General features: G+C 40.2%; 1 protein-coding gene across 1 annotated transcript; it reads right to left on the reverse strand.

The window, feature by feature from the left end:
* Positions 1-9,613: 9,613 nt before the first annotated feature.
* Cpo (carboxypeptidase O) lies at positions 9,614-34,085 on the reverse strand. Its single transcript, XM_076932056.1, is given in 10 exon segments — positions 9,614-9,987; positions 10,828-10,932; positions 20,888-21,093; positions 22,883-22,941; positions 24,111-24,232; positions 25,172-25,201; positions 25,203-25,221; positions 25,223-25,278; positions 28,568-28,693; positions 34,077-34,085. Coding segments are annotated over 10 exon segments (837 nt in total). The 3' UTR covers positions 9,614-9,882.
* Positions 34,086-72,089: the final 38,004 nt, after the last annotated feature.

Below are 72,089 nucleotides of genomic sequence, written 5' to 3' on the forward strand. Positions count from 1 at the left end.
TATGAGTACCAAGACATCTCTTGTCTCTGCCCCTCTACTGTTGGTATTACAAACACATATAGCCACACCAAATTATTTTTACCTGGGTTCTGGGGATCTAAACTCAGGTCTTTGGCTTTGCATGGCAAGCACTTTGATGACTAAGCCATGTCCCCACGTCCTCACTGGCATCTTTAGATAGGTCTTCTAAGCTAGATGTTAGCAAAGAAACCAGAGCTCAGATTTAACAGATAACGTACAGAAGATTTTATCCAACAAACACACAACACATCCTGACTACACATTCTCTTCGGTGGCTCATGGAAACCTCTGCAATCTTGGTCACATTATAGGCCACAAAATAATTGCAATAACTGTTGTACCTTGTCAGAGCATAGCAGAATAAAACTGGGAATTAGCAAGAGAAATGACAGAAACTGAATAAATACTCAGAGACTCAACAGTACACTTCTGTGTGAATAATGAATCGTTTAAGAAATCAGGGAGGACATTTCAAAATTTCCTAGTATCAAATGAGAATAATAGTACAACTCACAAGAGCCTCTGGAACACAGCTAAGGCAGTTTAAGGAAGAGGATTTATAGCTGTTTGTGCTTAAATCAAAACATCATAGTGATCATAAGTAAGTGGTCTACTGGTGCACCTTGAGGCTCTGGGAAACAAGGAGAACGCAAATGCTGTACTTGGCAATTACTCATAAAACTCAGGGTATTAACCGAAACAAAGACTAAAAGAACAATACATAGAATAAATTAAACAAAGAGCTAGCTCTTTGAAAAGATGAACAAGATTGACGCATTCCTAGACACACTAGACAAACTAACCCAGATGAAGATCCAAATTAAAATTGAAACTTGGAGATAAAAAGGGAGTTGTTACAACAGATTAAGATGGAATCCAGAAAACTCATTAGAAATACTTCCAAAACTTCTATCTCCAAAAGGTGAAAAACCTGGAGGAAAACAAATAAACTTCTAAACACATGTGACCCACCAAAATTAAATCAGGAGGCTATGGTCAACTTAGACAGAGAACAAGCAGCAATGTCAAAGAATTGATTAAAGGGCTATTCATACACACAAGTTGGGGACTAGAGGGAGTCATTATTGAATACTATCAAACTTTTTTTAATTATTACTTTTTAAAAAAATCAAATAGTAATTTTTACTTTTTCACATAGGGGTTATAAACACAAAAAGGCAGGATGTGGGGAAGGGGATGACACAGGAGCTTAGGTGTTCAGGTGGAATACAGATTTTTTCAGAACAGGGTATCAGCTGGGTGAAGGTTCAGGGGTCAGGTCATTGTGACTCTGCCTATGATTCACTTGTCCTTATCTAAGTTGGTACTATCCGCCAAGGCTGCCTATTTACAAGGTCTATGACTACTCAGGCTGGTAGAGAAAGATGAGAGCTGGTATAAGAATTGGTTTTCAACCTCTCCATGATTGCAACCCTACTTCCTTCCATCTTGGGGCCATTAATTGGGTTATTTTTGATTGTTTCTTTTGGTTCCCAGGCCTTAAATAGGCTGACTAACTTTGTGAAACAACAAGATAGATAATTTGGTAGCAAAACCTATTCAGATACATTATCATGTTAGCTATGGAGGACCACAAGACTGAAAATGAGGTTGTTACTTTTTCCAGGGTGTTTCTAAAACCCATCTCCACCCAACCTAAAAGAGGGGACTTCCGCCCCTAGACAAAGCAGAGAGGGGCCACCCAGAGCCCCCTCTGACTGGCGCTCTGAATTCTTGCTTAGGCTGCAAGGCTAAGCACTGCAAGGGAATATAAATAAATGTTAAAAAATATGTTTCTGGGTTCTCTGAGGGACAAGCCTGACTGCATAGGGGTTGATGTCAAAAGTATCCCCTCTCCAGGAAAAAGACATTGGGATGGATATGGCCCTCATGCCTCACCTGACAACAACAGGAGGACTGGAACCATTATAAGGTCCCCTTTAATTACTGGAGGTCAGGCCTCTATCCCCGCCTTCGCAAGATTAGAATCTATACTCAGAGAAGGGAGGAGATGTCAGGGGCAGCCCTAATACACTGAAGGCCTAAAATCAGCCATAAGCCTAAAATGAGCAATAGGCCTGACATACATGCCTGCTAATACAAAGTCTTGGATCTCTGTGGAAAAACACTGAAACAGATGACTATAAACTATCAAATGTTTAAGGGAGATCAAATACAAATTCTTCTTAAACTGTTTTGAAAAAGAAAAGAAACACTGCTGTTTTAGTTAGGGTTTTTATTGCTGTGCTGAAATGCCATGACCTAAAAGCAAGTTGGAGGAGAGGGCTTATTTGTCTTATATTTCCATATTACTGCTCATTACTGGAGTAAGTCAGGACAGGGACTCATGCATGGCCGGAACCTGGAGGCAGGAGCTGATGCAGAGCTCAGGAGTGGGTGCTGCTTACTGGCAACTGAGGCTCCCTCCTAATTGATGATGCTCACGTGTGCCAAATTTACATAAAACTAGCCTGTGCAACTACCAAAGTCATTCTATGAAGCCAGCAAAACTCTGAAAACAGAAATAAATAAGAACACATACCATCCCCTAAATAAAAAGACTAATAATAATAAAAAAAACTGTAGACTTATCTCCCTGATATACATAGATGCAAGAATTAGCAACAAAATATTAGGAAACTGAATTTAGAAACACATTAAAAGATCATACATCATGACCAATTTGACTTCATATCAAATAAATGCGCGGCATAAATCAATAAATGTAATATGATGCCTGAATATAGGAAATGGCAGAAATCGCACAAACATCTCAATGGACACATGAAAGACAATCAAAACCCTTCAATGTGCCTTCATGATTAAAATCCTGAAGAAATTAGAAATAGAGGAACATATCTCAGCATAATAAAGTTTACTTAAGTCTGTAGCCAATGGCATGCTAATGGAGAAAAAACCAAAACGTTTCCACGAACATCAGGAACAAGACAAGGGTGTTCACTCTTCATTCAACATAGAGTTGGTCAGTTTTAGCTACAATGAGACTAGAAATGAATTAAAAAATAAATAAGAGTAGTCAGTATCGTCTTATTTGCAGATGATAGGATTCTCTATGTAAGAGACCCTAATGACTACACCAAAAAGATCCCTAGAGGTGATAAACATATTTAGAAGAGTGGCAGGATACAAATTCAATATGCAAAAACCTGTAGCTTTTCTGTCTTCCAGTAAAAACATACTAAGAAAGAAATCAGGGACTCAATCCCATCCACAATAGCCTCAAAAACCATTTCTTGGATTAAACTTAATCAAGCAAATGAAAGCCCTCTGCAACGAAAACAGCAAAGCATTGAAGAAGGAGATTGAGGCAGACACTAGATAGTGAAAGGACTTACGAATACTCATGGATCAGAAGATTTAATCAGATAAAAAAATAGCCATCTCTCCAAGACAATCTACAAAGTCATCATGATCCCAACCAGAACTTCAAAGTAATGGGGAAAAGCTAGAATGAATGTGGAAACACAAAATACACCACCAAATCAAAGGGATCCTGAGCAAAGAGAATAATGTTAACATATTAAAATACATGATTCAAGTTATGCTGCAAAGCCATAGTAATTAATAGCACAAAAACAGATAGGTAAATCAGTGAGCTACTGTAGAAGATTCAGATACAACTATACAACTATAGCTACCTGACTGTTGACAAAGAGGCCAAGACAACACTCTAGAGAAAAGATAGTGTCACCAACAAATGGGACTGAGAAATCTGGATGTCTGCCTATGGAGGATTGGAAATAGATCCATATCTCTCTCCTTGCACAAAAACCAACTGTGAGTGAATCAAAGACCTGAACATAAGACCTGCAATACTAGAGGAAAAAGTTAGTTAGTACATATCAATATTTAAGCATCAGTACAGACTTTCTGAATTGGACTTCAGTTAGCGGAAAATAAAGCCATCAATTTTCAAATGGGACCTTCTGAAATGAAAAGGCTTCTGTGTTATGAAGGAAAGTGTTAACTGGGTGAAGAGGCCACATAATGAAAGAAAATCTTCAAGAGCTACACATATGACAGAGGATTAATAGGTAACATACACAGAGAACTACAAGAATAACAACAACCAATCTAAAACCAATGGGCTATGCTACTAAAGAGAGTTCTCAAAAGAAGAATATAGAAATGGCTAAAACAAGTTTTTAAGTGTTCAACACCCTTAGTTGGCAAGCTAAAACTACTATGAGATTCCATTTTTATCATTGTCAGAGTGGTTATCATCAAGAAAACAAAAGACAACAAACGCTGGGGACCCTGTTTTCACTGTTGGTAGAAGTCTAAACTGCCACAGCCACTGTGTGAATTCATGCAGAGGTTTCTTAGGAAGGAAAAATAGAAGTTCCATATGACCCATCTATAACACCCAAAAGAATCTATCTCACTGCACGGGTATTTCCATATCTATGTTCACTGATGCTCCACTCACAACAGCTAGGAAGCAGAACCTGCCTGGACATCACTAATAAAAGGATAATGAAACTGTGATTCCTATACACAGTGAACTTTTACTGATCTATAAAGACAAATAAAATCATGACATTTTCCAGAAAATGGATGAAACTAGAAACTATTATACTGAGTGAAGTAACTCAGACCTGGAAAATCAAACACAACATGTTCTCTTTCATATGCAGATCTTGGCCTCAAATTCTTAGATCTTTGTGTTTAACTTGGAGTTCCTATAGCCAGGAAGCTAGGAAGAGACTACTATGAGACGAATGGAAAAAAGAGGCCTAATGAAGGAAAATAGAGCAATATATGTAATATGAAAGTAGGGGAAAAGTATTAAGGGTGTAAAGGTTTAACTGGGGATTGAGGTGGAAGACTCGAAGAGAAGAAGGGATAGGGAGGAGGTTTAGCCAAAATTATGTACACTTTAAAATGCTATATGGAAACCTATTATTTGATGTGTGAGTGAGTGTGTGTATGTGTAATATATATATATATATATATATATATATATATATATATACACACACACATATATATATCAATATAAATATATATATCAATATATATGTATATGTGTGTGTATATATATATTGATATATATATATTGAATGGAGGTACCCTAAATGGGTGGACGATGCCCTTCCTGAAGCCATAAATTATTGAACAAAAATCCCAGTGCCAAATAGGAGATAACTCACTAGGAGTTATTGGTCATGGAGGTCCCAGAGGCCACAGAGCTTCTTCTCAACAAGTCGAGTGCCATTGCTCTTGGTTAGTAAAAGGTAAGACCCCATAGCTCAAGCTATCATACACTTGGCTTTAGGAACTAGAGAGGTCTGGCTGGAACTGGACTGGAAGGCTATGTTCTACAGGCTAGTTTTCATGGTGCTAGAACTGTATCAGCTGAAGGGGGGAAAAAGTCATCAACAGGCTTACCCAGCTGTGATCCCTGCAAATACAATATTGACCTTTCAAGCAAAAGGGCCCACTGGTGCAATGGTGGTGTGATTACTATGAGGTTCATCAACCACTTTATGATTGGATTTGAGGCTCACTTCATGAGAGGGAACTCATGCTTCATACTGTAAACCTGGTCAAAAGCCTGTGACTAGAGAGATTGTTTACCCTTATGGCCCATGGCTCAATAACATTGGTCTTAGATTATAGTGTATTGAATTGCTCATTTGGTAAATGATACTGTGTTTGTAACCACAGATTAGTGCTGTTCTTGGTGTTGTTCAGAGAGTCTTTCTTTTTGCAGGTATTGGTTAATGCAAACAGTAGTAAGTGGTCAGTGTGCAGAGACTAGGTCACTATTGAGTGCTCAGCTCTCAGTGGTACAGCTATGTCACTCCTCTCAAGCTGCAGGGAACAATGTGGAAGAGAGCGCAGAAAACATGTAAGAGTTAGAGCACAGACAAAGTGCTGCAAATGATGGTTTCTAGGCATGACATGGCGCTTGCAGTCATGAACTCACCAGAACTGTGCTTACCTGCACAAGACTTGGTCTATCAGCATTGAACCATGGTTAGAGGAAGGCTCCTGATGTGCCCTGGGACTTTGGCAGTTATTGGTTGCTGGGAGAAGAAGGCATCATTTTCTTCAGTGATATAACTGCTGATAAGCTGCCCATGTCCCAATAAATAATTCCCACCCTCCCCTTACCCATGCATATGGAAGCAACTCTAATTAATTTTTATGACTCGATGGGGCATAAAAAGTAACAGTTGAAGAAAGAAAAACATGAAAGTAGGAGAGGACTTGTTGAGAAGAGTAACTTGAGTGGGTGAGGACAGAGGACAAGAGGATAATTAGGGGGTGAAACCAGAATAATGGAAGAAAGACAAAGCTGGGAAAAAAATCAATCCTGTTGGTGACTGGAATTCTATGGGAAAGGCACATGCTGGCAAGATGGGACAAACACATCCATCACTGTAGATTTCTCTATTTATTTACATTATTTTAAATGAATTAATCCTTAGAAATAACATTCCCTTTTCAGACTAGTGAGAAAATTACCACCCAATCTCAATGACAGGAGAGTAGAAAATTGTTTTTTTGTGGTCATTATTTGCATATAGAACCTTATCACAATACTTCAAAAATTCAACTATTCATAAACACAAACCTTTCTTCCTGACAGTTTGGTGAGAAGGAATGGGAGCAAAAACTGCAGTACAGTCAACCATCCCCCAAAAAGACAAGAGGGGATATGAAAGGAACTCTTTATATGTTTTTATTAGCACGGACATGATATTAGGCTGAACTGTATAAAATTACCAATGCTTAAGCTTTTAAAAACCTTCAAAAGCAGCAATTTCCTGTGTGTCAACTTGATACACGAAGCTCTTGGGGGATAGTCCTTTACTGACCTCTTTCTCTGTGACATTCTGCTGATGATGCTAAGGTTTCTGGAAGGACAAATCCTCAGGTCAGTTGTCTGTCTGCAGCAAGTAAGCAATTAGCCATCAGTATGATGAGGAAGTGTCTCGTTGTGGATGGAATTTAGACTTACCGGCTGCTTGGTCCCAAGCTTAGAGTGTCTCTCCCATAGCAAATCTCTGCATGCCACCCTGTAATTTACTTCATAATCCCCTTGAGACTTGGGAGTGCCGGGTATGGATGTAAATATACTGGGGTTTGTATACATTAACTTGCTATGAGAAAAAAAAATGGCCTTGACTTTGACCCAGGAATTTGATGACTTCTAATACCCATGAAAATTACAAAATCATTTCTTGACTTTAAAGTAGGGTAAAAATCAAATTCCAGTCTCAAAAACAACAGTACAGGATAGTCTCAAGATTATAGGTTATAGGCATTTCATTATTGTATAGTGTTCTCAAACAATGACCATTTTAGACCAGGAGTCTGAAAAAAACTTTTCATTTATAGTCTTTCCAACCTTATTCTTAGGACCCTTTCACAAGAAGTAAAAGCTTCTTCGAGAAGCTAGAAGCAGGTCATGACCCCCAGGCTTTCCTTTTAAATGCCATATCAACTTTCTAGGCAAGAGATCCTGTAGTATGCAGGCATTTAAATCATGTTCTTTTTAAAAGCCCTGGAACTAACACCCTGGTTACATGGACAGCAACGACCTGAGATTACAAACATGGCGGCCTGCATGCTTCTTCAATGTGGCTTTGAGTGGGTAACATCAGCTTTCTTCTTCTTGAGGCTGACCATTGATGAAAACTAACTAGTTTCTCCCCAACAATGCTGCAATTGTGAAGTTGGCATTTTTATGTAAATCTCTGTCCCTTGATTCATTAAACCCCACTGCCCCTGACATTTCCTTTCTGACCCTTATCAGCCACACACTAGGAAAACATGGAGAAAGAGAGAGGACAAAAGAGGACAATAAAAGGGTTACAACCAGGAAGTGTATTGTGACCATGGCCAACAAGGAAATTTAGAAACGGGTGACTAAACACTAGGGACACCCTGTCAGCCGGTCACAGAAGCATTTGTTGAAAGCCTGTCAAGTTCTTAGCACCATTTCAAGGTGTCACATGGAGATACATAGGAAATGACAGCCTTGGAGGCTGCTTGAAGAACACTTGAGATTTAACAGAGGAGATGGTGCAGTTAAATGCCTTGATAGCCACAAACATCTGAGCTGGCCCTGTTTAGCTCTCTACTCTGTTCCATCATAGCAGTTGGATTATTTAGTTTATTTCTTTGTGCTCTTGCTAGATGGCTTTCACTAAGCTGGGATTTTCCCTGGATGAGATAGTGTGTCCATTCCAATTACTCATGGTGGCTATTTGGGATGTCACTCATTGTAATATAAAATCCAGATACATGTGCACTATGTCTAGGCACCATTGTGAATGCCTAACAATTTAAAAGATTCCTAGGTGATTCCAAAATTAATAATAGTAACAATAATAGTCATATAAACAGAAAAATTAGGTAAATATTTAAAGCTAGTGGCAACTTTATAGACAAATTATATACCTATTTGCTAAATGCTGCTACTAACCCATGAGTAAAAAGGACTAAATATATAAGCAAATTTCTAAAAACTGGGATGGTAACAACTAAAACTAGACCCAAGGAACTTATGTGTACTTCCTTTCCTCAGTGAATATTGGGATCATGCATTCAAAATAATAAGTAGAACACAGAATCTCATCACCTAGGTTCTGATCAGATTCCAAGCACAGTGGGACTCTACTGCACACACGTAGAGTAATAACAACCAAAGTAGAGCACGTTCCTGCTGAGGTCCAAGGCTGTGACATTCAATACCAAGTAAAGTGATTTAGGTGAAGACCCCAGTCTTTATGCATGCTTCACAATGTACTCTGCCCCACCCTTGGACTCTTGACTCAGACAAGTGACTTCCTTCAGCTAGTGGTGTCCTGGCTTGGTTTCTGTTGCTGTAACAAAACATATGACCTTAAGCAACTTGGGGAGGAAAGGATTTATTTCTCTTATATTTCTGTATCGTAGTCTACCACCAAAGGAAGACAGAACGGGAACTCAGGGCAGGGATTTGGAGTCAGGAACTGGAGCAGAGACCATAGGAGTGGTGTTTACTGGCTTGCTCAGTTTGTTTTCTTATAGACTCCAAGACCACATGCCCCAGGGGAGCACTGCTCACAATGTGCTGGGCCTTCCCACCTCGATCATTAGTCAAGAAAATGCCCTAAAGATTTGCCTATAAATCATACAGAGGTATTTTCTTGATTAAGATTTCATCTTTCCAGATGACCCTACTTTGTGTCAAGTTCACATAAAAACTAGCCCGCACAAATGGGTTGTTAATAAATGGTCTACAGGCAGAGATTTGAATAGTGCCTATAGGCTGGGACTTGATTCCCTCCTACATGTCAGGCCAAACCTGCTGGGGCAAAAAGATCCAGGGAGCATGAATATAACCTCTAAGTCCAGCTCAGCCCGAGCCTGCTCCACCAGCTGCCCACCACTAAGCACAGCTGCATCAGCAGCACCAAGATCAGCGGAATTTTCTCACTGGTGTACAGGTGCACGCTCCACTGAATTTTAGAAGGGTTTAGTTTATAGCTTTATAGTTGTTAATAGCTAAGTAATACAACAGTCTCACAGAGCAATAAAAATTAATTACCAGCAAAACAAATGTTTAAAATGCTAGCATGACTCTTTATTAGAATATAGAGCATTTTTAGTTCCAGGGTTTGGTTTCTGTACAACACACACTCTCACCCTAAACCACATCCCTGTCACTGGGGCTAAGCCAGCTAGGGTAGGACACTCTTAATGGAGAGATGTGAAAGAGTACACCATGGTTAATGCCGAGATTGTGATTGCCTCCTTTCTGGCACTGTTGGTAGGCCAGCAATTCTCATACACATCATCAAGGAGTAAGAAAATGGTATCCCTGGTCTCCTCGCATATGCACTAGATCAGAGCAAAGCCATAGGTACCATTGTCCATTAGCTCAAATGTGTACAAGAAGGGGATCCCAATGTCTCCATCCCAGTCTTTTGAGGACCCTGACAGCATCTGTAAATGAGAACAGAAAGGTAAATGTAGACTTCGAAGGGTTCCATTGCCATGCCATTGAATAAAGGCTTCCCTGGTAAAATGAAGGAGTTGTTCCTGATTAGGACCACTCCGTTCTTGGTAAACAGCCCCTATGGAGGCTGCATTTTATTTGGCTCCTTGCTCTTTCTTATACCTGGAACATAGCAGAGATTTGATTAAAGTTTCTCAATTGATCAAAAAAAAAAAAAAAAAGAGGCAGAATTAAATTGTAAGACAAGAATGGAATGGACTAATTCTCACAAAGGAGTTAAAAAACAAATAGACAAATGAATCATTGGACAATTATGACACAAATATTAGCTAGGTGGGCCCAAGGAGCTAAGGGTGGGGCTGTGGGTAGAGGAGTAGTGTAGGGATTAGGAGGTGGGTGTGAGGGCGTACTTCAGATTTGAAAAAGGAGATGCACTCTCAGCTGAAATCTCTCTTTTGTCTATTTCCCCAGTCTTAACCCTGATCTGCTTTCCTGGCAGGTAGATCTTCTGGGACTGCCACCAACTGACCAAGGCTCAAAGGACAATCCCTTTCCTGTTAACTCCTGTGCCTTCTGACTTGCCAGCTCTTTTAAACTCAAGCCAGGGAAAATTCTGGTTTGAGCCAGTATATCATTGTTTTTCCTTTGCACTCACTCGGTATCCCCAGAGAATACAATACTGAATCACACAGACTTCCTTTTATCCTTGGTCATTCTGATTCCTACAGCTCTCTGTGGGTCCTAGAAACTCCTACTCTTCTGCCCATCTCACCTTCTAAACTTCATTGATTTCTTCTGTGCCTTGGATACCATTAAAGAAGAAGAAGAAGAAAAAGAGTATTCTTACATAAAATATCTGCACTCGATCCAACTCTATAATTGGTTCCATGCTTTGCTTTCAGTGTGCTTTCTGCCTTCTGTCCAACTTGAATCTGTAGGTGGGAAATGCCGAGAGAGCTGCTGATAAAAATAAATTCGACAATCCAAGAGTTTTAGAATTTTTACAGATCTATCCCTGAGGTTTTGGACTATCTCTCTAAACCCCCCCCCCCTCCCTCAGGCATTTAAGTCTAGGTAGCCTGTTGGTATCCTACACTAACCACACCCATATTTCTTTTCATTATGTCTTCCACCAATGAGATGTTCTGACTTCCCTATTTCTTTTTCTGCATAATGGTACTACGGCACATGTATAAAATTCTGTAGATTTCTTTAGCATCTTCCCACCCCCCCCCCACTTCAAAGTCCCCAATGTGGATTTCACTGCTATTATTCTATCTCAGACTCATTATCCCCAAATTAATCTGTTGCATCTTCTAATAGATTTCTTTTCCTCCCATCAATCTTTATCCCAGTTGATTTCACGTGGCTTCCAGATGCACAGATCCATGTTCTTGATCCTGTTGAAAAGCTTTCAGTAACTGCTCACTGCCCACTGAATTAAACACAGACTGCATAGCCTAGATTTTGAGATCCTCTACAATGTGTTCCTAATCCATCGTTCCTATAATAGATCCTATACACTCACACCACATTGTAGAAAAACTTCTTTATTGTCCCTTAGCTTCTCCTTCTTTTCTCGGGGTGTTACCTCTACCTAGAATTCCTACCTAGCAGAATTTACCCAACCTTGAGGGACTTTCTCAAATGTCAGCTTCTCCATATGTCTTTTCATGATCTCCCCACTGGATTCTGTTTCTTCCCATGTTGTCTCTTTCACATCTCTTAGTTCATAGTTTCTTGTGGTTTTACCCACTCACTTTTTCTTACAGATGTTTGAACGTCCCTCTACTTCCACTTTTTCTGATTCTATAAGAAATCTCTCAGAACTAGATGATCTGTTAAGTGTCAGCTATCCTTTCTGCAGATTCTTTCCCAAGATCAGTCACTGCTGAAGCTCATCACTCATCAGACTTCTGCTAAGTTCTCTTCTTCCTGACCTCCTGATAAAAATTTCACACCTGACTGTTGACAGACCTTCTAAGTTTGTCTGATTCCAGACACCCCAACATGATAGCCCATCCTCCAGATTCTTAGATTCTACACAAACACCACTGAAACCACTTATTATTCCTGCCTGCACTGTGATGTCCAGTGGCGTTGGTTTCAGGCTCTCAGTTCCCTCTCAGACTGGCTAGCCTGAAATCTAGCCATTGCTTGTCAGTTCCCCCGAATCTGTTTGTAATGGCCTAGTTTTAGACTCCCTTTCTCCTTTCCTTTTTTCTGTAATTCACAGACGAGTGCTAAAATGTGATGGAGTGGTGCTTGGGTAGGGCTGGGAGGAGATCAGAGAGATTCCAAAGGAAGAATTAAGTAGTGGTTGTAGTGAAGGATAGGGTAGCAGCATCCTTTAGGTACTTGGGACATCTGTATGTGCTATACACACACACACACACACACACACACACACACACACACACACACACACACACACACCAAACACACATTCACACACACACACTCATACAAATACTCACACTCACTCATACACACGCAAACACACACACTCATTCATACACACAAACACATACACCCACACCCACACACAGACACACAGACACACACACACACACACATTTGAACACTTTTGCAAGCTTCTTACTTCTCTCCCCTCTGCTGGGAATTCTTTTATCTCTGCTCACTCACCTATTCTTTCTCTTTTCATCCAAAACAATTCTGAGTATGTCTTAGTTTCTGGGGTTGTCTTGTCCAGAGCAGAGAAGTTGGGTAGAGAAAGCTGAGGAAATTCTAGGAATAAAGCAGTCACATCATTCACTCTGGGAAGAGGACCTTGTGAGAGAAAAGGAGAGTGGAAAGGGGGAGAAAAATTCTAGTAAGAAAATGAGAATGGGCTGGAGAAAGGATGCAGGGAGCTGCTGGGTGCCATCAGTGAAACACAGAGCAGTTCTGGTGCTAGTGGACAGTGATTCACCAACTACACTCACTCGTGAAAGTCATCTGGCAAAGAAATAAATTGTTCCTAATCATCTTTTTTTGTGATTCAAGTATTTATAATTCCTTTTAATTGGATATTTTATTTATTTACAATACAGATGTCATCCTCTTTCCCCATTTCCCTCCCTAGAACCCCCTATCCTATATCCCCTCTTCCTTTATGTTTTTATACCATTTTGATTACATGCATGTATTAAGGTCAGGTCTAGGTTGAGGGTTTAGCAATACAATAGATGCAAATAGTTGAGGAACAAGCAATAAAATAAGTACAAATAGTCAAAGAAAAATCAAGGCATTAAACCCAGTTACGTGAACACTTCTGTGATCACTGTTTCTAAAGGCTTATCAGGATGAACAAAGTATCTGAGCCTACTTCCCTATCCTAGCCCAAGGTCATTTTCATGTCTGAAGCCTACTTCCTGTTCTAGCCTAAAATTTAGATTCCTGTCTGAAATTACTTCTTTGTTCTGGCCTAATATTTAGCTTCCTGCCTGAGATTATTTCTTTGTTGTAGCCTACAATTTAGACTCATACCTGAAATTACTTCTTTGTTCTAGTCTAATGTCAGATTCCTGCTTCAAGCCTACTTCCTTGTCCTTGGCCATGTCATATTCCTGTCAAGCAGCCCTTTTCCTTGTCCTCGGCCCATGTCAGCTTCTTGCCAATCAGCCCCAACGGCTTCTACCTCCCCCCCTACCTTTTTATTTCGTTAACAAGACTGAGCCTGTCTTAGGTCATTCTGACAAGAAGGCCTTCCTTACCCATCATGGAATATGCATTATCAAAGGCAATGCACCTTTGTCTTAGGTTGGTAAGGCTCTGTGCAGAATCTTACCCATCCTTGGCTTGCAAGCCTGTAAATTTAATAACTCTGTCTGTGGGACCATTTTCAGGTTTAAGCCATGTGCTTTGGCTGCCAACATGTTGATGTTGTTAAAGATAAGCTTTAACACAATGGGCAGGAATAAAAGTATTCCCAGGACAAGAAGGGCTAGGTTGATCAAGCTGTATACACCATTCCCAAGATTTGTCCAAAATGGAAATACTGAACTCAGGCCATGGATAATTTTACTGGCAATATCTGCAGCATCAAAGGTCAACAGAGCAGCATTCTTTAACTTCATAATCTCACTATGCAAAGTTAATACACCCAGAGACGTGTTAGGATTATGCCAAATATTCTACAGGTGTCTTTAAACTTTTTTTTTCTAATTATAATGACAATCATTGTGAATTTCAAAAGTAAAACTACTCCAATGATATTTGTCATGACACTTGGGATGGCTCCTAATTCTTGAGCCCTGATCATCCTTCAGATAATTTGAATGAGTTACAGAGCATCATTTGTTGTTCCAGATACCTATATAAATCCTTTTATATACTCAATACATTAGTAACATTTTTTTGCTAGATGGTTAACAAAAATAGCTGTCTTAACTCCTTGTGTCAATGCTATTGCAGAAGCAGTGGTGCTAGCAATTAATGGAATTAAAGCTGTTAAACCAGCAACAATCAAGCTGCTTCTGCTTAAAGCCTAACTGACTTCTATCACTTTCAAGCTTTTATTTTCAGAGTATCAAGGTTTTCTAATACTCAGGGCAGTGAGATGAAAGCTGTATGATAAACCCACCGTAACAGACATGCCAGATTTCAACACACCAACATAATTGGAAATTATACAGTCAATGCAACTTACAATAAATGCTGTAGAAGAGACAAAACCAATTTTAGCTTGACAATTAAAAGAGCCTTAAAACATGCACTAACCCTTGTTTGAAATCCAGATCCTGTCCCAAGATTATCTCTTGCTATCCTAACATTATATTGAGCTACAGCTAGCTTCCAAATATGTCTCTGACAAAGTCCAGATCCAGTCTTCCAAAAGTAGACTGTTATTTCCCATATTGGATTGATTTCTAGACAAGTACATGATTGAGTCCTAATAGCTGGGCACCTTTAAGAAGAATACAAGAGACATAATTTCTCTTTTTGACTCTCTATCCCACAAGTTCTAAAAACTTGAGGCAAGGCAGCTTGTCCCATCTAGGATATAGTCAAGCAAAGGTAGATCAGAAACATATGTTCAATACAGCTCCCCAGTCACCCTTGTCAGGGCACTCAGCAAGCTCACAGGTCAGCATCATTCTTTGTCTCAGCAACAGTATGTCTCACCAATCTTTTTAAAGTTCCATGGGCCTTTTCCACAATACCTTGTCCTTGAGAATTATACAAAATCCCTGTAATAAATTGTTGACAAAAAGTCTCGACTGCTCAACTACAATTGCCAGACCCATTATGTTTTTTTTTTCAAATTGGATATTTTATTTCTTTACCTTTCAATGTTATCTCCTCTCCCATTCCTCCCAACTCCCCTTATCCCATCCCCCCTTCTCCTATTTCTATGAGGGTGTGCTCCCACTATCCTCCCATTCTCACCTCCCTGCTCTCAAATTCCCCTACACTTAGGGAATCCGAACTTTCAGGCACCAAGGCCCTCCACTTCCACTGATGCCTGACAAGGCTACCCTCAACTACCTATACAGGTGGAGCCATAAGTCCCTCCCTTTGTGTTCTCAGGCTGGAGGTTTTAGAATGGCTACTCCAACTTGTTTCTTAGGATCATTTGCTTGAAAAATTGTTTTCCAGAATTTTATTCTGTGGTAGTGTCTGTTTTTGTCACTGAGGTGGGTTTCCTGTATGCAGCAAAATGCTGGGTCCTGTTTACATATCCAGTTCGTTAGCCTATGTCTTTTTATTGGGGAATTGAGTTCATTGATGTTAAGAGATATTAATGAGAGGAGATTGTTGCTTCCTGTTATTTTTGTTATTAGTGGTGGCATTGTTTGTGTGGCTATCTTCTTTTGGATTTGTTGGAAGAGGATTAATTTCTTGCTCTTTCTAGGGTATAATTTCCCTCCTTGTATTGGAGCTTTCCCTCTATTATCCTTTGTAATGCTGGGTTTGTGGAAAGATATTGTGTAAATTTGGTTTTGTCATGGAATATCTTGGTTTCTCCATCTATGATAATTGAGAGTTTTGCTGGGTATAGTAGCCTGGGCTGGCATTAGTGTTCTCTTAGTGTCTGTATGACATCTGTCCAGCATCTTCTAGCTTTTATAGTATCTGGTGAGAAGTCTGGTGTAATTCTGATAGGTCTGCCTTTATATGTTACTTGGCCTTTTTCCCTTACTGGATTTAATATTCTTTCTTTGTTTTGTGCACTTGGTGTTTTGATTATTATGCGACAGGAGGTATTTCTTTTTCTGGTCTAGTCTATTTGGCATTCTATAAGCTTCTTGTATGTTTATGGGCATCTTGTTCTTTAGGTTAGGGAAGTTTTCTTCTATAATTTTGTTGAAGATATTTATTGGCCCTTTAAGTTGGGAATCTTCACTCTCATCTATACCTATTATCCTTACGTTTGGTCTTCTCATTGTGTCCTAGATTTCCTGGTTGTTTTGTGTTAAGAACTTTTTGCATTTTGCGTTTTCTTTGATAGTTGTGTCAGTATTTTCTATGGTATCTTCTGCACCTGAGATTCTCTCTTCTATCTCTTGTATTCTGTTGGTGATGCTTGCGTCTATGACTCCTGATTTCTTTCCTAGGTTTTATACCTCCAGTGTAGTCTCCCTTTATGATATCTTTATTGTTTCTACTTCCATTTTTATGTCCTGGATGGTTTTGTTCAATTCCTTCACCTGTTTGGTTGTGTTCTCTTGTAATTCTTTAAGGGATTTTTGTGTCTCCTCTTTAAGGGCTTCTACCTGTTTACCTATGTTCTCCTCAAATTCTTTGAGAGTGTTATGTCCTTCTTAAAGTTCTCTATCATCATCATTAGAAGTGATTTTAAATCTGAATCTTGCTTTCCTGGTGATATGGGGAATTCAGGACTTTCTTGTGTGGGAGAGCTAGGCTCTAATGATGCCAAGTACCCTGGGTTGCTGATGCTTATGTTCTTGTGTTTGCCTTTCACCACCTAGATCTTCTTAGTGCTACCTGCCCTGTCTCTGACTGGTGCATGTCTTTCCTATTATCTTGGTTCTGTCAGAACTGTGTTCGGTGGGTGTTGCTACTGGGGTTAGAGCTGAGGCCCAAGATCTGCTCAGTGATCAGGCCCAGACCTGTTCCTAATCATCTTAACTCACATGTCCCCCTCTGCTTCTCTGAATGAAATTCCATGCCAGCTGGTCTGAGAGGGTCTTTATCTCTATTTGTGTCACATGAATCAGCCCCAGGCCACATTATTTAATCCAAATTATTCCTTGATATTCTCTCTCTCTCTCTCTCTCTCTCTCTCTCTCTCTCTCTCTCTCTGTTTGTGTTGTTGTTGTTGTTATATTGCTGTTGTTTTCATTTCTGAAGCTCACCCCAAACAACTACTCCATGGTCAACCTGTATTTATTTTATTCTCTTTAATTCACTTACTTAACATCTTAGGGGTGGGATAGCAAACTCATTTTCCCTTCTTTGTTGGCAAAAGAATCCTAGGATTTTTTTTTCTATTATTAGTTATATGAGGAAGTAGGGAAAAAAAAGAGAATCATGATTCTCAGCCTACAGCTGGACTTGCTGTTTTCTGAGATGAAATAGAGATCCCATAGATTTCTTTTTGCTGTTTTGTTCAGTTTCAGTTTTGTTTTGGTTTATGGTCTTTTGGTTTATGTTTGTTTGTTTTGTTTTAATTTTTTGAGATAGATTCTTACTGTGTAGGTCTAGTTGGCTTGGGACTTGCCTTGTAAACCAAGCTTGCCTTAAACTCACAGAGATGCACTTGCCCTTGCCCCACAACAGGCCAAACACTCCTTAGATTTACTTTGTCTCAGGGCAGAATTCCTAAGTAGACTTTTCTCCTGAACTATACTGTGTGACCATATAAAGTTGTTATCTGTGACCATCTTTTCTACTTAAAGGTGCTTTCTAGTAAAAATGATAAAACCTCCTTTCTAGTGGAACATGATATAATGCTAAAGCCCTCTAGCCTGCTCAGCAGCCCTGGCTCTGGGCTGTAAGGATATATTTACAAGCAGATGTACAGATGCTTTGGTTAAAGGCTCTGATGTGTAAGAAGAAACCACTTGAGGCAGAGTACAGACACTGATATGCAGAGAGTTCAAATGTAAATAGTTTTAGCACATAAAAACAATAAAATTCTGAACCCTAAAAATGCTGCCAAGATTCAATAAGGTTGACACATAGTGCAAATATTTCATACTTCCTATCAAAGTCTAAAGATAAATAGTTATGCTTACTATTTGCCACTCAAGACTGCAAAAGACACAGAAAAATTGACTGGTTCCTACTTATGGAACCAATGATTTACTAATATTTTCATGTTAGGATTATTTTCCTGAGAACTGAGCCAGCCTCTGGAAGCTGGAGAAGATGAGGAAATGAATTTTTCCCAGAGTCCCCAGAAGGATCTCCACTCTGCTAACACCATTATTTTACTCAATAAAAAATCACAGAACCCCCCAAAAAAAAAAAAAAAAAAAAAAAAAAAAAAAAAAAGGATTATTTTCCTGATCCAAATCTCTCCCTGTAGCCACAGAACTCAAGCAAGAAAAGAAGTCAGTGACAAGAGGTTCTCTGACTTTTCAATACAGATCATGTAATATCTCTATTAATGAACCAAAAGGAATGACATTCCCATTAAAACATATTGAGGTATTATATTGAAAGATGATAACCTTCCCATGAAGACCTTTCTGTTGGTCAAAGACACCTTTCCATGAAGATCTACAATGTCTCTGGAGATCCATCTGGCTTTGTTATAGTTCTCTCAAAGAATAAAAGAAATCTTTAGTGACTATCATGGAAACTGGGGAATTGGTCTAGTTCTGGGCTTCATAACTAAAACCTATATTTTTGTGAATTTCTCTATCAAAAGAAAAAGTGTCAGGGGTTATAAATGAGGGTGACTTAGCCCATGGTTGACTGGAGATCTAAACTGATTAATGGCTTCAAAAAGTCAAACCCCCTTTTTAAGCAGAGGTGGCTTTGTGAGGATGATACAGGTGCTTAAGCATGCAGAGGACTATCCCAGAGTGATTGCTCTCCACCATCTCCTCCCTGCAGGGATTCTGGGAATGTAGCTAGCTCAAGCTCTCTTTATATATCCCCAAAATGTGTGTATTATGTCATCACAAGAGTCAAGAGAGATAATGGCTTTAAAACACCTTTGGAAGTTGTAATAATCCAAGCTAATTTTAGTTACTTGTACATATTTCAAAATGACCATGTAGTATATATCTTATAACTGTGAGAGGAAAAAGTAACCTCAAGAAAGATATTTGGGTATTGGGGGATACTTTTGATTTCTGGGGAAAGCTCCCTTCAGCAAAGGTGTTTAGTGGGTTATCGTTTAGCTTCTGCCTGTACATTATGGGTCATGCTCCAGTGGAAAAAGGACAGGAGGCATAAAATAACCAAGAGAGATCACCTGGCCTCTGGGATATCAACAACAGGGTAAGACTTGCTCTCATCTACCCTATCATCTGCACACAATGAGGAACTTCTTTTTAAAAACAAGCATTGGCAAGACTATAGTGATGTATATAAGCTTATGTACTATACATAGATTTTTAAATTGTAAAACCAAAATGGAAAGCAGCAGATCAAATAAAAAAATCAAAAGTAGAATTACCACATAGGCCAGAAACTAAACATCTAGATATGTCCAAAGGAAGTGAAATGGAGTCTTGGAGAGACGTCTGCATGGCCATGTTCTTAGCAGCATTATTAACCATTCATGAAAGTAGAATAAACTCACATGTCCAATGATGGGTAGAGAAACAAAACATGATTTAGACATATACTGAAATATTAATTGCTCTTTAAAAGGAAAGAAATCCTGATCTGGGGAGTCAGTTTGGCCACTAAAGGCTAAGACTCACAACCAAAAGACAAGAGAGAAAACTGTAACACACTCTCCAAGACATGCACAGAGGATATTATGCTGCGTTGAGAAAGCCAGCCATAACCCATCGACATGGGGCATGTAGACAACCCATAGGTGCAGAAAGAAAACTAGGGTTTGCCACAGCTGAGCATAGAGAAAAATAGGGAGGTATCATGTGATGGGTACCAGGTATGTTCAGTGAGTCAGTTCTGGGGGTTGGTTCACAACAGAGAATATTCTGAACTATACACCTGAAGATGGTTGATATTATTCACTATGTTAAGTGTATTTTGCCACAATTAAAATGGAAACGACTCGGTTGAAAAATAATGATAGTAAACATTACAACAATTCTGCCTTTGCCTCTGTTTGACTTGTGACTACTGTCTGCAGATTCACAAAAGGGCAAAGAGCCCAGCTTTTTCCAGCAAGTGAGCCCACCAGAGCTTGGGCAAGCACAGCTTCAGAGAAGGACCTGGAAAAAACAAAGCACAAGCTCCCTGCCCTGGCTTGCATTTCCCTGGCACTTCCTCTTACAAATATTCCTGGGCAAACACTACAAGAACTCTAGAAGAAAACAGCATTGTGCTTAGCAGAAGAGAAAGCAGATATTATTTAGCCGTGTTATTTTAGATGTGCCATATTCTGCTAACAGCTGGCAAGTTTTTAGGCATGGTTCAAAAGCTGTAATAGCTGAATGGAGCTTTGAGAGAACATGCAAAAAGGAGAGCGCATTCCTGCAGATTATTAACATAATCATCTCATTTATATTAGAGCTGAACCACCTAAGATGTCTCCCAACTTGACACTTCATGAAACAGGTAGTTAATTAACGTAGTTAAAGCAGCATTTAACCCAGAGTCTTCCTGGCAGGCATCTGGCAAGGTACAAAAAGCAAGAAAAAGAAAATAAGGATTGGAAGGTGGGGAGGGCGATGGAGAATAGAGCCCGAATCTATTGGAAATGACAATTAATGATGGCAGGCAAGTGACCCTGTGGAGGTTTGTCCAGAGGCCTTGGCACTGTGGAATTACTAGTTTCTCGTAGTTACTTGGTTTATTTTGGGGGTAGCCATATGGTGTGAGAATGAGCTGCCCATAGAAGCACATGGTCAGGAAGCACAGGTTTTTTTTTTTTTTTTTGCTTTCTATAAGGCTTGAGATGGAGTTAGTCTCTGGTTCCGACATTGGTTCTATCCCACAGGATATTACATCTTGGCAGTTTATGGATGTGCCAATGCCTGGAAAATACAGCAGGTCTCGGAAAAAACTCCATGATCTCAGTTTACAAGTGAGCCAGGGTGAGTAGCAAACCTTGGTACTCATGGTACTCAGACTTGTCTTTGGCTCTCAAGTCAGTCCTGTAAGTTAATCAACTGTGTTACCAGCCAAGGACAAGCCTGAGTCTTTTGAAAGAACCCAGATAGTCTGCCCATGTTAGCAATTACAAAGTCCCCTATATGCTAGGTCAGTGCCGCTCCTAGGTGACATCATATTTAACACACGTAATGGACTATGGATAAGGTGGGATTATGTGGCCAATGTTCAAAATTATTTGTTCAAAATAAAGTGAAAGAAAAAAAAAAAAAGAAAGAAACAGAAAGAGGAAACACTTTTTCAAGACCACCAAGCTATGGAGACTGCATCTTTTACCTTTACCATAGGGTGAGTGGCAGTGTTCTTACTTAACCCTAATTCTTCATTTGATGCCAATGCTTTGAGCATATCAAGATGTGGAAACACAGAAATGCTGGAAGGAGAAGAAAATGTTTACTCTGCTTGCTGTCTGCCTCCTGCTGCAAAAAATACCCAAAATACACTTAGCATTCTGGCTTTAATCTTCTTGATGGTGAGCTATATATTTTAAAACCAAGTGATGGCTTAAAACATATTCTGACTCCTTGATAATTGTATGTCAACTTGACATAAGCTAAAGTCATCTGAGAAAAGGGAACCTCAATTAAGGAAATGCCTCTATAAGATCAGGCTGTAGGCAAGCCTGTAGGGCAGTTTCTTAATTAGTGATTGATGGGAGAGGACCCAACCCATTGTGGGTGTTACTATCCCTCTGCTCTGGTCCTGGTTTCTATAAGAAAGCAGGTTGAGCAAGCCACAGGGAGCAAGCCAGTAAGCAGCACTCCTTCATGGCTTCTGTATCAGCTCTTGCCTCCAGGTACCCACCTAGTTTGAATTCCTGTCCAGACTTCCTTCCATGATGAAGACTGATGTGGAAGTGTAAGCCAAATCAAGTTCCAACTTGATTTTTGGCCATGTTGTATCACCAGACTGTCCCGACCTGCCAGCTTCCAATAATGACACAGAGATTTCTGTGAAATGCTTAGGCCTTATAGCTTAGGCTTATTCCCTACTAGCTCATATAACCTAATAACCCATTTATACTAATCCATCTTTGCCATATGGCCCATTATCTCTAATTTAGTTCCCATACATCCAACTTCTTCCATGTCTGGCTGGCGAATCACCAGGGCCTGACTCTTTCCCAGAATTCCTATCTCTGCTCTGATGTTCTGCTTTTCTTTTCCTGCCCAATTATAGGCCATCATCTCTTTATTGAACCAATCAGAAGGTGATGTTTAATAATGCTATAAAACACTGAGACAGGTGATGCTTCATAAAAATTATAATACCAAGGTCTGCCCTGAACTCAACTCTGCTGGTACAGAAATCAACCTTTGAATATTACAAAGACAACTTTTATGTGGTGCACAAAAAACATTATCCAATAATGGTGTTTTATCACAGCAATAGAAACCTTAGCTAGGTCTACTATGTCCTTGCTTAGACAGTCTCATTTGAAAAGAGTTCTGCACTTGAGTACTGTACAGATGATACCATCTCTTTAAAGGAAATTAAAGCAATCAGAATGTCCAAGAAGCTGTATAGATTTTTCAAAAATGGTGACATTTATTAAGCCTTCATGCTTCTCTGCCCTTTTTGGCTGTTGTTGTTGTTGGTGGTGGTGGTGGTGGTGATGATGATCAGTTTGTCTGCTGAGCAGGTACTTGGTACACCAGGAGACACTGAAGTTCCAATTGAGATCTGTTCCAAAGCATGTGCCACTATAATTACTCCTGAATCATGTCAATAATGACAGGTAGCCCTCGAACATAGAAAACACTTCCTAGAAAAAAATACACACACACACACATACACACACACACACACACACACACACACACACAAATAAACAAGCAAAAAACCTTGCCTTTATCATTGTAAAAATTGCACATATGTGTATTTTAGTTTTGTACAGAAGCCAGCAACACCCAATATTAGGAGCAGCAAAACAAACCAATGTGAACAGGTGTGGAAACATCCAACTGAAACTAGCTTGGCCTCTCATTCCAGAACAGGTAAGTGGGGTCTACGGCCATGATCTTACTCATGGCAGCTTTGGGTACTGTTTAGGATTGAATTGTATAAGATGAAAAGCAAACAGCTTGACAAATGGAAAAGGCCATTCTAGGTGCATTAGAGATGATTTTTGTTTTGTTGTTGTTGTTTTGTTTATTTGTGTTTTGCACATTTTTGGAAGAAGACTGCTGAATAGAAGTGAGGAAAAAGGCGAGTATCACCAGGAAAGCGTACGGGGGCAATGGTTCATATGCAGGGCCACAATGGCTGTTCTAAAGAAGAGGCCCAAAGAGAAATCTTTAAGGAGGGATGAAAGAGGGGAAAGCAGGGGTGTTTTCTAGAAAGGGGGAAATCTGGTAAGTGATGGAGAAGAAGAAGAAGGGTACTCTCTAGAAAAGGGACTCTCATTTGGGGAGCAATGTGCTTCATAAATATTGTATGGAAAACGCTTTCTAATATTTGCATAGAAGCCTAGGACATTTAACCTTCCGAATGATCATATTGAAAGCCACAGGCTAGTTTAGTATTTAGATGTCATTTGTTCCTCCTCATGTGTCTAAGAAGAACTCTGAGGTAGATGTAGGTCAGTATATGAGATGCATATTAATATAATGCTAATTAGGTAATAAACAAGCCATAAACACCAAGAAGAGAGCAGAAGTAAGTCCAAATGGACAACTGGGAAGAGGAAAAACCATAGACAAGACCCACACTAGGCTCCAACTCTCAGGATGTGTGAGGCTTCCACATCCAAAAAATTATCTTCCATGAAAAGCTATCAAATGGGGCTAGAAAATATTTCCATAGCTAGAATGGCTGATATCAGAAAAATGAATCAAGTACAGCTTCAGTACATGAACATAAATAATCCTGGGCCACAGGCGGTGCCCATGCTGTTGTCCAAGTTTAGATATAACCATTGGTGTTCAGGACTGGAAGCACAAGTAAGTCTAGTTCCTTAAGGAGCCTGCTGGTACTTGCATTGTCTTTATCATTGAGTAGAATCTGGGAATTAAAAGAGAAACATCTGGAATGATTCTACGAAGAAATTTTTCTCTTCTAATTTTCTGTAAATCTCAGCTTAACTCTAAGAGCCATCAGGTCCTCCTTAACTGACATGGACATTTTGAGTAGCTGCTCTCACATTTGATTGCAGATACTGTCATCTGACAGATCTGCTAAAGCCCCTGTCTGAGTGTCAGTGGCTTACCGGTAATCCTAGCACTCTGGAGACAAAACAAGGGAAAAAGACCTCAAGTCCATAAACTACATAATGAGTTTGGGACTAGCCTGGGCTAAGTAGTAAGACTTTGTCTCAAAACAACAAAACACTGACTTTCAAGCTGTGTCTTTTCTCATCCCCTGGCCCCTTGAAAGTTTATAATTCACTAGGTGTGAGATGGAGCTAATTTGTATTTATCCCTGTTGGCATTTCTGCTATTGATCTTAGGAATGACTCTTTCCAGGTTACTTTTTATATCTGTGTTTTCAAAAAGACTAATAACAATATATTAAAGTTGTCTTATTCCCTAAAGGGAAAAGAAGAGGGAGAGTGCTTTCCTCATGGGAAATCTCTTGACCCACACACACAACAAACACATGGCTTGTCATTTCTATGCTCCCATAGTAGATGAGAAGCTAGGTGAAATATTTCTCAGTGTTTGAATTTTTTTCCTAATACTATTTGACATGATTCAATAGTATCTCTGACCTCCACTATGCATTTTCTTCTACATTAGGTAAGTTTGCCTTCCAATAAAAAATGATTTTGGATGCAGTGGAATGAATTCAGGATATTCAGTTTTTGTCAAGGCTGCTCACTAATTCCATTTTACTTGAAGTGAGGGGCTAACTTACTACAGTTACAGCGAGTATGTTTCTAAAGAGCCCAGAGATGGACAGGTACTCAGTGGCAGGATTTAGCATTATGAGGCGACTAAAGACACTGCCTTCTTTCAGAAACCACTGGCAAAAAAGCAGGGGCAATCCATTGTGGCATGAATTTCACAGTCCATCCAAATAATCTTGGGATTGCTGGATGATAAGCTGATCTAGAAGGGGCATTCAGGATCCATAACCAAATAATCACTGGTATAAGCCACCATGCAAAGTCACCAGGTTTTTATTTCCTAGAGTGCCCTTTCTTACTTCCCTCTGGGCTTCACAGATGGTGGCAAGGATACTAGTAGAGATACCCATCAATGTAGTCCTTTCCTCTTCTACCCTTTTCTCCTGCCCATGGCCTTGACAACTGTCCTCAGGACCTTGCAACTGACTCCCCAGCACACCCATCCAAAGCATCATTTTCCCTGTATGCTAAATTGGTTGCAAATAAAAGCAAAGTATACAGTGGCTCTCAAGCTTTATCACACATAGAATCATCTGACAGCCCTGGATGTGGTGGCATATGCCTCTAATCTCAACACTCTGGGGACAGAGGCAAAGTTGCTTAAAGTTCAAGTCAACTGTCCCACAAGCTCCAAAGCATACATAATATGCTTACAGGCTTTATACACATAGCTCGTATCAGCTGTGGTGTTCAAGAATCAAAACTATTTCACAATGGATCATGTAACCCTCCCCAAACCATGACTAGATGAAAGTCCAGACCTCTGTGCAGTGCTTGTTGAATTCCCAGGTTATTCCTCTACCCACAGACATCCACTTTCTTCCCTACGTGTCTGTTTCTTATTCCTGATGATGTCTTCCTCACTCCAGGAAGCAATCTGCTCTTTCCCTAGAGGTGTGTGGAGTCACACTGACAATCGTGTGTTCTCTTTGGCAGAGAGGGGGCTCTGAAAAGTTCCAGGCTGTAACAGTTGTATCTGCCTTGGATTTGTTAATGGCCTAGACCAGGCTACTTGTCAAAGTCTTGGGGAGAGAGCTGATGAAGGCTCGTTTTCTCCACGTAAGATTCCTACAAGCTGGGGCAAAAACATGGCTGCGGTTGTCGTATTCAAGGGACTTACTTCTCGTAGCTTCCCCTGCCTCTCAAGGATCCCAGGATTCCAGACACCCTCTTACCCCCCAATTTTCTTCTAAAATTACCCATTTTATGATCATATGTGGATTAATTGGGTGTTATCTTTATTATCCCCTTGTTATGTTTGCATTATTTTACTTATCCTTGCCCTGGGCAAAGGAAGTTGAGGCATCTCAGCTGATTCAGCCCAGAGCTTGTCTATCAAAATTCAGGCTAACTGGTGCCAGCTCCTTAACAACACCAGTCAGTCTATCTCTCAGTTAATTCTGTCTGAGGCAGTGATTTTGGTTCTTGCATGGCTACCGCATCCCCTGGGCCTGGGCCTGGGCCTGGGCCTGGGCCTGAAGGTTTCGGTCCTGGAACCCTGACTAGGGCAATAGTAAGGGAATGAGATAAAAACAGACTCTTGCACAGCAAAGCCAGGATCAGGCCTTTAATCACTGCAACCTGGAGCCTCAGCATGGTACACCATAGAAGGAAGGGTTGAGTAAACTCTGTAGGAGGACTTTGTAGGTGAACAGTCTCAGGCTGTAAACATCTGGAGGAAGCTGCAGTTGTGAGGCTTTGCATACACTCATCAATCCTGCATAAATACCTACTTAGACTCCTGAGAAAAGCTTTGCATCCCTCTTGAGCTTGGCCCATATAGATACGAAGCTTGGGTAAATTGTCCTATGGGTTGGAGGCCTTGGAGTCCTCAACATGGCCATGCCTGTGACAAAATACACAGGCTTCACTCACTCATGCATTCTTCTGCCCTACACATGACTATACACAGTAATAGAGGCCAAGAAAATAACAATGCTAGCTTTTGAAGATGGTAGCTCTTACACAACAATACCACAGTCACCTGGAACTTGTTGACAAGACAACCTTTCATAGACATCAGAATTATCAAGATTAGATCAGTTAAAACACAGATGGTTGGGCACTCTGCATGCCTCCAGAGTTTCTAATATCAGAGATACAGTGAGGATGTGCTTTTGTATCAAGTTCCCAGATGCTGCTGATGGTGAGGGACTCAGGACCACCCTTTGAAGACTTGTTTTGTCAACTATAGTGGTACAGACATATATTCTGAGCTACTTGTAAGAATCTGTCTTGCCTAAAAAATTAATCAAAAGGGATGAGGATGTAGCTCAGTGGTAGACAGCTTGCTTAGTGTGGCAAGATTATAGCGTATCCCCTGTATGACAGAAAAGGGGATGGAAGGAGATGAAAAAGAAAGGCTACTGTTTTAATGCAGTGGGCTTCAATTCTGACCATGTATTAGGCTGACATCGGAGCTTGTCCTATCTTGGAACAATCAGGCTACCATCTCTTTGGGAAGCACTGAGACAGCAGGATTAGTTGGCTAGACTCCACAGGTGATTCTAATGTCCAGTCAGAATAGATAACTCCCTGGTCCAGACTTGAAAGCTTAGAAATCCTGACCCTATGGAAGGGTGACATACCCCAGACAACCCCTTCATTTTTAAAAACACATTACATGCAAAGGGTAGGATAACTGAGGGCCTAACTATCTCATGGTTTTGCAATTATCTTGTTATGTGACCTTGACCTTGTATAAATCACCATACTCCTCTTGGGAGGTATTTTTTTCTCCATGGTAAAGCCAAAGGATAATAAACAAAGGTTTTCTGTTTTTAAAACACCGGGGGAAGGATGTCTTTTAAAAACAAAGCATTTGAGCTAACAAGATGTTTCTGTGGCAAAAGACTCTTGCTTCCAACCCTGACAACTGAGTTTGATCTCCAGCACTTAGACAGTGGAAGAAGAGAACCAACTCCTGCAAGTCATAATCTGACCTCTACAGGTACATCCAGGCACAAGTAAAAAGGAAGGAAGGGGGAGAGAAGGGGGGATGGGGGATGGAAGGAAAGGGAGGGGAAAGGAGGGGAGAGGGGAGAGGGGAGAGAGGAGAGGGGAGGGAGGGGAAAGGAGGGGAGAGGGGAGAGGGGAGAGGGGAGAGGGGAGAGGGGAGAGGGGAGAGGGGAGAGGGGAGAGGGGAGAGGGGAGAGGGGAGAGGGGAGAGGGGAGAGGGGAGAGGGGAGAGGGGAGAGGGGAGAGGGGAGAGAGAGGAGAGAAAACACAAACACACAAATCACCACTGAAGGTGAAAAGTGAGCTGCTTCTAATGAGTCCTTACTGGGGTGATCCACTGCCGTTCCCCCGTGTTTGAGTCCTGTCTTGCCTCAGAACCTCTTATGAAGAAGGCGCATATAAAAGCGTAATTTGGGGTAGAAAAGGCAAAGACGTGCACACTGCATTCCCGCAGCTCTGACAGAGTTCTGGGTTGTGTGCGGTCTGCAGGGGCAGATTCTGCCAGTACAGTGAGGCTCAGGCTTTGCACTCACCTTCAGGTAGTACAAGGGCCAGGTCTCATAGGTCATTCCCAGGAAATGCTGTGTCAGCACTCCTGCAGCCTTCTCGCTGACCTGGCTCATGCACTGATAGATCGGAAACAACCCAAAGGACCAGTGCTGTCACTAGGCAGATTGCTTGATTGCCCCCAATTGAGAAAACCCGCTTTTTTTCACTAAGTCAGTGAACTCTGCTCTAGACTGCAGAAGGCTTTCGAACAAACAAAACAAAAAACCAAAGCAATTATTTATTGCCTCTTTCCTGCTACTTGAAGACCTCCTGGGGTACCGAGTCTTAGGACACCTCCGCTGACTTTTACAAATGAGCAACTGAGAATGAACAGTTTTGATAATCTACCAGTGACACTTCAGAGTCTGTGTACTGTGTCCTTTACACGGCCATCAGAATTAGCCTTTGTGTGCCACACAATAAGGGCAGTGATTTTAGGCCAGGCTTGTTTTCTGGGATCTTTTTAGCAGCCTAAGAGCACTGGTTGGACATTCTCTGTGCCTTAACGGTTCGGTTCGTTTGACTTGATCCCTAGTATAGCGATGTAGGGTATACAAAGCCTTGAAGATGCATGTGTAGTGGTGGTGCCCCTTAGGTCCTTTTGAATTCCTCTATCACAAGGAATATTAGAGCAAGTATTCTTGAGAGTAAAATAGGGTAAGGTTTTGATGCTGCCCCTGCAGTTCCCTTTGGCTTCCTGATTGGTGATGTTATTGCCATTCACATGAGGTGATGCAGCTGAGGGTGGTCCTCACAGGAGGCTGACACATACTTTCTGGACTTTCAGCTTCCCAAACTATGAGTTAATTAACCCCCCTTTTCTTTATAAAGTTCACCTGCTTTGGGTATTTCATTACAGTAATGAAAAGTAGATTAACAAAGCATCCGTTGTTAAGGTTCTAAGATTAGACAACACCCATGTATGCCCTTCCCAGAATATGCTTACTGAAGTTTCTAAGTCAGACACATGATAATAATTTTGATTAAACTTAATAGACCTGAATAGATGCTGATTTAATTATAAATCATGTATATCAGTCTTTGAAGGAATATTATAATGTAACCAATAAATCTATAACTTGGGTCCCACAAGAGGAAATGTAGTCAAAAATGGAAACTTATTAAAGTAGCCATCAGCATGTCTCAGGCCTCAAGACAACTGAATTTCTATGTAGTAGTTGGCATTAGAGAATCCAGAATTAAATATATATAATATATATATAATATATTATATATATAATTATATATAATATATATATATAATTATATATATTAGAGAATCAGAATTATAGGAAATAATAATTGACTGGAGAAAACAAATTATTTTTTTTAAATTGAGTCTGAATTGACATGCAGACTATGGAGAAAAGTTGTTAATACCTTAGTAAATACTTAACAAAAGGTGATTTCAATGACTTAGGTAACGTAAACATCTGTGATGGGACGGATGTAGCCATAGCTTAAGCCTCAATAAAGCTATAAACAGCAGCACCTGAAAGAGGCAGGAGTACACCTACTTACTGAGTAATCAGTGAGAACGCAGCCGACTTTGTCATCACCACAGTGCTTTCAGATGAACACTATTATTCCAGTTTTACAGGAGGAGGAGGAGGAGGAGGAGGAAGCTAAGAAAGAGGTCAGATGGCTTTATCAAGGTCACATGGCCAGCAGGTAACCAAGCTAAGTATGCTCTTACATGGAATCAAGCTGTCTTCATTACTGTCTGCCACTGTGATAACAATCCTCTGACAAAAGCAATTTAAAGGAGAAAGGACTTAGTTCAGCTCACAGTTCGAAAGTACGTTCTATTGTGATGGAGAACTATTGAAGGTAGGAACTTGGTATCTGGCTACACTGTGTCCAAAATCAGGAAGAAGAGGGTAATGAAAGTTGGGGCTCAGCTAGCTTCCTGTTTCATGCAGCCCAGGACCTAAGCCTGGTGTCTGCCTTTAAGGTGGAGCCTCCCACCTTAATAAACCCAGATAAGACAATCCCTCACAGGCATGCCCAGGGGCAAACCTAATCTAAATAACTCCTTACAGGTGATCTGGATCCTAGCAAATTGTGAACACTAACCTTTATAGCAGATCATCAGATTTCCCCCGCCTTACAGCATCCTCTTTGAAACCAGGGAGCCAACAGTTCTTTGAGGTTAACTTTTATTACAGAGGAAGGCATAAATTGCTTCTAGCAATCTTAAAAAAAATTCTGGAAAAATGATACTCCATCCCCAAGTGTGGAGAGTATAAATTGGTTAACGCCTATTTAGAAGGCGATGTGTCCATTTATATATGACTTTTAGATGTGTGTCTCCTTGAATTTAGCCACTCTAGTTTTAGAAGTTTATACCTAAAAGCAAAAATATGTGTGGTATCTGGTATCACACAGACAGACACACAAGAGCTATTTTTTCACTACCTACTTTTGGAAGCCACTGAGCGTCTTCAGAGAGTTACAAATGCTTCTTTGCAAAAGGCTTTTCCCTCAGAGAACTACTGCTGAGCCCCTGAATCTAGCAAGAGAAAAGATCTTACATTTTCAGCTAAACACAACTCCCGGTGTCTCACACACTCACACAGGCACCAACCCTATACTTCTCAAACCTGCTAAGTATATGACAAACCCAAAGAAGTGTTAATTATGGTCCGAGCTCACACTAGGCCCACGGGGCTGCTCCCCTTCCCTTTTCTTTGTGCTATTAATTTGTCTCTTTATTTCATATTACCAGGTTTTGTAGTTTCTATGGTGGTGCTAATGGTGGAAGAGAAGATGTTTGGAAATTCCTTCAATTTAGCATGCCTTCGTCTCACAGTTTGAGCCAATCTAGTTTGTGAATGTTAACAGTATCCCTGGTATACCCTAAAGCAGGCTGTGACCTCCAGCAACACTATCCTTCATATTGTGTGTCCTTATTCACCTCCCCCATGGGAGGGTATCTGTCACAGGAATAGGTCTCAAGGCTCCTCTATGGACTGACAAGATCTTGTCTGTGCTGTGGTGAGATAGTGAAGCTATCAGGACTTCCTGAAGAATAGAAGGTTGATTTAAAAGGTCACGACAGGGCTGGAGAGATGGCTATAAGGTTAGAAGCATTTACTTACCTTGCAAAAGACCAGAGTTCAGTCGCCAGCACTCATGTCAGATAGCTCAGAGATTTTTGTAACTCCACTGCTAGACAATGTGATACCCTCTTTTGGTTTCCATGAGCACTTATGTATGCGCGTGCGCGTGCGCGTGCACACACACACACAATTAAACTATAAATAAAATTTCAAAGGTCATAGAAGGCAGTGCACACAGGATTTGAAGTCCCAAAGCCAGTTTTGGAATAATAACACTGTGGTTTACCTGCTATGATACCATGGGAAACCATTTAGCAATTGGGAGATATGATTTCTTTGTCTACAGAATGAAGGCAATCATGTCAGCCTAGCAGGGAGGCTAAAATAACTCAATAAGGCATTGTAGATAAAAAGTGCATGTCAGTTTGTAGAAGATGTAATAGCTAAGATTTATTGAGCTGAAACTTTTTACGAGACAGACACTATTCTACGTAATTTAAATCTCATTTACTCCTCTCTAAAATGTTGAGATGGATTCCTCTTTATCTCTGTTTCAGAGATGAAGAAACCAGATCACAGGAAAAGTGTTACTGGACCTGAACCCTGGCAAGCTGACTCAAGAGCCTCTAATACTAACCAGAACTGTAATCACCTGGTGAGAACTAATCCCTGTACAGCAGATGCAACCAATAACAATACATTGAGACATCGTCACCCAAAGTCATGTAAGATTCACGTCTAGTGGTGTATATTCTATGAAATTTGACAGACACGTGATGTTCCATACAAACCAGTCTAGTATCAATTTTAGTGGCCTAACTGTCCTCTGGACTCTGCTCATCCATTCCTCCATTTCAAACCCTTGTTAATAACTTCTGATCACCCAATCTGCATAGTTCTACCTTTTCCAGAGCATTATATAGCTGTGGCCACATTGTGTATCCTTTTCAGTTGGCTTCTTTCACTCATTAATACATGTCTTGCTTTTTTTTTCTATCATGATGAAATATTGTGGCCATGAGCATTCTGACAGCTGGCAGGCAGGCAGGCATGGTGGTGGGGCAGTAACTGAGAGCTTACATGTTTAGACGATAAGCATGAGACAGGAAGTGAGCCAATTGGAATGGTTTTTAATCCTTCTCAAACAGTTTTACCAAGCAGGAAACATGCATTCACACATATGAGACTTTGGGGCCACTCTCATTCAAACCACCACAATATGCTTGTGTTTCTTCCATGCCTTTTCACAGCTTGGCAGCTCCTTTATCATCGCTCATTAATACTCTGTTCTCTGGCTATGCCACAGCTTACCCATTCTATTGTTGAAAGACACCTTGGTTACTTCCTATATGGGCAGTTATGAATTAAATTGTCACAAACACACATGTGAGTGATTTCATGTAGACATGTTCCTAGTTCATTTGGGTGAGAACAAAAGAGTGCTATTGTTGAATCATATGATAAACACATGTTTTGTTTCGTAAGAAACTGACAAACCACTTACCAAAATTGGTCGAGACCGTTTTTTGTATGTCCACCAGCAGCAAGTGAGTTCTGGTGGCTCTGCCCCCTCACTGGACTTTGCTGTTGGTCTTCCAGACGTGGGCTACTGCAACAGACTTTGGTGCAGCTGGGAGGCTGAAGTTTCAGTTTTCTTGTGATCTTTTCCTGGGTTCTTCATCTCCTTGTGTTTTCTTTGGTGAGGCAGCCATTTAGGTCATCTGCCCACATTATACTTACCAAGCCCTTTGATTAAATTTGTTTGAATCTCAGGGTTCTTTGTATATTTTGGATCACACTTATTTCAGATGTGCCCTTCATACACATTTTAGCTCAGTTTCTGTCATCTGGTTTTCTTGACATTTTCTTTTAAAGAGAAGTTTATACACTTACTAAATTTTGGCATATCAGTTTTTTTTTTTTTTTTTCATGGATTGAGCCTTTCCTGGTGTGACTAAAATGTCAATGCTATACTCAGAATCATCTAGGCTTTCTAACCCATATCCTTGAATTTTATAGTTTTGTATTTAACATTTGGGTAGAGGGCTTTTTATGTATGTATGTATGTATGTATGTATGTATATATGTATATATGTATATATGTATATATGTATGTATGTATGCATGTATGTTCTTATAGATGAGATGATAATGTGTATGTATGTGTGTGTGTGTGTGTATACATGTTGTGATGGTTTGAGTATGCTTGGTCCAGGGAGTGGCACTATTAGGAGGTATGGCCTTGTTGAGGTGGGTGTGGCCTTGTTGGAGTAGGTGTGGCATTGTTGAAGGAAGTGTGTCACTGTGGAGGGGAATGTTTTGAGAGGGCTTCCTGCTAACTGGAAGCCAGTGTTCTGTCTGCCTTTGGATGAAGATATACGATTCTCAGCTCCTCCAGCCTGTGTCTGCCTGGATGCTGCCATCCTCCTACCTTGACCATTATCAAATGGTACTGAACCTCTGAATCTGTAAGTCAGTCCCAATTAAATATTGTCCTATATAAGAGTTGCCTTGATCATGGTGTCTGTTCACAGCAGTAAGACCCTAAGACACCTGTGCATGGACACCAGAGAGGTCAACCTTGGCTGTCACCCTCAATAATGCTGTCCACCTCCTTTGAGATGAGAAAAGTCTGTCATTGGCCTAGAGATTAGCACTCAAGACAGATAGGCTGGCAAGCAAGCCCAGAGATCTGTCTATCTCTGTTTTCCCAGAGCTGGGATGACAGCAGCTTGCCACCATCCCACTATTTTGGGCTAGATTCTGAAGATCAAACTAAGGTCTGCATGCATGCATGATAAGCACTTCACAGACTGTGCCACCCTTCCAGCCACAGTGATATATAATTTTGAGTTAATATCTCTGTTTCTCTGTTTTGTCTGTGAGTATCTAGCCTTTCCAGCACTATCTTCTGCAAAGAATTTTTTTTTTCTGTTGTGTTATTTTTCAACTTTGTCCAAATCAATAGACCATGTGCATGTGGGCCTATTTCTGGGCTCTATGTTCTTTTATACTGATCTATTTGTTTATCCTTTTGCCAATACCACACCGTCTGATGACTGTAAGGTTATAGTAAATCTGAGATAAGGTAATGTCGCTCCTTTGACTCTATTATCCTTCAATATTGTGTTGGCTATTCAGTGTCTTTTATTTGTCCACAAATCTTTAGAATCAGTTTATCAATAACCAGAAAATAACTCCCTAGAATTTTGTTTGGGGTTGCATTGTCTCTATAATTAAAATTTGGAAGGGCCTATATCCTGACACTATTGAGTCTTCTGTCCGTGAACAGAAATATCTCCCCAGCCACTCAGTTCCTTGGTGTCTTCCACTTGTGCTCCATATGTTTCCCTGAAGAGATGTGTTACAAATACTTCATTTTGGGCACACTAGCATTTTTTTTTTTTTTTTAATTTTCAAATTCAACTTGCTCTTTGCTATGTATAGGAAATCAATGGATTTCCCTATGTTAGCCAGTTTGCCCTGATGGGTTGTTGCTGATTCTTTCTGTTTTCTTACATGTATACTTATTTCCCCTTTAAACACATACAGTTTTATTTATACAATCCTAAACTACATGCCATTTATTACCTTTTCTTGTTTTATGCGTTAGCTAGGCCTGCAAGAACTGTACTGCAAAATGACACTGTTGAAATGGGTGTTTATCCTATGAAACCCTCCAGGCTCTTGTGGTTAAGGATGAGGTTAGCTGTAGAAGCTTTACAATGTATTCACCACACTGAGGAAGTTTCTTTTTCTTAACGTAGCTGTATGTTGAATGCTGTGAAATCTTTTTGTAGCTCTATTGGTAGGATGCTATAACTTCCCCTCTTCAGCCTGTGGATGTGATGGAATGTTATGTAAGACTGGGATAATGTGTTAGAATGTTATGTATGACTGGTATAAACCACCCTTAGCCAGGATGTACAATTCTTTTTATCCAAAGCTAGACCACATTCGCCAATATTTTTTGAGGGTTCTTCTGAGTTTATGAGGGCTATCAGTTAGTAATTTTCTCTCTTTGTAGAGTCTTTGTCTGATTTGAGTATTAGGTAAATGCTGTAGACTGTGTTAGGAGGTAATCTCTCTTCTTCTAATTTCTAGAAAGTTGGGGAGAGCTGGTATAATTTCCACCTTAAATATCTGATATGAACCAGTAAGCTGCCCCTGGGCTGGTGTCTTCTGCCATAGGTTGATCATAGCTTCAGTTTCTATAACAGCTGAAGTATTGCTTTAACTATCTGCTTAGGATGCATCTTTCAGTGAAGAGTTTACTAATGCTATCTGATGCATTCTAAGTATTATTCTAGCACCTAAGAAACTAAACACACGCACAGTTTATAATGCAGTTCTCACCTTAACCCTACGAATATGACCCATATTCTACAAACAAGAAACACAACAGGAGAAGAAAGTCACTGCCAAAGAGTTAGCTAATGAATCAGAGAGTTAGTAATACTCTAAGCCACACAAACATTTGGTAAATGTTCCTACCTGAAAGGCTTTATTTAACAAAGAACAGGGAGTTTGAATATATCTTAGAGATCATTCTGATAATCCATTAATCTAATAAATATGCAGGGGGAAATATTTTGTTGCTGGCACTGATGTGTCAGCTTTAGAAGATGCTGTGACGCAAATTTCTGCACAGGGATAGTGAATTGCATGGAAACTTGCTGGACAGCTAATTAACTAGTATTCCAGTGACTTTCATCATTTCCCCACATTCTTGAACATCTATGGTAATATGTATTTTTTTTCTGGAGCCTTCATTTCTTTATTTTTAAAGTGAGAAGAAAAGCACTTTTTCAAAGGATCTTTATGAGAATTAAACGAGTTAATTCATGCTTAACAATGAGAACACTCTCCTGCTGTAGTTAACTCTTAACCACCAGTAAAAGCACAGTAGTTCAAATTAAACACAACAAATACTTTATTCAGCTGCAATAGTATTAAAAGACAAAGACTAATTTAACCATTCAACTGGAATTCTTATACAATGCGCAACCTTTTTTTTTTATTTTTTTAGACAAGTTCTCTCTAAACAATCCCAGCTGCTCTAGAACTCACTGTGTAGGGCAGGCTGGCCTTGAACTCACAGAAATCTGCCTGACTTCACCCCCACTCTGGACTACAGATCCTAGATTAATTAAAGCACAAGTTTCAAGCTGGTACATTTTTAGCTAGGTCCTGAGAACCAAACTGGTAAGCATATACCTATGATTTCAGCACTCAAGAGACTGAGGCAGGAGGATCACAAGTTCAGGGCCAACCTGGGCTATCTAATAAAAACCTGAATCAAAATAAAAAGTAACAAAGATAAATAAACAAACAAATAAAGCAAGTGCCCATTGCTATTTAGGATTATATACTAACAATGAACTATTCAAATAGAAATCAGTTTCAGGACCAAATTACATTACTTCAGAAATGTAGTTACATTTATTATCATTAATTATTAACATTACAACTACTAATAGTTTGATAGTACTTCCTTGACTTCAAATTTTAAATGTTTTATTAGATTTTATTTTGTCATATTTAGCTAGAACAAGTGAGAATCTTATAGGTTTGTTTAAAGAATTACCCAAAACTATGAAAATGAAGTTTAAAAATAACTAGAAAAAACAAATGTTACTTAAATTGTAAAAGATGAGGACCAATATACTTCTTCAAGTTATTTTAGAATATTTACTGTGCATGGTATTTTCATAAGCAATAATGTCTCAGAGTATATTTTTCAAAATAAAATGTATATTGGTGCAAGTAATACATGGAGAACGAATGCTTTGCAGAACATATTATCATATTATAAAGAAAAATACAAATATCCCTTCGTGTGTTTAAATATATATAAATACATTTTCAGAAACACACTCTATGATGTTATTAACAAGTCAGCAAATATCATCTGTAACAGCACTAATTAATCCTTATTGAACTCCATGCTATCATCTTGTTGTATTTTACATATCTAATCAACTGCTTTATACAACACAGTAACAGATAATAGTAATAGATAATAGTAATAAAAAAGATTGATTTCCTGATCTTAAAAATCTCTTTAATACATGAACATATTAAAAGTCCAGTGACAGAGCCTTTAAATTACAACATGTGAGGTGTGATAATCTAGTGGCTGATTATCAGCTTAATGGCAGTCACAGTATATTACAGCCTGGAAAGGGAGAATCTGAACTCAACTCTGACTGAGCTAGCAGTAATCAACACCTCAGTAGCAATTGTGTAGGCTGGGCTTTGGTTTTTTTTTTTGGGGGGGGGATTCAATATTCATATGCATGCTATTTTTTTCCTTGAGATGACAGTGATCTTTAGAAGAAATGCTATCTATGCTTTATTTTTCCTGACGACTTAGTTCCATAGATTAAACATGTTCTAGTGGCTGCAGCCGATCAACAAAGAGATCAGAGGTAAAGCTCAGCATCAAGGGAGTTCTCACAAAATGGAATTCTTTAGAATGGAGAGGAGGGAGGCAAATGAAGAGGGATTCCTCCTGGCCTCCTATTCCTTGTTCCTCACATAGTGTATGTGCTCTGTGTGTGAAGCCCCACCAGGAAAGGGGGCCCTGAGGATGCTCTTCCAACTGCAGCAGGAATATGGGTGGCTAGCCGTCCTCCCTTTAGATGGTTCAGCGAAGGTTTAGGCTTTTCCTTTTCACAGTTTGGAAGTAGGAGAGGAGTCTGTCTCTGGGTATCCATGGAGATTAGTTCCAGGAGCGTCTTGTATAGTGCTGTTGTGCCTTCATATTACCACCCACCTCTTGAACACTTAAACTCATCTTTAGATTACCTCCATCACCAAATACAGTGGAAAAAGTTTATACTGTGTTGTTCATTTTTAGATAGGCTTAGCGTAAGGGAAATTTTCTCTTATGGATATCTTAACTAGGGTTTCTATTGTGGTGAGAAAACACCATGACCAAAAGCAACTTGAGGAGAAAAGGATTTATTTCATGTTGTATCTTACAAGTCCATCACCCAGGGATGCTAGGACAGGAACTCAGGCAGGAACCTGGAGGAAGGAGCTAAGGCAGAGGCCATAAAGAGGTGCTGTCTACTGGCTTGCTTCCCATGGCTTGCTCAGCCTGCTTTCTTATGGAACCCAGGACCACCAGTGCAGAAGTGGCACCAGCCACAGTGACCCGGGCCCACCAATATCAATCATTAATCAAGAAAATGTAGCACAGACTAATCCTGTGGGAGCATTTTCTCAGTTGAGATTCCCTCTCCCAAATGATTTCAACATGTGTCAAATTGACATTAAACTAGCCAGCCCACTGGGTATTTTCAAACAACTGAGTTCAGCAAAATATCTATCGTTTCTGAAATCCAGCATTGAACAGGTGAATTTATCTAATATGTAAAACCTAATAGTTTGGGATCTCAATGAAAGTCTCTGGCTAATAAATATTATGATTGTTATGTGAAAGAAATGTAAACTCAATACTTAAAGCTCAAAAAACTCTAACAGGGAGTTCAAGTGAATGTTAACAATGAACTTAGAGGGGCCGTTCTGAGTTTCTCAGGTGATACATAACATGTGTCAACAGAGAAGGGGAAAGATGGCCAATCCCCCAAGTTATCAAGTTATCACCACTTTCATTTCACTGAGCAAATGAAATGATAATTGTACTTTGTGTTTTCTTTCTGAATACACAATCACCAAATGCTTACCAGGGAAAAATGCCCCTTTGGGGAACATTATTAATAAGTACCAACGATCAAAGAGAAGTTGATGGGATTTTGACTAGAATGTATAAAAAGGTAAAAATAACAAATGTTGAAGCAAATTTCATACTTTAAATAGTTAGTGGAGAAACAGTAAGCATGAATATTTCATGCAGTGAAGTATTTTCAGAGTTTTTTCTTATACAATTAACATATATTTAAAATGGAGAAATTAGAAAGTATGGAGAAAAGAGAGCCGAAAAAAAATATTTTTTTAAAGGATAGAATAATTCTCAATAATCCCATGCCCCCAAGCTAACCAGTGTTGACCGTTTGGTACATTTTCTTTCAATCTTTGGTCTATATACCTATTTCAACTCATTACATATATGTATAACTTCTGTAGTCACTATATTATCTGTTATATCCTACCAGATTCATTTCTTTACATCAACGAAGCCTTTTAAAATAGTAATTTCAATGGCAATATAATACTTGAAAATAAGTATCTATTATATACTATTATTTATTGAAATTCTCCTGTGCTGGATAGAACAGTTTCTCTTTGTGGGTGTGGTGAGTGGGTGGGAGCTATTGTAAGTAATTCTATGGCAAAGAACTTCTTATGTAAATGTCTGCTCTAATTTTTGATGATTTCCTTGAGCATATCCCAGAAAGAAGAGTGAGGTCAAAGAGGAAAAATACTTTCAAGTAATTTGGTTTAAATAACAAAATCCCAATGATTTTATAGATGTACACTTTTGAGAGGACGTGTGTGTGTGTGTGTGTGTGTGTGTGTGTGTGTGTGCATACGTCTGTGTGTGTCTATGCTTGAAGATTTAACTTTAGGAGTTTTAAAATTGATGTTTAGTGTATTCTAGAGAACAGAGTTTAAAAATTATACCAATTGATTTTTTGAGTCAGCAAGTCATATAAAAGCAAATTTAAAAAAAAAAAAAAAAAAAAAAAAACCTAAAAATTTTTCAGACAAAACCACACATTTAGTTGAGGATCCCAACAAGACACACAATACTGACAAGGAAAAACCCCAGTACCTGGAATGAGCTTTCTTTTTTTGAGTTGTCCAGTGTGATACCACAGACACCTAAAGGTTATAGGCTATTATCAATGTTCTTGGTTATCCTCAAGAACTTGAACCTATAGCTGATGACACCACATATCTGAATCAAAGAATATGGAGAAATCAAGCTGGTATTGACTTGGAAGCTTCATCCCTACTAGTTAGATTTCATAGTTCTAGAAGGTGTAATTCATACTACTGAGGAAAAAAAGGAGTCAACAGTCTTCTTTGTCTATGAAAACTGCAAGCTACAGTAATATGGTCTGACAACATAAGCTCATTGGTGAAATGGTGGTACAAAGATGGAAGAAATCAATCACTTTCTGGTTGAGTTGATGACCTGGTCCATGAGATAAAATCCACTCTTAGCACTGTTAATAGGGCCAAGAACCTATGGCTAGACAGGTCATAGTTCCAAATACTATAATTTTGCTAAGTTGGCATAGTATTAAAATGATTCCCAGTGATTTATGGCAATACCTATAGATCAATATATTTCTTACCCATATCCAGAGGAGCTTCTTCTTGCAGTAGATGGCAACTAACACAGAGACCTTCAGGGAGTAAGAGATTGTGAAATGGTTGGCCCTAATGGGGACATATATATTACACCTTCAAAAGCTCTGCAGTTTCATAAAGAGGGGGCAGAAATATTGTAAAAGACATAGGAAGTATATAATTTCAAGGAAATAGTAGCTGCCCATATAAATTCACAATGATTGTGATAGTATGCACAAGGCTTGGGCAAGCTCAATCCAGATAAAACCCCAGTATATAAGGGGAAGGTAGGCATAAAATCATACTACTAGCTAAGGAGATATTGGCATTTGATGGCATTTGCAAAGTTAGTTTTCTTTAATGACTTAAGCCCTCATAGGTTGACCACCTGCCAGGGTAGGCCCTGCTCTCAACATTGATTGAGCAACATAAACTGAACTCAATGGAAAAAATAATGGAGATCAACTAAAAGTTGGGTGGGTGCATGATAAAATGAGGATAGGTATGGGAGGAGTTAGAGGAGAGGATGTGTATGATCAAAGCATATCCTGTGAAAGTCTCAACGATTCAATACAAGTGTTAGTAAACAGTTTTGTCCAGACATGGTCTTTCTATGTAGCACAGGGTGACCTCAAACACATCATGTCCAGTTTGTAAATCTTAGTTTAGATCAGCAAGTAATAATGAAAACAAAAACACCCTAAAGGACAAAGTCAAGAGGCTCTGAAATGCTTTCCTCAAATGTAGTCATGAAGGTCCAGCTACTGGCCACAATACCCTCACAGGCCACTACTTGAGCCTAATTCCTTCCAAATGGAAGTAGCAGACGGTCTTTCCCCTGAATGCAAGTGTCATATGTGTTAATTGTAAAATATTTTGCAAGGTGAAAAATAGTAGATAGAAGAGGAAAAGAATCATTAACCAAAGGTTGTTATTATTATTTGGGTATCGTTTTCCTTCTTACTTTTCTAAGTATTTCATCATCTTTTATATTAGCATCTATCCTGTAGTATGAATGAATGATTTTCAATGTTATTAAAGTTCTTCATAGTTGTTAGTTTAATGAGTAAATATCTGTCTTAGTTTTTTTTTCTTAGTTATTTTGCTGTGGCAAAATGACTGGCAAAAACCAACTGAAAGAAAGGCAGCTTTACTTTGACCCAGAGTTTGTGTGTCCAGTCCATTATGAAGGTCAATGCATGATCGTAGGAAAGTAAGGTGGTTGGTCACATCGCAACCACACTCAGGAAGCACAGACAGATGAGTTCTGGTGCTTATGTGGGCTAGTCCCTGTATATGTTCCAGGTCCCCAGCTATGCTGTGATATTGCTCACATTTAGAGGGTAATTTCTCCTTTAGTAAACATTTCTAGAAACACATAGATACAATCAGAGATGTGATTTCATGACGACTTTTAATTCAGGCAAGTTAATAAAAATTAACTATGACAATATCCAAGTATCATTCATTACGTATGAATATTTATATAACCTAGTATGGAGCACTGATTTCCCAATAATATAATATTTATATTGTAAATAAAGATGTATTCCAATATATGAAACAATTCCACACTTCATTTTCTCAGTATAGTTTTCCAAAAGCAGGATTCTTTGTCAAGAGATATGTAAGAGCCAAGACTCTTAATCTGTCATTTATTTACCTCTCATCATCTATCACGTGTATCTCTGTATCTATGTATATATGTGTGTCTATCTATCTATCTATCTATCTATCATCTATCTATCTCTATGATCTATCATGTATCTATGTTTGCTTGGGGTATATGGGTGTGTGTGTGTGTCTGTTTCTGTGTATATGAAGATGTGCATGTAGGTATGTGTGCATGTGTCTATGTTTATGTACGTGTAGAGGTCAGATAGTCATAAACTGTCCTTTTCTATTTCTCTCCACCTTATTTTTTCTTTTATTTTTTAGATTATAATATAATTATATCATCTGTCCCTTCCTTTTTCCACTCTTAACCCTTCCATATACTCCTCCTTTCTCTCTTTCAAATCTATGGCCTCTTTTTCCTTAACTGTTGTTACACTCATGTATGTATGTACACAGGTATATCTAAATATAACCCTCTCAGTCTGTATACTGTAACTCACATGCATGAGTTCATGGCTCAGTATTTGGTATTGGATAACCAATTGGTGTGCTCATCCCAGGGGAAGACTTTCTTTTTCCTGCTCTCAGGATCCTTTAGTTGCCTATAGTTTTTTTGTACAAGGTTGAGGCCTCATGGGCTTTCCCTCTTCCACTTTGGCATATCTACTGGTGTTGTCCTTGTTCAGCTCATTTCTAGGTAAGTTGGTGAGATGTTATGGTGTAGCTTTTAGTGTTACTAAGAGACACAGTCTTGCAACAAACTCTTCTCTGGGTCTTATGATCTTTCTGCTTCATCTTCTTCAGTGTTCACTGAGCCTTAAACATGAGTGTGTTTTGTAGATTTATCCATTGTGACTGGGCTCTACAACCCTGAATTTGATTAGTTGTGTGTCCGGCCTAACCCAAGGTCTAATCTCCATTCAACCTGCGCCTTTCAGTCTTGTACACAGGTGGAGGGCTTGATGAACAGGCCCCAGGGCCTTGAGAGATTTACATACTAATGAGATACCTGAAGGCCAGAGGGTGGAGCATTCCTCCCCAGTCCCTTCCCCCTCTCTCTTTCCCTATTTAACTCAGATCCGCCCTGGGCTTTGGGGGGCACACATCCAGATCTATCCACCATCCACCATGCTAATAAACCGGTTTTGGAACCCAAGGACTTTCTCATGTGTTGGGGCTGGCCGTGAGGAACTGTGGAGAGGCCTTTACTGAGCAGCTGGGCCTAACTTCCAGCTGGAGGAACCCAGGGCGTTCCCAGCCGACTACACACACTGCCTGGTAAGGAACCCTGCGGTTCCCCAGCCTTTTTTTTTTTTTTTTTTTTTTTTTTTTTTTTTTTTTTTTTTACCTACAATTGTGGTTTTCCATAATGGTCTCCTATGATGCGTTAAGAATTTTCCTTTATGAGAGGTGAGGATTCTGCTTAGTTTTTGAGACAGGATCTTTCACAAACCAGGAGCTTGCCAACTCAGCTATAACTGGTGACTAGTGACATCTAGAGATTCACCTCTCATCTACAGGACCACAAACACACACCACCATACTCACATGCACACGCCACTACACCTAGCTTTTTACATGAGCATTGGGTATTCGTCACACAGGACCTCATGCTGGAACTGCACCCTTCTGAACCATCTCCCCAGTCCTATCTCTTAATGTTTTTTTTTTCAGCAGCCTCTTTATTTCATATTCTCCCTGTAAAATTATGTATGCATCTTTGTCTTTAATTTATGGATGAAGAATCTCAGAAAGGAAGATAAATTAGCTACTTGTATTGAATCATATAAACAAAAGGAAAGGATAAGAAAGAGATTTTTAAACAGTTTTACATAGGTTGTTTAACAACACACAGATTCCAGATTCTCTGTATATACTTAAGATCAGGCTCTAAGGACAAGGGGTGGCCTATGCCAGACAATCAGCTTGGCGTGAAACTCAAAGTGAATCTTTCTAGTCAGCGAGAAGCAGATTTGTTTTAACCATGAAGCAAAAGTAGAAACAGCAGTTAAATTACACATATTTCACAAAAGATGCACCAAGAAGGGAAATAATGAGCTATGGATGAGCAAGGTTAAGATGTACCTTCAAAGAAAACTGTACACAATCGTACACAGTAGGATGTATATTATACGTTTAGAGAAGTCATGATCCTTTAAGACTAGAAAAGATCACCAAATGGTGGGTGAATGGCACGAGCAGACAATATATAAAATAGAAATAAAGGAGATAAAGCATTTAATCTTATCATAAAGCAGTGAAATGCCAAGAATGTGAAGAGTGGGTAGTTTTTACTTATCAGGCTGACAAATGCTTAAACAAAATGCTTTTTCTACATGGCTGTTAAATGTATACACTGGTACAGCCTTTAATCAAGCCACTTTATAGTACGATGCTTAAATGTATTTTTCTAACCCAATAGTTGCACGTCCTATAACTTATATTAGAGTATACTATTCCAAAATTTGAAAGAAAATTTCTGGCTGATCATCATGACATTATTTGTAAAATTGTAAAAATAAAAGTTAACCAAAATGATGGAATGTTATTAACAATTGCAATATGCTATAAATGAATCACAAATGTCTTAGGAAAATTACCATGATTTAACTGTAATCTTAGCAATAGTATTCTAAACATAATTAGCTATCTATCAGAAACATTAACAATGATTATCTCTAAGTGAAATTATTTGATAATTTTAAACATTTTTCTTACTAACTAGAGCAATATGATTTACTAATTGAGAAACTATGAAAATAAGAGAGATAAAATTTTTATTATAATTTCCTTTTCCCACTCATAAAGCATATCTAGTGGTGAGGAAATACTTGTTAGAAATTTGTTCAGGGATTCCAAGAGTAATTTTCAATGATAAAACTTTAGTGCTCTCAGCTATTACCGTTTCAAGGTATATACATCAATAGGAAGAGGGTAGGGAACCAGCTCCACTGATCATGAAGAAAACATTTTATTTAAATAATTGAAACCATAAACTGGTCCATCTTCTCATATCCCACCCACCTATCATGGACACAGGAACCAGCAGATCCAAAAGTTAAAGGATCCAGAGTAGAAGCTCCTTTGTTCTGCAGAAAGATACAGAGAACCTGGAGCCCCTCTCTGGCCAGTTTATCATTGTTGTTGATAGTGTGTTAAGATATTGGTTTAGAAAGTCAAGATAAGGTTAGTCAGAGGATATTTCAGCAAAAACAAACTTGAGCACTGATGTCATAAACTCCATCACAGGCTCAGATATCTTTTTTAAATAGTAAAAACATTTTACCCACAACACTCTTCCTCTCATCTGAGGGAAGAGATGGGGTAAGATCCTTGTTGTTGTGAATGCTGGAGTACAGGTGTCAATGGGGCTGTCACCTACACAGACGGAGGGGCCCACGACTGAGGGTGTGCACTGGGCCTGAATGCAGATACACATGGAGCAACTGGATGCACAGGCACTTCACAGAAAAAGCAAGCTCACAGACACCCCCCCAACAAAAAATGCAATTCTACTCAGTTATTCTGAAATAATATAAACAAAACATTTTAAAGACATGAAAGCACACCATCAACTAATACATAAAAACTGTCAGGAAAACTCTGTAAACATCCCTCCCCCCAAATGTCCTGTGAGGGGATTTGGCATTACTACACAGGGCTTTCCTAACACTTATGGATAATTGGATTTTCCCCAATCTCCATGTCCAATTTTACTGTAATATGTGGTCTCCTGCCAACCCCACTGGCCAAAGATTATCTTTCTGTAACCTTATGGAATGCAGGCAGTAACCCAGAGCCTCAAGGCCAATGAGCTGGAACCCCAGGCTCTTGCTAACAAGGATGAATTATTATCACGTCTCTCCTGGTGATTAGATTACCCCTTATCATCGTGTTTTATAGCTTTCTAGTTAGTCATCTCAATACAATTTATTCACAATAATAGTGTTTTTATTATTGCTGTTTTATAGTTCCTATAGCAATAAAATATATTCTCAACTCTATTATCACAATATTCAACTACTAATGGAATTCTTGCTTTTATTTGATTGTGTTTTAAAGCCATAACAATAAAATTTACTTCCAAAATTATGACTGCAAGTTTTATGCTCTTTAAACTACTTGATAAAATGCCTAACAAACACATGTGATTCTTTAAGTCCCACGAGAGCAAGCCTGCCAAAATACAAACATTGTTGGGGAGTGTGGATATATGTGTGGTGGGGAGATTGGTCCCTAATGTGCAGATATGTGTTCTTTGATTGACTCAATAATGGAATGAAAAAATCGAAGGGGGTTACCAACACCTGATTTAAGGGAGTACAAAATTCTAATGGATAGAAATGTTTGTTAATAATAATAAATAATAATAGTAGAAGCTATTTTTATTATCTGCCAAGCCCTAAATATTTCTAACATCATTATTCCCCCAAATAATATACTCTTGAAATAACGTCTGTGATTTCTTTGAACTCCACAATGCATGGCAGGTTGCCATATAAGTTGGAGAGAAGCTGTTATGAAATATTATTACCAAAGGCCAGGGTTGTTTTGAAAGCAAACAACTTCAGTGGCTTAGGAATTAGAGTCAGCTGGCCACTTCTGCTGCAACTTAGTTGCTATCTTTGACCCTGAACAAAGGACATTGTGCTACAACCCCATCATTTACTGTGCCTAGAACATGGAATCCAAGAGGTTAGAACATATGTTTGACAGTGACACAAAGCACTAGCAAGAATCAAGCAGGAGCTATGGTAGACTCTCTATATTTGGGTGTGGTTAGGGACTCGGTCTCAGATAGATGAGCTCACTTTAACACATCTGTTTCTATCGTCTAAAGCATCAAAAGACCAGAAGAATCGATGGACAGATGGATGCATGGAGAAATCAGAAATCTGCTCTTGTCAGAGAGGCTTGAGTCTCTATGAGTACATGTGAAGGTGAGATTTTACCTTGCTGCAAGGGTCCATTTCCTTTTGCCCACTGCTAAGCAAGTGCATAACTCAGATCTATGGTCAAGAAAGAAACTGTTTCTGGTCTTTGGCTTTGACAGAATCTGAATCAGGATACAGGCTAAGGGTGTGCAGGGCATGGATAGCCCCAGATGATGACTGAACACAGGGTGTGACAGGGTTTATCATGGCAGCTACCAATGCAGCAAGTCTCTAAGATCAATCTTCTTGGAGCCAAGCCACAAATGGGAACCCTTAGTAACCTTACATCCTAGTTAGGTCTCTGTTGCAGTGATGAACACCATAACCAAAAGCCACTTGGGGAGGAAAGGGTTTATTTCATCTTACACTTCCATGTCCCAGTCCATCACTGAGGGAAGTCACAGGGAGAAGTCAAAACAAGAACCTGGAGGCAGGAACTGAACATCAAGACCATACAGGAACTCTGCTTACAGGCTTACTCAGTTACCTTTTTAATATAACATAGAATTACCGCCCCAGAAATGGAATTTTCACAGTGGGCTGGGGCCCCCCTTATTCATCATTAATCAAGGAAATGCCCTTCCCCCCACAGACTTGCCCATAGACTAATCTAATAGAGGCATATCTTAGGATATCTATTGCTGCAATGAAATACCATGACCAAAAAAGCAAGTTTGGGAAAAGATTTAATTGGCTTACACTTTCATATTGCTGTTAACCAACAAAGGAAGCTGGGACAAAAACTCAAGCAGAACAGGGACCTGGAGGCAGGAGCTGATGCAGAGGTCATGGAGGGGTGCTGCTTACTGGCTTGCTCCTCATGGATTGTTCAGCCAGCTTTCTTACAGAACTCAGGACCACCGTCTCAGAGATGAGGATGACACTACCCACAGTGAGCTGGGCTCTTCTTGTCAGTCACCAATTAATAAAATGCCCTACAGGCTTACCTACAGCCTGATCTTAAGGGGGCATTTTTCTCAATCGGTGCCTCCTCCTCTCTGTTGACTCTAGCTTGTATCAAATTGACACAAAACTATCCAGCATAAGGCATTTCTTAATTGAGGTTACTTTTCCCAGATGACTTTCAACTTGTGTCAAGTTAACAAAAACGCTAGTCAGGATACTTACTACTCAATTCTTTTTTTCCTTTTCTCTGTCACAGCGGACACATCTGCATTACGGATAGGTTCTCTTTTTCCACCTTCCATTAGCTGTCTGCTCATTGTCTTTTATAAAGATTTTAACCTCCATCCCCATTATAAGTCTTTTCCATGTTAAATGCTGTCTTGGCATCCTCCTCTCCCATGATCTAGTCAACACACCAGCCAGAGTTTAGGACAAGGGGGGAAAAATTAATGAATATAACTCACCAGGAGTTACAAGAACCTCTGTGGATTTTGTAGATGATTATATGCAGAATTAAAACCAAAGTGTGGAAATAACTGAGACCATGCGACATGGCCAAGGCTTTCAAACCACAGCCAGCAAGCTACAGAAAGTCAGATGCTAAGTAGCATACCACACTCATTGGCTTAAAAAGAAAAGAAAAACAAGACAAGAAAAAATGTTCCCCAAGTCATTTTTCACTTGCCCTAGTTTTTCCAGTTACCATGTGGCATGGGCAAAGCCATCAGCTTTTGGTGTAGATAGACATTGGTCCTTCCTTGGGCCTTGCCATATCTTCTATTTGGGTCATCAGAAAGAAGGAGTTTCAGGGAAGAAGTGTGTGCTCTCAAGGGAACAATGGAGGGACGGAGGGCAGGAGACTGGGGAGATTCCCAGAGGAGCTTGGCTGTCCTACAGGCCCCTCAGCAATCTGCCTGGGTATGGAATAGCAATAAAGACAATCACCTGGAAATCAGCCACTGGGCATATTTCCATCACTTTCCCAGCTGGACTGTATTTCAGTCAGCATCAGCTACCACCAGCTTTCCAACGGAACACTTCTGCCTTACTGCCCAAGATGCTACCCCTAGAAAGCTTGGTAAAGATTATCATTCCAGGGCTCTGTTTCTGTCCATCATTCAGATGCTTAACAGAAAGACATCCCAACTATAAATGTCCTTTCCTCTTCTTAATTTTGATCCAGGTATATTGATTGTCCCATGTGTTTTATTGATATATGCAGCAGGTTCATCACAGATTATGACAAGCATGCATGGTCAGAATCTCAGTACAGTATAAGGTAGATCAAGCTCGGAGCAGAGCCCCCAGGTTAGGAATCACATGCCCTGACCTCTCATTCTGCTTCTACTATTTCATCAGCCATGTGATTTGTGGCAAGCTTCACCTGTCTTCCTTCATAAAGAAAAGGCAAATTATTCTTGTCTTGCTTCACTTGTATTTGTGGAGCAAATTATAAGGAGTAATTCAGGGGAAAGCCCTCCAAAGACTGGAAAACCATCAACATGCATGGTGTAATTATCCCTGACACTAATAACAATGGGCTGCAATTGGATTATGGGTCCACGCAGGGTAATTCCAACAAGAGGCCACACAATACAGAAGAGAAAAACCAAACTCCCACAGGCAGATTCCTGGATCTGCTTTCTTTTTCACAATAGAACTTATTTTAGTGTTCATCTGAAGATTTTTTTTTTTCCTAAAAATGGGAGAATGGGTGGTGGCTCCCATACAGAGAGAAAGAGAGAGAGAGAGAGAGAGAGAGAGAGAGAGAGAGAGAGAGAGAGAGAAGAAAAGGGAGAGGGGAGAAGGAAAGGGAGAGAGATTTTTAAATGCAGTGTGTATTGGAATGAGCTAGACATTAGTTACTAAAATCAGCCATGTTTGCTCTACTTCATCCTAGCTCCCTGTTTATTAAGTAACAGCCCCCACCAGCATAATTGACTTTTTCTATAAAAATACCCTTAATCTGATGTAATTCATACACTCCCTTTTCTGTGAATTTACCCTATAATCTCTAAAATGATTTCTATAAAAGGAGAGAAAATGAGACTCCCATTAATTTTATACACAGAAAAATAACTGCTGTTGAAACCATTATGGGCTTTAATAACAAACACAAACACACTCAAGAAGTTCAACCGCACACCCTGAGATGACACAGATATCACAAGCTTGCTGCCTGCTGCTTCTATTTCTGGACATGGCGGGTGAGCATCCTCTACTCTTTCCTATGCACTGCCTGTTTCTATTGACACCCCCACCCCCACCCCAAGCTCCCTTCACTTAAAATAAGCTGTGGAGTTCTCAGTAAGGCTGGCAGAGCTGTTACCAAAATTGGCTGACTGTGTCTCCCCTGAATTCCTAGTCTAAAAGTCCTTAATGCAAAGGAACTAGGAAATGAGGTGTTTGGCAGGGGCAGTACCAGGTCATAGTGGCAAAACCTTCTGGGATGTGATAAAAAGTGGTTGAGGGGATGTGTTTGCCTCTTCTGCCACATGTGGACTCAGGAAGAAGGTGCCATCTGTGGAACAGAGAATTTCATCCATCCCCACATGTGGAATCTGCTGGCTCTCTGATCTTCAGTTTCCCAGCCTCTGAACCTGTGAGCAGTAAATGTATGTTGTCTGTAAGTTACCTAGTTCAAGGTACTTTGTCACAGCAATAAAGGAAGCGAATAATTAACATCTAAGCTCGAGAATTCATACATGAATAGACTAGCTCTGTGTCCGCAGGTCCTGGGTAGACTCATACTCTACCCCCAAACCTAACATTTGTGTGTCCACTCTTGCATGTGTACCTGGGCGTATGCATGTGTGTGCAGCTGCACCTGTGTGGATGCAGTGACCAGAGGACAACCTCAGCTGTCATTCCTCAAATGCCATATACCTTGTGTTTTTGAGACAGGATTTTTTATTGTCCTGGGATTTTCCAAATAGATTAGGCTGGTTGACCACTGAGTCCCTGGGTAGCCTCCTCTCTCTGCCTTCCAACACTGGGATTACAAGCATACACCACCACACACACACTATACATATATATGTATATATATATACATACATGTATATATGTATACATATATGTATATATGTATATACACATATATATGATAATATGTGATATATGATATACAGTATGTAGTATATGGTATATAATATATAATACAGAATATAGGATGCATAGCATATAATGACATATAACATAACATAAATGTGATATGTGATGTGTGATATGATATGCAATGTGTGAAATATGATACATGATATAATGTATAATATACTATGTAATAGAGCATATATAATACATTATATACAAGATAACATATAACAATATGTATTATTATCACTACACTCAATAGTCTCTCAGGCTGGAGTCCTTCTGCTTTATATCTTGTTTTTTTCTTCTCTTTACTTTCTTTCTTTCTTTCTTTCTTTTTTTAGTACTGGGGACAGAACTCAGGCTCCACCACTGAATGACTCTCCTATTTACACATTTCTTCTTTGAGGAGACAGAACAATCCCCCAACTCTCATGCCGGCCTGAGTTCATTAGAGCCAGCCAGAGACTGCCTTGAGCACCATTTCATTTCTCAGTCCCCTGACAGAGCCTGGCATAGCACCTGTTAACCATTTGCTGCGTGAGTGAACTCTATTTCCATAATCATAATGTCATTGTTAGAAATTACTCACAAACCCTTCAGCACCAATCCAGCTTTCTGTCTGGTGAATTTTCTCACCAGTAAGTCACAGAAGCCTCTCTTGAGAAATCATTTGTTCCCACTAAGCCTCTGTGCCCTGGTCTGTAAAACAAGGGTGAAACTCTCCTCCCATAGAACCACCAGGAGGGTTAAAGTGAGCCAGGTTACACATTCCACAGCCTGAGAATAGTTTGTTTCATTTTAGAATCTTCTGAGGAGCTGTCCCTGTCTCCCCACACCTCAGACCAATTATAGCAGAGTTCCTGGGTTGGTCCCTGAAATCAGCATTTTTTATATTTCCTTAGCTGTTTCTAATGGGTGGTTGGATAGAAGAACCCCTGTCATCATTGCACTGGGGCTGCAGATAGCAAATAAAGTTTAACCATTGAGTTTTTCTCATCTAGGCTTTAAGAGAGTAAACAACACCAAACAGGCCATGCTGATCCCCACCACAGCTTTCCTCAGATTCAATGCTTCCTTTCATTGGCAAGAGTTCTAATCAATCATCTGTCAATCCTTTCAACCCTGATTTCCCCTCTGATCCAATGGCCACCTGAAGTCTCTGGAATTATACCTACCCATTGGCCCGATTCATATATAGCTTGCAGCAGTTCTTCATGTGTTCAAGCCACACATTTCTTATATCTCTGGCCCAGTGCTGCCAGGTGAAGCTTAATTAGATGTTGTGAAAGGATCTTTGGTTAAAAAAATAATAAGAAAGAAAAATTGAGACTCTCAGATAAAATGGTCATGGATCAAAGCTTTTCTTTACTGCATCAATTAGTGGGAGAGCCAAGGAGCTGTTACAACCACTTCAAAGGAGAAATCAAAGAGTCACATGTATGTAGGCAATAGGAGGCTTTGAAGCGAATTTACAAATAGATACGAAATGAGCCCAGTGCATTTCACTGAGCAGCCTTCATTTGTATTTCCATGGTAAAGGACCATTTGGATTACTGTTTGTTTTCCGCAATGCACAGTTTAGAAATAGATCAAAGATGATCTCACACACACACACACACACACACACACACACAGAGAGAGAGAGAGAGAGAGAGAGAGACAGAGACAGAGACACAGAGACAGACAGACAGACACACACACACAGGGAGAGAGAGAGAGAGAGACAGAGACAGAGACAGAGACACAGAGACAGACAGACAGACAGACACACACACAGTGAGAGAGAGAGAGAGAGAGAGAGAGAGAGAGAGAGAGAGAGAGAAATGCTAACAGGCAGTGTTTTACTTTGCTCATGGCATATATGCCATGGCTTCCAGGGTTCATTTCCAACCTCTCACTGTCTTTCCTGACAGCAATCAGAATTACAGCAGGATGATAGATTCTCGTTGGAATAGAATTGATAGAAGAATTAAATGAACACACCATAAGACATCTCAGGAATCTGAATGAGGTGGATTCAGTTAATGGTACCCCAAAACCTGTACCATGAGGAAGCCATTGGAGCAAGTGTATAAATTTCACTGATTAAGATGTCAGTGGAAATGAGTTCTAATTATCACTAAACTAATGAGCTCAAGGCTTGGGAATGATTTGGAACTTGTCAGCCTGCTGGACAGCACCTCTGTGTGCCAAGTCTCAGACTAACAATGATGACTTCAGTGTGTACCTATATTCAAAATCAATATAATGATTGTGACCAAAAGCTACAAGAATTGCAAAGTTTAACCGCAGGATTATGTAAATGTCTCTCAACTACTGTGTTAGTTATTTTCTCATTGCTGTGATAAAATTCCTGAAAGAACCGGCTTAAGAAAGGAAAGATTTATCTTTGCTTGTAGATTGAGAGCACAGTCCATTAATGGTAGGGAAAGCATGGCTGGAACAGCTTACCCCAAGGACAGTATTGCAGCAATATATGGGGAGGCTGGTTACATCATATTGGTTGTAAGCAGAACTTGCCAGCTGTAATAACTGAGGAAAACACTGGCTACATATGGGATCCACACACATGTGCCAACCATGTGCACACACACACGTGTGTGTGTGTGTGTGTGTGAGTGCGTGTCTGTGTGTATGCATGTGTGTGTGCACCTGCACATGTGTGCGCTTATGCATACACACACAGACACACACACATACTTGCCACACACAGATTTGCATGTACACGTCATATGTGCATAAACACATTACATACATACCCTCAAGATGCAGGAGGGATGAATGGGGAGAACCAGAAACTGGGGCTGGGCAGACCAGAACCCATAAGCTTGGATCTTGTAGCCCGATATCTACAAGCCTACACTTCATGACTAAAATGTTCCACAACTCTCCCAAAGAGGGCACCAGCTGAGGACCAAATGTTCAGACACACCAGCCTGTAGGGGACACATTACATTTAAACCACAACAATTGCTTTAGAAAAAGGTTGTCTGTAAAACTTTAATGTCAGCGTTGTAGTTTGACAGCCAAGTTCTAAAGTCTGTTCCTTGTGTCTGACAAGACTGTTTTTCAAATAGAATCTATTCACTATCTAGATCTTTCCTTTCCTCACCCTGGACTATGGGAGTGCCCATTGGATTGTGAGGAATTCATTAGAAGCAGAGCTGAGGGAGTAGGGAACACTGGGCCTGCCAGAGGTCACATCTCAGCCCTGCTTTAACCTCTAACACTTCCTGTTAGCACTTCCCTCCCAAGGCCTCACCCCAGCCTGGCTTTTCCTCTGGACCAGGGCCACCTTTCACATGCTACTCAACCCAACCCTGCTGGAGCATCTTGTCAACAAAGCTCTGGTCAACACCCTTCACAGCTACACCCTTCACCTCCTGTTACACCCACTCTACAAATCCACAAATAACCTTGGGTCATTTATATCATCTTCTCTCACCTTCTCTCCCCTGGCTTCTGAGAGCTATAGAAGACAGCTCACAACTGCCCCATGAGTAGCGGATGCATTTCTATCCAGCATTTGCAGAGTACCCAATACACTGTGGACTATAAATAATAGAAGATACAAACCCAGAAGGACATAGTTGGTGCTTGTTAAACTTCTCCTGGGGACATCTGAGTCATGTCTGCTAACCTTAGATGGGAAACCAATGAAGGAACAAACAACAATTTCACCAGACCAGCTTGGTGAACCAATGAGTTTCTCACAGTCACTTACAGCAGTGTGGATGACTCAAGGCAGCTGTATCACTGAAAATCTCTCCCCATTATGATGACAACTTACAAAAGCTGCACCCCAGAGCTCCCTACATGCTTTGCAGTTAGCTGAATTTAAGACTCTCCTCTTCTCACTCATTGCTTACCCAGCCCTGAAGTGGCCTATGAATCTTGCTTCAGGAACTTCTGGGCTTATGAAGTATGTGAGACTCTCGCATCTCATGAGCCTACCTCCCTGGACAGCACATCTTACCTGAGAGGACCTTAATGTAACTTACTTTTTCAATGCCTATTTTTAATGATGGTTCATAAATGCTTTAACCTCCCTTTTATCCCACCACCCACCAGAGGTAGTGGGAAAGAAAGGATACAGAGAAAGTGGACCTGTTTAGATATGATTCTTTGGAGAAACTCCCATTTCTGTTGTCTGGAATTCATCAGTTCTTTTCACAGGTCAGCAGCGGCAGTTAGATTCACTGTATTCATGGATACACCAGCAGTCCAGTTCAGTAGAGTCAGGATGGCAAACACAAACAGCAATGGTGGCACTACCTAGCAGAGACAACCAGGCGTCAGCCTCAGCATCAGCTCAAGTTAGCAGGAAGAACAAGGAGGACTGTCTGGAGAAGTTCTCAGCTGTGCCTTTCTTGGGGAACCAAAGATCATCGAAGACTTGAGACCCACAAGCATTGTACAGCTAGCTGTAACAGCAAGACAAGCTCAGCCTCTGTCACTGTCTGTGGAATACTATTTATACCTTCCAAACATTATGTGTTCTCCACGGATCTTGCCTTTGCACATGTCTGTCTCAGCTGACATCACTTGCCAATCAGCCAGAGTTTGAAAAAGTGGCAAGAAACTGCAGCACGCTACCAGAAGTTTTTGATGTGTTTCTCTCTATGGAGTCTCGACAAATGCAGCTCAGTTGCATGTTCAGTTACAATGTAAGGCGAACCAATACATGTGTGTTGTTAGCAAAGAATCCTTCATCACGTGTCATGTCACATGCTTACTTTAGCAGAACATCCTTTCACCTGTGTCCGCTTCAGCTAAATGTTCCTTCATGTGTTTGCCCCAGCAAAACACCATCTTACCGACTTTCCCAAGAACCCTTCAGTTTCCACTTCACCCCAACCCTAACCATCACAAGTGAGAGCGAGTCTTCTCAGGGCCCAGAGACTGACTGGTGGTAGGAAGGATAGAATTCAAGAATGGACTATAACACAATCAATATAATCAGAGTGGGGGCACTGACTGCCAAAGATGTCCAATGGAGGACTCCTGAGTCCAGGACTTAGAAAGCCAGAAAAGGCTTTGCTACTTCATCAGTCATGGCCTTTCAACTTCAACGAAGTCCTTGGCATGATCCAACAAGCCTTTTATAGCTCTGGAGTCAGCTCCAAAAGGATGGACACACAATTGGCCTCCATAGACCACTGCTCACATTGGTCTTGTTTATTCTAATCATCTTCCAGCAGAGGACAGCCTCAGACTTTAGTGAGGGAGTCTAGTCCACATGTGAGAAACCCTCTTCATTTCAGCTCCTTCCTTCCTGCCTCAGAAGGGAAGTTGCCTTTCTTTTCACCCTGTCTTCCCACTTGGTCCCTGTTGTTTATTTGGGACCAGGAGCTTTACATCCCATCCTTATTTTCTCCATGACTTTTGTTTAAAACTCCAAAACTTTTTGTAAGTTTTTCCTCTTAACTACTCTGCTAATATGTAAGTTTCTCTTATACAAACAAAACAAAGCAAAGCAAAGATAAAACAAAAAATAAAAATACTCCAATAAAACCTACAAGCAATTAAGGCAGCCTAAAGATTTCCAGGCTTCATTTGCTTCCATGTTAAGTAATAATAATAATAACACATAATATAAGAGAGTAAAAATGTTATCCAGAACCTTGTAGGTTATTCTGAATCAACCCCCACCCACACCTGCCTCTAATTATCTGGGATTCCCAAAGGAAAGTGGGCCACATGTTCATGAAAAACAAAAAACAAAACAAAAAACTAAGATTGCTTGCTACAGGTGCCTCCCTAGCTGCAGGCCTCTTCCAGTCCACACTACTCCTCTGTGTCTCATGGTGAGGGTCCGTTGTTCACCACTTGCACTATTGCCTGTGAAGATCACAGTGGAGCATTCCTCATGGCCTGCTTCCCTTTAGCTAAGTTAGGGCTCCAGGCTTGCCAGCAGAGTCCTGCTGGTGGCTCTGGCCACCAATGCTCCCCATCTAATGGTGTAGTGTCCACTGATCTCCACTTTTGTGTGCCTGGAAAACTGAGCAACACAGACAGAAGAGAAAGTCAGGGCCTCTTCCCTCCTGCTTTGCTCTTCATTAAGAAACCCTGTAACAAACATGGCCTCAGAAGGCCTCATGCTTGGCACAGCCCCAGGGAACAGAACACGGCACACATGATTCTCTCTCTCTCTCTCTCTCTCTCTCTCTCTCTCTCTCTCTCTCTCTCTCTCTCTCACACACACACACACACACACACACACACACACACACCAAATGGGTTGAGAAACCAAACCCTTTGCATGCTCTGTCAGAGGTAATCTTGTTTTTACAAATCACCAAGTAGACATGTCTCATGTCTCAACCCATTTGTGGCTACAGCTCAAGGTTTCCTAGGCAGGTCCTCAGCCTCTTGTAAACAAATCTGTGGGTGTCAACAAAAATCTGGACCAAGAAGGATAACTTCTCAGCCAAACTACGGAATAGCCATGACCCTACCAGAAAGACCATGAAGCATCTCCCCTCCATCTTGAATACAGGATAGCAACCAATCCCTCTTCACTCCTCATTCACAGTCAAGCTCTGTGGAAGAAGAGTTTTCATCTGCTTTCTCTTACTTTACACTGTGTGTGTGTGTGTGTGTGTGTGTGTGTGTGTGTGTGTGTGTGTGTAAGTCTTCTTTGGAAATGTTGTAAACCATAATCTGGCTATCTTCCAAAACAACCAGTTCCTGTGTATCTTATCAGAGATGTTTTACTGAACACAAACAAAAGTATATGGGAGGAGCTGGGGAGATCTGTCAGTGAATAGAGTGCCTGCTAAACAGACGTGAGGACCAGAGTCGAGATCTTCAGCACCTACATAAAAGCCAGGTGGGTGTGGCAGCACGCCTGTAATCTTAGTGTTCTTCAGGCAGAGACAGGGGAACTATCAGGCCAATATGGCTAGAGTAGCTATCTGCAAACTTTGGCTTCAACAAGAGAAAGAAACCCTTCTTCATTAAGTAAAGTGATTGAGGAAGACACCCAATGTTAACTTCTGGCCTCCACAAACACACATACATATGAAAAAAAAATGCTTCTACTTCCATCTTTTGAAAAATAGCAACATCTCCTGTTCTTTCCTCTTGATATTATAGGATAGATTATTTCACATCAATAAATTATGGATAACCTTATTCTTTTTGTGGAAAAGAGAGGCAGGCTACTGCACCATTGTGCCCTAACATTTCATGTGTATATTTGCGTGTGTGTGACTATAAAAAGAGCTCTTTTGTTATTGTTGTTGCTGTTGTTTTTTAAAAAAAAAAAAAACAGCTTTCCATTGCATAACTGAGAATGCCTCATCTCAAAGCAAGGTGAAAACTCAGGTATTGTCCAAAGGGAGTGAAAGGCTTGCTGTGTGGCTGATTCTCAGAAGATATCATCAGGGTGGGATCTGGAGATTGGAACATTTGAAGCATCAGTGAACCCCATCTCTCTATAGAGAGCTCTGAGTGTCCATGACCTCTGTGGCATGACAAAGAAAGAGATTTCAACATAAATATCCTTGAAGGTTTTGTAATGTTCCACTGGAATTTGGAAGCCATTAAGCCCATCTAGAAAAGCTGAACGATGGTGGTTATTTGCTTAGCTGCTTTGAAGGTAACTAGAGACAGTTCCATGAAAACAAACTCTCTCGGCATTGCCAGAACAGAGGATATGTAAGTATTTCTTGGCCTTGGATGAGAATCCCAAGCAAAGAGTGTAAAATGTCTCCTTAAAAAGAAAGAATGGAAGAAATTGTCTTGGAAAAGCTGAAGCAGCAGACACCAGCAAGTGGGTAAGGGCTAAAGGTAACATAAAGGTCATTTATCATAGAGATGGGTCTACCTTCCTGCAGGAGAAGGCAGAGATTCATGGACAGTAGGGTAATGTAAACACAGATTTTTAAGAATCCTTGAAAGAACTCAAATGTAATCAGAATACATACACACACGCACATACACACATAGCACACGCACACATGTAGGCACTCAAAAGTGAAAACAAATACCAAATATGTTGATGAGGAAAGCCAATTGCTAATCTCTTCACTTTTCTACTTGTCCCACCTTAAAGAGATCTGGAAATAGACTAGACAGATAATAGCACAGAAACACACATAGGAAGATAAAACATTTAAGCACTAGATATACAAAGATCGTGTGGTTAGAGTAATATCTCACAAATAATATTTGGAGATCAAGAGTTGAAGAAGGCTACCTAGTGATAAAAAGATTGTCATCCAGAATGCATAATAGGTTTCTCCTGCATATACATCTGGTAAAAGAGTGTGGGACCCCTAACAGTGGGAGAGGGCTATCTCTGACTCTTTTGCCTGCCCTTAAGACCTGTCCTCCTTCTAGGTTGCCTCATCCAGCCTTGATACACAGGGATGTGCCTAGTCTTATTTCATTGTATCATGTTATGCCATGCCCAGTTGATATCCCTGGGAGCTGAAGGGAAACAGAGGAGCAGTGAATCCAGGGGGAGAGGGCCTGGAAAGAATGGAGGGAGGGGAAACTGAGATAGTGGTGTAATATATGAGAGAAGAATAAATATAAAAAATGAATACACATGAAATAAAAAAGAGTTTCAAAATTAGAAAGTCAAGAACCAAAAGAACAGAAAGAAAAATGTCCAAAAAGCCATAAATTTGATGTTTGGCACCTCTTTGAGTAATTGATGAAACAGAGAAATCAGAAACGATATAAAAAGTGTGAATATCATTAATGCCATCACTAATTGACATTTCAGAAAAATACCCAATGTCTACAACATCAAAAACACATGGATTATTTTCAAATGTGTAAGCACTTGTCAAAGTAAATATAAGATATATGTTCTCAGACTACAATAATATAAAATTAAATGTGGATCATAGTAAAGCATGTTAGAAATCTTCAAATGCTTGGAAATTAACTCTACACATCGAAATAATCAATGGGTCAAAGAAAGCAAAGAGAACATTAAAAATATGAAGTGAATGGTAATGAAAACATAATATCAGACTTCAAGAGAAATGTGTGCTACTGTGGCATTCAGTGCTTTAGTATCTCTGTTAGGGACTGGAGAGATAGCACAGCAGTTAAGAGCATTGTTTGCTCATCCAGAGGTCCTGAGTTCAATCCTCAGCAACCACATGGTGGCTCACAACCATCTAGAGTGTGATCTGATGCCCTCGTTTGGCATGTAGGTGTACATGTAGATAGAGCACTCAGACCTAAAACAAATAAATCGAGAGAGAGAGAGAGAGAGAGAGAGAGAATAAAAAAAAACCCAAACGAGAATATCGTGATCTATCGATCTATCAATAATCTGACTTGCTTTTCGGAAGCCAGAAACACACCAGCTATGGTGACACAGGATATGCTGAAGAAGCTGAGAGAAGAAGAGGAAATAAACAAGCAAACAAAATCCAAAGCAAAAGACAGAATATCAGAACAGAATGAGTGAAACCAGAAACAGGTAGCTAGAAAAATCAACAGTCCATAGATAGCATTTAAAAGAGAATTATTACGATTGACCAATACATAGCACAGCAGACCAAAGAATGCATAACACTAGGGCGGCGATGAAGACTTAGAGAGACAAAGCGGTGCACGTTCTCCCTCATGTGCCAGTCCTAGCCTGTAATGCACATGCTTGTGTGCAAACAGTTGTAAGAGTGGGCTTACTATAGCATTTAGAGAGAAGAGCAAGAAAAGGCCAACGTTAGATGATGGCGAGAGGGATGCAGGGAAAGGACGCATGGGCCCTGAAGGAGGAAATAAGCATACTTTGTTGTTGTTGTTGTTGTTGTTGTTGTTACAACACTGTCAATTGCCCCCTCCACTTGTGGTGGACAATTTTATAAAAATGTACTTGAGAGTGCAAGTGTGAAAGCCATGGCTTCAGATTAGCCATTCTGGGTGGACACAAGTTCATTGAGGTTCAGAGTCTGGGAATGTATCACCTTGATCTAGCTGTGTCATGATTTTTTTTGTGTGTGAGTTCATTGCAATAAAGTAATTTTTTCAAAAAATGACTGATCAAAGAAAGGAGAGGAAGATAGAGTGGGTGGGGGTGGGGAAGGGGGATGGACCGGAGTGTTGCAAGAGATGTCACTACAGATCTATAAGTGTAAAAGATAGAGGGATCTTAGCTGCAACTTTAAAAAAATGTTCACTTATAGGCATTGATTTCTTGTTTTAATTCTTTTGATTTTTTGAGATTATAATATGATTACATTATTTTCCCCTTCCCTTTCCTCCCAGTACACCCTCCTATGTACCCACTTGCTCTCTTCCAAACTCCTTTCCCCAATTGTTGCCACGTGTGTGTGTGTGTGTGTGTGTGTGTGTGTGTGTGTGTGTGTGTGTGTGTGTGTACAAATACAATGAGCTCAGTCCCTATAACATTATTGTATGTATATTTTCATGGCTGACAATTTTGTACTGGATGACCAGTTGCTGTGGTCTTGAGGAAGACTGTTTGTCCAGCTCTCAGCATCCCTTGTTGTCTGTACCTCTTTGTCTACATTAGGACCCATGAGCTCCAGTCCCACCCCGTCCACATCAGCACATCTGTGGATGTCATTTCTGTTTTAGCGGCAACTTCTGCTGGTTCTTAGGAACTGTGGAGGCTCTGACCAGTTAGACTCACAAGCTTGCCTGCCTGCTCCATGTGTTCTGGGCAGATGAAACAAGACTTTGGTGGCACTCGCCTCCCTTGAATCTTCACGTGCCATGGTGACATCTGTTCAGGTGCCTGTTGTGTCAGAGTTGAGCTTAGGCCTAAGAGTCCCTAGGCACTTCAAACAAACCTTCCTGATCTTTGCCTCCACAGAGAGGGCTATGCCTTCATTATCCTAAACAGCAAATAAACCTTCCTTCTGTGCCAGACAGATCAAACAACAAACATCATGAAGAAAGGATCTTGGGGGTAGGGTAGTCAATTATATCGGCTGGACAAATTCCTTTAAAAAGTATAATTTACAAAAAGTGACACAAAACTTAAAACAGAAGAAAAATACAGGTTACTAAGTGAATAAATTTATAAATGTATCCATTGCCACGGATCTACATACGGAAACCACTTGAGTGGGTAAAATTAAAGTCTGACTTACAAAGCAAGATGTAGACTGTCTGGAGCATCAAAATAAAGAATGCAGCCAGTATTTGGGGACGGGGGAAAGAAGCTCCATCCAGTGTTTTAACACAGCCATTCCAAGGTGAAAAAACCAGATCCCTTAGACAATGACACATACAGGAGTTCATCATAAATCTGCCACACTCGTTATTGTAAAATGTAGAAATTATTTTTCCTAGGTAGTCAGCAACATCAGAAATAAAAGGACTTTATTGATTTGACAAGTACTAACCAGAATGTTCCTTTAGTGATTTTTCTTGTATTTTGTTTTGCCTCAGGATGCAAGTCATCTGGGATAGAACCCACATCCTTGTGTATGCTGAGCAAGGACTGTCCCACGGAGACAGACATTAGCCCCTGGGATTTGAGACAGTGTCTCACTGTGCAGCTTAGGCAGCCATTGAATTCACTATGTGAGTGTCACCATCATGGTGCTTCTTGGTTTTCTCAATGCCGCACAGTGCAATAGTCAATTGGTAACAAGACAAGGGATTCCTCTTCCTATAAAGACGCTATTACAGTGCTGTGGCTTCTTGGCAAGACTGAGATTGTTGTAGCACATTCCTGACTCACAGTAAGTGGAAACCTGCTCCCATGGTCACTAAGACACCAGAAACAACAGTGAATCATCCGACTACAGGCTTATTTTTCTCAAGAAAGTGCTTGTTCACTTTAAGGCACATTTAGAGAAATGAGTGGAAATGGCTGACACATGACAGAATGATCCTACTGGTATTTCATAATTGTAAAGGCTGACCTGACCCAAGTTTGGGGATGATCATTTTATTGAAAATTTAATTTTATATATATATATATATGCACATATATACATATATGTGTGTATGTGTGTGTGTGTGTGTGTGTGTGAAATTCATAGCTTTCAAAGCAATGAAGAGTTCCTGTTACAAATCTCAGAAAATTTTCTAATTAAAGCAAGACGTGGTGGCACAAGGAGAATGAGGGAAGATGATGTTTGGTGGCAGCAGAGTAGGAGTGTTTGGTGACTGACTGATGTCCTGGAGCAGTTAGTTTCTGGAGAGAAGCTGTTGATTGTTGACCTTTGGGATCAAGACTCCATCTCTAGTTGGCTGGCTGGGTCTGTTCTGTGGTTACTTCTTCACTGTTTTGAACTAAGGCCAAAGACCAGTCTCAGGTCTTCTTTCTAGTAGGGTGTCTGTCAGAACCCCACCCCCAGTGCTGTTTAAAACAGATTGCTGGTTCATCCCAGAGTGCTTCATCCATTAGCTCCATAGTGCACTGCCCCAGCCCCCAATACCTGTGTATCTCTAACAGGCTCCAGCACTGCTGTTGGTGTAGGGATCTCATTTTGAGAACCTTCAAGCTAGGAAAGGGAAATGCTGAAAGAACAGACTGTAATTGGAGTTTCTCAAGCTAAAGAATTGCCTGGTGATAGTAAGTTCCTAGATAAATGAGACTAGCAGTACACACAGGAAAGTTAAAAGACCTGAGCAAGAACCAAGACAAACCATGAGTTTTCTCAGAGGTGTATACATTGAATAGCGCAAGAGCTGTCAGTGTGGAATATGCACCACAGAGCAATACCTGCCCAAAACCAAAGCACACCTCGCTTTCCTCTCTGAATTATCAGCTAGACAAACAAAGGAAGTCTCTCTTTCCTTTTTGTTAACATGAAATACACAAATGAAATAAGGTTTTAATTTCCCTTTTCTTCTCCATCTCACACACATAAATTTTGTCATTGTTAATGAGCTCATCCATTCAAGGTGGTGGTATGTTATTCATCCGAGCAGACAATTTAATGCCTCAAGAAAAGGCGGGTCCCCAGGAGGGGCAACATGCATCACCAGTCTCTAACACGAAAGATGTATGTTGAAAAATCAAGGTCTGTGCCCAAATGTGCAATGTATTTTTATCCTAAACCCATTCCAACATTAGAAATATGGTTTCAACTAGATTGAAGATTTTTCTTCTCCTAAGAAATGTGAGGGGTGCCAGCGAGTGATGGAGTTTCCAGAATTCTTCTCCCAATGCTTAACAGATGAATTTATTGGACGAAAAAGTAAGAGCGACTCCAAGCTTCTCTGGAAACTTGCCCAAATTCAGCAACAGTGATATCAATAAGTGTCACATGGAAGCATGCATAAAAGATGGGGGAAAGGAGAAGTAAACACACAGCCACTAAAAAGACAGTAACGCTGAGCATAGCTAACTGTGATGGACCATTGGAGTCAGGAGAAGAGACTTGCTAATCCATCAGCACTGCTTGGGGGCTCATCAGGCGGACCATAGGAATGAGGAAATGAAGTATTGAGGGTTCAAGAACACAGCACGTCAGCCTTTCCATTCTCCGGGGAGATTATGAGATCTCTAGCCATTCACAATATGCCTTCTGTACAGAGTGCTGCAGACTGCCCCAGATTTTGGAAACACCAATAGCTTCCAGAGAAGTTCCCCAAAGTTGGAGATCATGCAAGTATCTTCATGTTGAAATAATGGAATCTTTCTTCATGCTGGGAGAATTCAAGAATTGGGCATAAATCCATACTTCTCCTTATTTTAAATTCCAAACAGCTGACGATCGACAGCCCCCCAAAAGTACATTCTCTTCGCCTATCTCTGTTCATACAATAGAGTTCACCAAGTGTGCACATTTTAAACTCAAAAAACACTCATTTGAACAATATTTGGTTTCAAACTGTTTCCTCAAGAGCCAGCAAGCTCTCAGTGTCTTCTTGTGAGTTTCATGGATAATTCCAAGTTCTCACCAGGACACTGAATTCCATGTAGGTGCACCCTGCATAGTTTCTTTTCACTAGGATATAGGCTAAACCAGTCTGACTTTAAGGATTCGTTGAACATGCTTTTATACCAGGCATGTGTCTCTAATCTCAGCTTCCTATGTGAGTCTCTCTGTGGTCTGTGGCTATAGTTCCTTGTCGACTTCCTGACTTCTTAAATGTGACATGACCCAAGTAGAGCCCTAGTCCTTCAGTTCACAATGAGCTTTGTTCCTTTTAAAACTATAAACAGCTTTATATAAGTAACGCTGTCATTTAATCTTTTCTGCCACCTAATACAGAGCATGTGAAGGCTTTCCAAGAAATAGAGTTTGGCTGGGGAAGGATAAAAAGACTAGACTCCAAAGAGTTGGGCCAAAGTCAATATGAGACAAACAGGCCCTTAATCTTCATTTCACATCTGCCCAGCTCAGGGCTTCAGGCCCAGGGCTCCGTGTGTGTGTGATATGTGATCATGTCACTACCGCCATTCCCATGAAATGTTGCACCTCCATCAAAACCTGTATTGCATTAACACTCTGTGTTAGTCCCTGAGTCAAATGCAAGCAGGTAAAACTCACTTCAGAATTTGTATTTTAATAATGAAGATAACACATCACACATCAAGGATAAGAATGGACCACACTGTTTCAGTCTGTCAGAATGTTATTGCTGAACCACGGAGAGATCCTTATAACCTGATAATCAATGATGGCCCACTGCGAAAAAAGGAAGTGCTTACCTTAAAATTCTGATATTGAAAGCACAAATAGAAGTATTTTCCTATAGTGGGAGAGGGCCCTCTAATGCACACACACACACAAACACACATACACACACACACACACACACACACACACACACACACATCTTCTCAAACTTCACAAGCATCTAAGTCATTAGCTTTTCAAATGGAAGCTTCTACTTTTTATTTCCAGAGAGCTGCAATGTAAAACCAATTGAGTCTGCAGAAACAAATCAGTACAGAAGCTATGGAAACTCAGCTTGGAGAAGATCACGATCACACAGACCTGAATGACAAAAAGACAGGGCATTCTCCAAGCTATACTGACTCTCATAGTATTGCCTGTCTGCAAAAAGCCAATCTTGTAGATTCCATCATGGCATTTATTAGATATCACAAGGATTATTATATTCATTAATTAATCAGCCCTGCTGCTCACTATCTCTGTGAGATCAATCAAGCTTTAGGACTGAGGCAAGACTAGCTTCAAGCTTGTTTTGAGGGCTACTGCTATGTAGAACTCCATCTCTCCACCATGATGCTGGGGTAAGCAATGCCAGCAGACCCTGTATAATTTCACCCTTCCTCATGGTCAGAGATCCACATAAATGATGGAAGGTGCAAATGAACTTTGTTTTTAACTTCACAAAGAAGAATTCTCTAAGCTAAATCTTAAAGATGTCTAACATGGTTGGTAAGCTTTGCTCAATCCCACGTGTTTCCTCTCAGAGGTATAACTTAGGCAAGCAGTGACTGGTATCAAATTGAACTTTCATGCTAACATCACACCATTAGTTGGAAACAAAATGTTCCTTCCATGTTGAGGCCTCACATCATGCCTGACTCTTTCTTCACTTCTGATGCGTTTCCCTGAAGATCTCTGACAGCATTTTCTAATGAGTTTCCTCATCATTAAAGGCAGTGTTGATGGAGAATTCACTACAATGTTGATGGAGAATTTACTACCCAAGAACCTGTGCCACCATTCCCCATGAACGAGGTGCCTTGGTTTGTTCATTGTTTGAACTGAAGTGGGTCTTAGAGGCTTTACTTAATGGTTTGATTTTTAAGTTCAGAGAACTAAAGTTAAGAAAAAAAATGATTTTTCTCAAGACATAAAATTAGCTAATGAGATGTAAAGAGGCATTTAAATAAATCAGAGAGAACCAAACTAAGGAAAGACTGGCAGCAGGCAGGAGACAGGGAATGGAATGTGAGGGGCAAAAATAATGAAAGTAGCTTAATTTAAAGAAACAAAGTCAGGCAAATTAAGACAGTATCTATAATATATCTACCTCCTCCCCATCCATCCACCTACCCACCCACCCATTCATCCATCTTTGTGCTATAATGCAAGAGTTCTATCTTCTTCCAGAGCCATGTCATAGTCTTCTAAATTATTCTCTTCCAGAATGGTAGAAACACTCAGGCTACCTCTTCCCTTAAGTCTTTCAACACTCATTGGCCAATAGTCAACACTCTTGTCTGTAGCTTTTTTATCCACAAATTCAACCAGTCTCATGTAAAAAATACTTGAAAACAAACCACCTGTAGAGAACATGTTCAGACTCTTTCTTGTCTTGATTCCTTAAGCTGTACAGTGTAACAGCTACGTGTACAAAACTCAAGCTGGACTAGGCATTCTAAGTAATCCAGAGATGATATAAAATCTGTAGGAAGATGTGTCTAGGTTACATACAAATGCTACATCATTTTATAAGAGGAACTGTAATATCTGAGGGATTGGGGCAGAGTGTTCTGAAACTAATCCCCTAAGGCTACTGAGGGATGATTATAGTCAGTCTCCTTTGTGATGAGTGAGACAGGATGTGATGGTGGCTTGTCTCATGTCTCCCCAATGTGGTCTCCCCTCTGGCAGTTGTTTTGTACTCTCGTGTCTGCTTTTCAATCTATAGAATAAAGCTTACTCCATGAGTCACCCCTCACCCCGCCACTCTCACATCAGGACACAAACAGACTGGAAATAAGGTGTCTTTTAGCACTTTTATTTTCTAGGATTGAAGACTATTGTCATATATCTCCATAGGCATATGAAACAAAAATCATGATCTTGAGTTAGCAAATAATTCTCTCTCTTCTCTCTGAGCCCCAAATCAACAGACTCAGAGGCTGAAAAGTTAACTGGTATTAGGAAGACTATATTAAACAACATGGCTTCAAGTTAAGGCTAAATCAGTTTCTTCACAGCCCTCCCCTAAACCATACACACTCAGTAACTTTAAACTGACACAGCAAATACCCCTCTACTAACTACCCAGAAAACCCTGGGATACATACGTCATCATCCTTTCATCCAGCGATAAAGTAGATGAGGCCACAAGGGCACACTGCTCACATACTGGCTCCCCAAGTACAGATCACAGGACACCCGGTCTCCATCAACAAACCTGTGGATATTTCTTCCCTTATGTGAAGGAGTGAGTAAAAAAGAGGAGTCCTCCTCCTCTTCCTCTTCCTCCTCCTCTTCCTCTTCCTCTTCCTCCTCTTCCTCCTCCTCTTCCTTCTCCTCCTGTTCTTCCTCCTTCTTCTCTTCCACCTATTCTTCCTTCTTCTCTCCCTCCTTGTTCTTACTCAAGACAGGCTATCTTTTCTATGTTGTTGGTTACAAAGAATGAGAAATAAAGAGTAGACTTTCTTCTCTCATAGAAACAAACACCTCTCAGGGACTCTGATATGAAGAACAATATGGATGCAGACTGGCAGTGTGCTAACTTTAACTACACTCTGCAGCATCCTTGACAAGAAACCCTGATTAGTGTCACTGAGGCAACAGGAATGATGGGGTACATCTGCTGCCCCTAGGCTGATCAAACACAGAAGTTAGCACTGTGCCAGTTATGAGGAATAATCCAAGAGATCAAACGGCAGTTGCTGAGGAACTCCACCATCCCCTACATGGTTAACTGGGATTCGGAAGTTAGAGTCTTTTTATAACTTTGACAGATAAAGAGGGCAGATCTTCACAATATTGTGCAGGAAGCAGCTGCATATTTTGGCAACCATTGAGGGATGAGAGAATAAATGAAATACTGCTTCAAGAATATATAAGAGGAATCTAAATAGCCAAGAGAAGACCAGAGAGTGAAAACAGAGTTTGTAAGGAGTCTCCATCAGATGAGGTTTCTCAGAGGTGCAGTATTAAAAAACAGGAACCAAGGATCAAGGAGATGAGGCAGCGGCAAAGGGCTTGGAAGAGTGAGTACCAAATTGAGGGAAAACTTTCCCGAGAGACACTTAAAAAGTAATCAGAGAAACAGACTGGAGATCCAGAAAGGGCAGTGTGTCTGGAGCCTGCAATGAAGAGGAGCACTGAGAAGGCTACCTCCTATATCACACTCTTAATGGACCGAGAAATCTGCTGTGCTAACAGCTCAGAGCCAATTGCTTTGCATGAGATTCTGTCTAGTCCGGATGACTTGGACAAACTTCAATTTCCCACTTTAAACAGAAAGGAAATGAACATTGCAAGGTGTGTGCAGCTTTAGGGCCACCACGTTCATGCAGTGGGAAGCTGTCCTCGAGAGGTTTCATAAGGAATTCCAAGGAAAGCTAGACTAGCCACGTTCTCTCCACTCCTCTCACCTTTGGAATGGCACCTCCTCTCATAGCTCATCTGCAGAGAATGCTGGCCACAATTTAGCATTTCCTCACTCTCTTCCACCTTGTGAGTCTGTCTACCCACTGATCTGGTATGGCTACAGAGAACTTGTGCTTGATATAAATATAACAGTTTCTGTGACTTTAGAATGATGCTCTGTTCTTCAGCTGACCATTTCTCTCCCTTGGTGAGCTGCACATAGATTACACCTATATAACAGGCCGAGAATGACCCCAAAAGACAGTCACTGAGCTCAGAAACATAAAAGAATCTCTAGCCCCAGTGGCTACAAGTCAGTGCTCATTACTAGGAGATCGGTAACTCTGAACTATGACCGAGGGAAGAGTCATTTAGCCAAGACATGAAAATCTGCGTGTCTAAATGATCTAAATGATGTTACTTGGAGTAGGGTTTTCTGTATGAGTCAGCAGGTGGAAGGATGAAGAGAAAACTGATCAAAATATTCTGGACTGTCTTTTGGAAGGAAACTAAAATTTAACGAGACTCTTCTAAATGCCATAAACTTTGCTATCTAATTTTGTATACTTCATCTCGTTAGAGCTGCCATCATTAGCTTTATTTTAAATGTATGTGTGCTTGGAATCAGAGTCTAAGTCACTATTCAAACTCACACAATTGTTCTCTGGCAGAATGAGAATCCATGTTTCAGACTGTTTTAACTCTAAATTCGTTTTCTGAAGATCATCTCAACTGACATGGAAAAACACGGGGAAATTCTGTCATGGGTTCGTGATTAAGTTCTCCACAGGTTAGATATGAAAGGGAGGGAGGTTCATTAGCACCATAAGGTTTGTTTATGTAGAAGCAGAAAGCTAACAACACTGCCTATGTGAAAAGTCCAAAAAGCTTCCCACTAAAGCCCAGGACAAGGCAGGGATGCCATTCTCTCCAGAACTGTTCAGCCCAGTCAGTGCTAGAAACACTAGCATAGACAGCATAACTGAAAAAGAGCAGAGGCACCAGATGTGAAAGGGAGACACAGAGACACAGAGACACAGAGACAGAAACAAAGACACCGAGAAAGACAGATAAAGAGTATCTTCAGATCAGAGAGAGAGAGAGACAAAGACAGAGACAGCATCTTCTTATAGGTGATATGATCCTACATGTGAAAGAAAAAAAAAAAAACCTTTACAACATAACTTAGAACTAAATGAACTCAGTGAAGTGTCAGGATACAAAATCAATAGACAGACTCAGTAGAATCTTCAAATGCAAATAACAGTCTAGCCGAAAAAAATTAATGAGCAGTCCATCTCACAGTAACATAACCAAATAAAGAAATTAAGAATGATTTAAAACAAGGGCACGGACAGTCTCTAATCTGAAAGCTGTAACATGACATGGATAAAAGAAACTGAGGGAGAAAATGTAACTACATGCAGAAATATCCCAAACCAATAGAGTGGACGAACTAACACTGTTAAATGCACACACTACAAGAAGCCATATTCAGAATCAAAATCCCCGTGTCATTCTTGACAGGAATTAAAAAAAAAAAAACAAACAATGTTCACATTCATATGAAGAGATAAGACTCTGAACCCACCTAAATAATGCTGAGGAAGCAAAATAAATTTGGTGATATAGTGAATCCTGTTTTAAATTATATTCCAAAGCCACACAGTAATTAATATAGTACAGCGTGGGCATACATATAGTACAGTAAGAGTGGGCACACAGCACAGTGGAACAACGTGGAAAACTCAGTAATGGCCGAACAGTGCCATTTGTAATACATAGCTGCTTTTGATAAAATCACCAGGAAGATACAAGAGATAAAGAATAGTCCCTTCAATAAACGTGCTGGGATTGAGAGATGATACCGAGAGGGTGACATGTATGAGCTCCCATGTGGAGCATATGTAGAGGTCAGAGTAAGGCCACTTGCCACCAAGGCTGATGACCTGAACTGGATCCCAAGGAACCATACATGGGAGAGAGAAACGAGGAGAACTCAGGGAATGGGGTCTGTTTCAGAGCCACGTGCTGGCCATGGGAGCCATTAGCCCAAACTGTGTGGGTTATTTTTGTAGTGAAAACAGGACTTGAATCCAAGGTTTTGGATGATAGAAAACATATAGAGAGCTAGAAAGTAAGTGTTCCAAGTAAAGAGCTATAAGCAAACAGGAAATGCTTCAGAAATAGAAGGAAAGGATTGAAGTAAAGTGTTCAGAGTGAATAATGGCTTGGGAAGATTCGGGACCATTCAACAAAAGGACATAGTTAAGATTTTCATTAGATATATAGCAAAAAAAAATTTGTGTGCCAGTGTGTGTGTGTGTGTGTGTGTGTGTGTGTGTGCACATTTGTTGAAGTAGAGAGAACATCAACTGTCATTCCCCGGGTGTTGTCTGCCTTGCTTTTGTG

Source organism: Arvicanthis niloticus, chromosome 3 (genome assembly GCF_011762505.2).
Source record: "Arvicanthis niloticus isolate mArvNil1 chromosome 3, mArvNil1.pat.X, whole genome shotgun sequence".
In the NCBI taxonomy this organism is placed as follows: Eukaryota; Metazoa; Chordata; class Mammalia; order Rodentia; family Muridae; genus Arvicanthis; species Arvicanthis niloticus.